Here is a 72089-nt window from a genome sequence, read left to right on the forward strand (position 1 = left end):
TTGTTTGCAAAGTGAGATTTGAAGGCGGAAGGTGCAACGAAGTAAAAAGTGTAAGGCTGAAAATATGGTGTGGAGTAGACCCTGGGGGCCATAGTGTTCACTAGAGGCTTCTCTCAAAATAGCAAGTATTATGGTGGGTGAACAAATTACTGCCGAGCAATTGATAGAACCGCGCAAAGTCGTGACGATATCTAAGGCAATGATCATACATATAGGCATCACGTCCGAGACAAGTAGACCGATACTTTCTGCATCTACTACTATTACTCCACACATCGACCACTATCTAGCATGCATCTAGTGTATTGAGTTCATGACGAACAGAGTAACGCTTTAAGCAAGATGACATGATGTAGAGGGATAATCTCAAACCAATGATGAAAACCTCATCTTTTTACCCTTGATGGAAACAACACGATGCGTGCCTCGCTACCCCTTCTGTCACTGGGTGAGGTCACCGCACAGTATGAACCCAAAACCAAGCACTTCTCCCATTGCAAGAATCATAGATCTAGTTGGCCAAACAAAACCCACAACTCGAAGAGAATTACAAGGATATGAAATCATGCATAAGAGAGATCAGAAGAAACTCAAATAAGATTCATAGATAATATGATCATAAATCCACAATTCATCGGATCTCAACAAACACACCAGAAAAGAAGATTACATCGGATAGATCTCCGTGAAGATCATGGAGAACTTTGTATTGAAGATCCAAGAGAGAGAAGAAGCCATCTAGTTACTAGATATGGACCCGTAGGTCTATGGTGAACTACTCATGCATCATCGGAGAGGTCATGGTGTTGATGTAGAAGCCCTCCGTGTCCGAATCCCCCCTCCGGCAGGGCACCAGAACGTGCCCCAGATGAGATCTTGCGGAGACAGAAGCTTGCGGCGATGGAAAAGTACTTTTGATGATCTCCTGATTTTTTCTGGAATTTATGGGAATATATAGGCGAAAGTCCTAGGGCAAAGGGTGTCCAGGGGGCCCACAAGCCTGGATGGCGCCCCCCTGGCCGCGGGGTGGGGGCTTGTGGGGACCCTGGGGCTCCCCTGCCTTGGCTCCCAAGCTCCCTGATCTTCTTCCGTTCCAAAAAAAAAACTTTTCAGGGATTTTCTTCCGTTTGGACCCCGTTTCAAAATCTCCTCTGAAAGGGGTCAAAAATGTGGAAAAAAGAGGAACTGGCACTTGGCACTGAGTTAATAAGTTAGTTCCAAAAAATATATAAAAGGCAAGCAAAACATCCCAAGTTTGACAAGATAATAGCATGAAACCATCAAAAAATATAGATACGTTGGAGACGTATCGCTAGGCCTGTTGGCAAACTCCATCTGGCGGTTCAGATAGAATTTTTTCAGAACAACAATACAATGGGTTCTATTTGCAGATAAGCCTCACAGAATACTTGGAACTGACAAAAGTTACTAATGGAATTTAGCCCCAAGTCTTGGGGATGAAGGTTGAGGAATTGCAAGGCATCTCTAAATTTTTTTGAGCCGGGCGGCTTGAAGCCTCGCTCTAGGTGATCAGCAAAGATGACTACTTCCCCTTCGACGGGTTGAGGAATTGTTTTGCCGAAGGTGGTCCGCCACCCAATGATTTCCTTTGGATCAAGGTTACCCGTTTTCACAAATTTATCAAGATAGGCGGTGTTGACCTCTCTTGGTAGCCAGTTACATTTTGAGATGGTACCCATAACTACAAAAAGAAAGAGATGGGTGGGTTGTCAGGATCTACGGAATGGTAAGTCGTCGGCTAACGATCGGGAACATATCTGCAAGGATGTTGTAACTCGCCGTAGCAAAAGGAGGCGGGTTGTGGCTCTAAAATGTTTCCTTAAGAATATTCTTAATTGGGGACAAACATGTTTCCAACACCGATAGGTAATTTACGGATCTACAGGTAGTTCCGATTGAGAAAATAATGCTGGCCAAAAATTCAGGTTCTAAGAACACAAGAACACTACGAAAAACAGTGTGTGAATCTATGAGCAATGGAGGAGGAATACTACTTGTTGGGGAACATGATGGAACTACCGTGGTTATCACTACGTGGAAGGATCTACAATGTCGTACCCGGACGGATTAAAAGGTAACGGGATATGGCATTCATGGAGTCTCGGTGCTGCTCTAAGAAATACACGGGTTCGAGATCTATCCCTAATGGAGGAGGAGAACTTACTTGAAGAAGGAAGAAGATGCCGGAAGAAGGTTGCGGAGGTTCCGCGATGGCCACCACACCCCAGATTGGCCTGGGAAACGGTTGGACCACGATGACATGCGATAGAGCTTCGGCAATGGCGAGGTGGTCGAGACGCGAGCTTGAGGAAGATGATGCGGCCGAAGAGATGGAATGGGGGTAGGTGGCGATGCCCTCCCATTCCCCTGTGGCTATTTAAAGGCCTAGGGCGAGGATGAAATGGCAGGCGTGGGAATTGAGGAGACAAATTGAAAACCGAAAATGATGATGCCTAGATTTTCGGGATGACAAGATAAAGACGAAAAAGGTCCGTTGGAAAGTGATGTCACCAGAATCCCGGGAGTAGTGGAGAGGGTGATGTCACCAAAAAATGACATGGCGACTCAAGCAAATTGAGAAGGTTGGCAGCTTGTCACTTATTAAAGGAAGGACGGAGGTAATATGAGTCTCTGAAGATAAGCATAAAGGTTTGTTGGCGTGAATAAATTCAAGTCAAACTGGGGCCTAATGTTGGGGATATTACCTGCGGTATGACCCGCCCTGCTGGGCTGGGTCAAGAAAGTGGCGGCTCATATATACATGATTAGTAGAAGCCTTGGTTCGGGCCTAAGACGTGCAGGGAGATCTTCATCGGTGGGTTGCCAGGGCCCATGAGCCAGATGACGGTTCAGGATTGATGGAGAAGATGAGTCGCCGAGGAGGTTTCCTGGCTTGGCCAACACGGCGACTTAGAGATATGGAAGGCCACGATTTGTAAGTAGGGCCAGGACTTTGTAATCTCTAGAGCCTCGACGTGTATATAAAGGCGAGTCTCTAGGGCAGATAGAGCGGGTTAGAATCCATCGAGATCTAGGTCGGGCGAGTTACGCCCTCCTTGTAATCGAATCCACCATCAATATACACAAAGAAGGACGTAGGCTTTTACCTCCACAGGAGGGGCCAGACCTGGGTAAACCTGAGTCTCGCTTCCGCTCACCCTCTTTGAGTCGCCACCAAGGTGTGATGGCTCCATCACTAAGTCCTCTCACAAGGACATATGCCGTGACAAAACCACGACAAGACCCGTTGACTAAACCCTCTCTCACAAGCAAGACATGATCGAAGCCTAGAACTGTATGGGTGTTAGATTCATTGCAATCACATAGTGATGTGAACTAGATTATTGTCTCTAGTGCAAGTGGGAGACTGTTGGAAATATGCCCTAGAGGCAATAATAAATTGGTTACTATTATATTTCCTTGTTCATGATAATCGTTTATTATCCATGCTAGAATTATATTGATTGGAAACTCAAATACATGTATGGTTACATAGACAACACACTGTCCCTAGTGAGCCTCTAGTTGACTAGCTTGTTGATCAAAGATGGTCAAGGTTTCCTGGCCATAGACAAGTGTTGTAACTTGATAACGGGATCACATCATTAGGAGAATGATGTGATGGACAAGACCCAAACTATAAACATAGCATATGATCGTGTCAGTTTATTGCTACTGTTTTCTGCATGTCAATGTATTTGTTCCTATGACCATGAGATCATGCAACTCCCTGACACCAGAGGAATACCTTATGTGTATCAAATGTCGCAAAGTTATTGGGTGACTATAAAGGTGCTCTACAGGTATCTCTGAAGGTGTCTGTTGGGTTGGCATGGATCAAGACTGGGATTTGTCACTCCGTGTGACGGAGAGGTATCTCGGGGCCCACTCGGTAATACACCATCCCAACAAGCCTTGCAAGCAATGTGACTAAGGAGTTTGTCACGGGATCTTGTATTATGGAACGATTAAATAGACTTGTCGGTAACGAGATTGAACTAGGTATGGAGATACCAACGATCGAATCTCGGGCAAGTAAAATACCGAAGGACAAAGGGGATAACATACGGGATTAACTGAATCCTTGACATAGAGGTTCAACCGATAGAGATATTCGTAGAATATGTAGGAGAAAATATGGACATCTAGGTCCCGCTATTGGTTATTGACCGGGAAGTGTCTAAGGTCATGTCTGCATAGTTCTCGAACCCGCAGGGTCTGCACACTTAAGGTTCGGTGATGTTTTGGTATAGTTGAGTTATAGGTGTTGGTGATCGAAGGTTGTTTGGAGTCCCGGATGATATCATGGATGTCACGAGGAGCTCCGGAATGTTCCGGAGGTAAAGATTGATATATAGAAAGTCCTGTTTTGGTCACTCGAAAGGTTTCGGGCTCATCGGTAGTGTACCGGGAGTGCCGGGAGGGTACTAGGGGCCATTGGGAGGAGTGTCTCGACCCAAAGGACCTCATGGGATGTGTGAGGAGTCAAACCAGACCCTGGTGAGATGTCCAAACCAACCAATAAGGCCCATGCGGCTAGAGGTGGGAAAAACCCAAAGGAAGGGAAGGATTCCAAGTAGGAAAAGAATCCTACTTGGAGTAGGATTGGAGGTGGACTCTTACACCTCCTCCTAGTTCGGCCGAACCCCTAGAGGGTTTTTGGCTGCCTAATCCCCTCCCTCCCTCCTATATATACTAGAGGATTTAGGGGGATGAAAAAACCCTAATTGCCATGTGCTCCCTCTACTTCTCTCTAGATATGTTTCTCCTCTAGTCTAGTTCGGCGGTGCTTAGGCGAAGCCCTGCTGGATTAGTTCACCACCACCGCCACACCGTCGTGTTGGAGAACTCATCTACCTCTCTGCCCCTCTTGCTGGATCAAGAAGGAGGATATCATCATCGAGCTGTACGTGCGCTGAACGCGGAGATGCCATCCGTTCGGCACTAGATCGGGATCGATCGTTATGGGGTCGCGGGACGGGTCATGATGAGATCGTGGGACGGGCTGCGATTTGGATCGCGAAGATGTTCCACTACATCAACCGCGTTATATACGCTTCCGCTTAGCGATCTACAAGGGTATGTAGATTCACTCTCCTACTCGTAGATGATCATCACCATGGATAGGTATTGCGTGTGCGTAGGAAATTTTTTGTTTCCCATGCAACGTTCCCCAACATGGTGGCCCATGAAGAGTACACCTCCGATGATGACGAAGACGATACATGCCGTGAGGGGATGGAAACGGCTACCGTGACCATTGACACTTCCTCCTCCAAGGTATCTCTCTTCGACGCCACCAACGAGAACCGTATCGCCAAGTGCCTCATGGCCAAATGTATCAATAAGGTAACCCCCAGCATCAAGACCACTCTCACTACTTCTCCTTCTTTGTTAGACTGTGTTGATAATAGTGAGGTAGTAGAGCTTGATGAAAATGAGATTGATAAATTCATGTGTAAGATCAAGGTGAAACCAAAAGACACTTTGTTTCTCTTTTGGAAAAACTTGGTGATGCCAATGATCTCATTGAGACTCATGAGGATACTATCTCCAAGTTGCACGAACATAGTCGTGATTATGCTGATGAGATAGAAGAACTATCCATTGCTCTAGAAGAAGAGTGTGGTCTTCGTTTGGCTCTTGAGGAGTCACACAATGTTGATCATGCTAAATTACAAAAAGATCTTGATCATGCTATTGTTCTTTCTCGTGTGCTTAAATCTGGTAAAGTTGCACTTGGGGTTGGACATGATAGACTCAAGGAAGATTTTGACACACTTGACAAGGCCCACAAGGCCCTGAAAGGTGTTCATTCCTCTCTTAAGGAGTCTCATGATCAACTCCAAGTGAAACTAACCAAGGAGATTTCTACTTGTCCTCCTTTTGTTCTAATCGATAATGCTTGTGCTACTAACCCTTGTTGTGATCATACGCATCTTGTGGAGGAGAATGCCAAGTTGAAAGAACAACTTGAAAAGGGCCTTGTGTCATGCATCCAAGGCGAGAAGAATCTCAATGACCTTTTGAGTACTCAAAAGGAAGTGGTACAAAAGGAAGGACTTGGGTTCGCACTCAAGTCGAAGAAGAAAAAGAAGAACAAGACTAAGCGCTCTCCCTCTCTCAAGGACATCTTTGTCAAAGAGAGTGAGAGTACTCATAAGAAGAATAAGAACAAGGAAGGGGGTGACAATGCCAAGAAGGGCAAAACCACCTCTACCAACAAAGCCAGCGACTTTAACCCCTCTTATGTTTTATGTCGTGCTAGTGATGGGCATGTTTATGCCAAATTTGTTGGTTCTTATTATGAGTACACTGAATGGGCTATTTGGGTTCCTAAGACCCTTGTTTCTAACATCAAATGACCCATTCAAGAATGGATACCTAAATCCAAGCATTGATCACTTGTAGGATTTTGCTTCCGGTGGAGTGTCATGGTTGATCGACAGTGGAGCCACAAATCATATGACCGGGAGCAAGGACTTAGTGGTGGATGTGCATCCAATTCCATATATGCCCACCCATGTACAATTTGTGTATGCTTAAACATCTAAGGTAATGGAATTTGGTAAGGTGGTCATCTCTCAAGATCTATCTATAGAGAAGGTCATTCTTGTTGAGTCCCTTGCATACAATTTACTTTCCGTTTGTCAGCTTGCAATCATGGGCTTTGCCACTTTCTTTAATCTTGATATCGTGGCCCTTTTGTGGATCAAGACTCTTAAAGTAGCCTTTGTTGGACATGTCGAGAATGGTCTCTATGTAGTGAACTTTTCGGAGCGACCTACTAAGATCGCGACTTGTCTAATGGCTAAAGTTGATGTGGGTTGGCTATGGCATCACCGGCTAGCTCATGTCAATATGAGATCTTTGCAAAGTCTCCTCAAAGGGGACCATGTTCGTGGACTAAAAAAATGTGAGTTTTGCCAGAGACCATGCTTGCAGTGCTTGTATTGAAGGGAAGCTTCATGAAACAACTCATCGTCCCACAACTTGTAGGTGAACGTCGCATGGGAAACAAAAAATTTCCTACGCGCACGAAGACCTATCATGGTGATGTCCATCTACGAGAGGGGATGAGTGATCTACGTACCCTTGTAGATCGTACAGCAGAAGCGATTAGAGATCGCGGTTGATGTAGTGGAACGTCCTCACGTCCCTCGATCCGCCCCGCGAACAATCCCGCGATCAGTCCCACGATCTAGTACCGAACGGACGGCACCTCCGCGTTCAGCACACGTACAGCTCGACGATGATCTCGGCCTTCTTGATCCAGCAAGAGAGACGGAGAGGTAGAAGAGTTCTCCGGCAGCGTGACGGCGCTCCGGAGGTTGGTGATGATCTTGTCTCAGCAGGGCTCCGCCCGAGCTCCGCAGAAACACGATCTAGAGGAAAAACTATGGAGGTATGTGGTCGGGCAGCCGTGAGAAAGTCGTCTCAAATCTGCCCTAAAAGCCCCATATATATAGGAGGAGGGAGGGGGACCTTGCCTTGGGGTCCAAGGGAACCCCAAGGGGTCGGCCGAGCCAGGGGGGAGGACTCTCCCCCCCCCAAACCGAGTCCTACTTGGTTTGGTGGGAGGGAGTCCTTCCCCCTTCCCACTTCTTCCTCTTTTTTTTTCTTCCTTTGATTTTTCTTCCTTGGCGCATAGGATTTGGTGGGCTGTCCCACCAGCCCACTAAGGGCTGGTGTGACCCCCACAAATACCTATGGGCTTCCCCGGAGTGGGTTGCCCCCTCCGGTGAACTCCCGGAACCCATTCGTCATTCCCGGTACATTCCCGGCAACTCCGAAAACCTTCCGGTAATCAAATGAGGTCATCCTATATATCAATCTTCGTTTCCGGACCATTCCGGAAACCCTCGTGACGTCCGTGATCTCATCCGGGACTCCGAATAACATTCGGTAACCAACCATATAACTCAAATACGCATAAAACAACGTCGAACCTTAAGTGTGCAGACCCTGCGGGTTCGAGAACTATGTAGACATGACCCGAGAGACTCCTCGGTCAATATCCAATAGCGGGACCTGGATGCCCATATTGGATCCTACATATTCTACGAAGATCTTATCGTTTGAACCTCAGTGCCAAGGATTCGTATAATCCCGTATGTCATTCCCTTTGTCCTTCGGTATGTTACTTGCCCGAGATTCGATCGTCAGTATCCGCATACCTATTTCAATCTCGTTTACCGGCAAGTCTCTTTACTCGTTCCGTAATACAAGATCCCGCAACTTACACTAAGTTACATTGCTTGCAAGGCTTATGTGTGATGTTGTATTACCGAGTGGGCCCCGAGATACCTCTCCGTCACACGGAGTGACAAATCCCAGTCTTGATCCATACTAACTCAACTAACACCTTCGGAGATACCTGTAGAGCATCTTTATAGTCACCCAGTTACGTTGCGACGTTTGATACACACAAAGCATTCCTCCGGTGTCAGTGAGTTATATGATCTCATGGTCATAGGAATAAATACTTGACACGCAGAAAACAGTAGCAACAAAATGACACGATCAACATGCTACGTCTATTAGTTTGGGTCTAGTCCATCACGTGATTCTCCCAATGACGTGATCCAGTTATCAAGCAACAACACCTTGTTCATAATCAGAAGACACTGACTATCATCGATCAACTGGCTAGCCAACTAGAGGCATGCTAGGGACGGTGTTTTGTCTATGTATCCACACATGTAAATGAGTCTTCATTCAATACAATTATAGCATGGATAATAAACTATTATCTTGATACAGGAATTATAATAATAACTATACATTTATTATTGCCTCTAGGGCATAATTCCAACAGTCTCCCACTTGCACTAGAGTCAATAATCTAGCCCTCACATCACCATGTGAATTACATTGTAATAAATCTAACACCCATACAGTTCTGGTGTCGATCATGTTTTGGCCGTGGAAGAGGCTTAGTCAGCGGGTCTGCTACATTCAGATCCGTGTGCACTTTGCATATATTTACGTCCTCCTCCTCGACGTAGTCGCGGATGAGGTTGAAGCGTCATTTGATGTGTCTGGTCTTTTTGTGAAACCTTGGTTCCTTTGCTAAGGCAATGGCACCAGTGTTGTCACAGAACAAGGTTATTGGATCCAGTGCACTTGGCACCACTCCAAGATCCGTCATGAACTGCTTCATCCAGACACCCTCCTTAGCCGCCTCCGAGGCAGCCATGTATTCCGCTTCACATGTAGAATCTGCTACGACGCTTTGCTTGGAACTGCACCAGCTTACTGCACCCCCATTAAGAATAAATACGTATCCGGTTTGTGACTTAGAGTCGTCCGGATCTGTGTCAAAGCTTGCGTCGACGTAACCTTTTACGGCGAGCTCTTCGTCACCTCCATACACGAGAAACATCTCCTTAGTCCTTTTCAGGTACTTTAGGATATTCTTGACCGCTGTCCAGTGATCCACTCCTGGATTACTCTAGAACCTGCCTGCCATACTTATGGCCAGGCTAACATCCGTTCTAGTGCACAGCATTGCATACATGATAGAGCCTATGGCTGAAGCATAGGGGACGGAGCGCATATGCTCTCTATCTTCATCAGTTGCTGGGCACTGAGTCTTACTCAATCTCGTACCTTGTAACACTGGCAAGAACCCTTTCTTGGACTGTTCCATTTTGAACCTCTTCAAAACTTTATCAAGGTATGTGCTTTGTGAAAGTCCTATCAGGCGTTTTGATCTATCCCCATAGATCTTAATGCCTAGAATGTAAGCAGCTTCTCCTAGGTCCTTCATAGAGAAACTTTTATTCAAGTAACCTTTTATGCTCTCCAAAAGCTCTACGTTGTTTCCAATCAGTAATATGTCATCCACATATAATATTAGAAACGCCACAGAGCTCCCACTCACTTTCTTGTAAATACAAGATTCTCCAACCACTTGTATAAACCCAAATGCTTTGATCACCTCATCAAAGCGTTTGTTCCAACTCCGAGATGCTTGCACCAGTCCATAAATGGATCGCTGGAGCTTGCACACCTTGTCAGCATTTTTAGGATCGACAAAACCTTCGGGTGGCATCATATACAACTCTTCCTTAAGGAACGCCGTTTTGACATCCATCTGCCAAATTTCATAATCGAAAAATGCAGCTATTGCTAACATGATTCTGATGGACTTAAGCATCGCTACGGGAGAGAAAGTCTCATCGTAGTCAATTCCTGGAACTTGTGAAAAACCCTTTGCCACAAGTCGAGCTTTATAAACGGTCACATTACCGTCAGCGTCCGTCTTCTTCTTAAAGATCCATTTGTTCTGAATAGCCTTGCGGCCCTCAGGTAGTATCTCCAAAGTCCATACTTTGTTCTCATACATGGATCCTATCTCGGATTTCATGGCTTCTAGCCATTTGTTGGAATCTGGGCCCACCATTGCTTCTTCATAATTTGCAGGTTCATTGTTGTCTAACAACATGATTGTCAAGACGGGATTACCGTACCACATTGGAGCAGCGCGTGATCTCGTCGACCTGCGTGGTTCAACAGAAACTTGAACTGGAGTTTCATGATCATCATCATTAACTTCCTCCTCAACCGGCGTCGCAATCACAGGAGTTTCCCCTTGCCCTGCGCCACCATCCAGAGGGATGAGAGGTTCGACAACCTCGTCAAGTTCTATCTTCCTCCCACTCAATTCTCTCGAGAGAAACTCCTTCTCGAGAAAAGTTCCGTTCTTAGCAACAAACACTTTGCCCTCGGATTTGAGATAGAAGGTGTACCCAACTGTCTCTTTTGGGTAGCCTATGAAGACGCACTTTTCCGCTTTGGGTTCCAGCTTTTCAGGCTGAAGCTTTTTGACATAAGCATCACATCCCCAAACTTTAAGAAACGACAACTTTGGCCTTTTGCCATACCACAGTTCGTATGGTGTCGTCTCAACGGATTTCGATGGTGCCCTATTTAAAGTGAATGCAGCTGTTTCTAATGCATAACCCCAAAACGATAACGGCAAATCAGTAAGAGACATCATAGATCGCACCATTTCTAATAAGGTACGATTACGACGTTCGGACACACCATTACGCTGTGGTGTTCCAGGCGGTGTTAACTGCGAAACAATTCCACATTGTCTTAAGTGAGTACCAAACTCGAAACTCAGATATTCACCCCCACGATCAGACCGTAGGAACTTGATCTTCTTGTTACGATGATTTTCTACTTCACTCTGAAATTGCTTAAACTTTTCAAATGTTTCAGACTTGTGCTTCATTAAGTAGACGTAACCATATCTACTCAAATCGTCAGTGAAGGTGAGAAAATAACGATATCCGCCGCGTGCCTCCACGCTCATCGGACCACACACATCGGTATGTATGATTTCCAATAAGTCACTTGCACGCTCCATTGTTCCGGAGAACGGAGTTTTAGTCATCTTGCCCATGAGGCATGGTTCGCAAGTGTCAAGTGAATCAAAGTCAAGTGACTCCAAAAGTCCATTAGCATGGAGTTTCTTCATGCGCTTTACACCAATATGACCCAAGCGGCAGTGCCATAAAAATATGGCGCTATCATTGTTTACTCTAACTCTTTTGGTCTCAATGTTATGTATATGCGTATCGCTATCGAGATTCAATATGAACAATCCTCTCACATTCGGTGCATGACCATAAAAGATGTTACTCATAGAAATAGAACAACCATTATTCTCAGACTTAAAAGAGTAACCGTCTCGCAATAAACAAGATCCAGATATAATGTTCATGCTCAACGCAGGCACTAAATAACAATGATTTAAGTTCATCACTAATCCCGATGGTAGTTGAAGTGACACGGTGCCGACGGCGATTGCATCAACCTTGGAACCGTTTCCTACGCGCATCGTCACTTCGTCTTTCGCCAGCCTCCGTCTATTCCGCAGTTCCTGCTTCGAGTTGCAAATGTGAGCAACAGAACCGGTATCGAATACCCAGGCACTACTACGAGAGCTGGTTAAGTACACATCAATAACATGTATATCAAATATACCTGATTTTTCTTTGCCCGCCTTCTTATCTGCCAGATACTTGGGGCAATTGCGCTTCCAGTGACCCATACCCTTGCAATAGAAGCACTCTGTTTCAGGCTTAGGTCCAGCCTTGGGTTTCTTCGGCGGATTGGCAACAGGCTTGCCGCTCTTCTTCGAATTGCCCTTCTTGCCTTTGCCGTTTCTCTTGAAACTAGTGGTCTTGCTCACCATCAACACTTGATGTTCTTTACGGAGTTCAGACTCTGCGACTTTCAGCATCGCAAACAACTCGCCGGGAGACTTGTTCATCCCTTGCATGTTGTAGTTCAACACAAAGCTTTTATAGCTTGGCGGCAGTGATTGGAGGATTCTGTCAGTGATAGCTTCTTGCGGGAGTTCAATCCCCAGTTCAGCTAGACGCTTTGAGTACCCAGACATTTTGAGCACATGTTCACTGACAGACGAGTTTTCCTCCATCTTGCAAGCATAGAATTTATCGGAGGTCTCATACCTCTCGATCCGGGCGTTCTTCTGAAAGATGAACTTCAACTCCTGGAACATCTCAAATGCTCCATGATGCTCAAAGCGACGTTGAAGTCCCGGTTCTAAGCCATACAAGACTGCACATTGAACTATTGAGTAGTCCTCCTTACGCGCTAACCAAGCGTTCTTAACATCCTGATCAGCCGTAGCGGGTGGTTCATCTCCTAGCGCAGCATTAAGGACATAATCCTTCTTTCCAGCTTGTAAGATTAGCTTAAGATTACGAGCCCAGTCTACAAAGTTGCTTCCATCATCTTTCAACTTAGCTTTCTCTAGGAACGTATTAAAATTGAGGATGACACTTGCGTGAGCCATGATCTACAACACAAATATATTCAAAGTGGACTTAGACTATGTTCAAGATAATTAGAGTTTAACTTAATCAAATTACATGCTAAACTCCCACTCAAAAGGTACATCTCTCTAGTCATTTGAGTGGTTCATGATCCACCTACACTATCCCAAGTCCGATCATCACGTGAGTCGGGAGTAGTTTTAGTGGTAAGCATCCCTATGCTAATCATATCATCTATATGATTCATGATCGACCTTTCGGTCTCATGTGTTCCGAGGCCATGTCTGCACATGCTAGGCTCGTCAAGCTTAACCCGAGTGTTCCGCGTGTGCAACTGTTTTGCACCCGTTGTATGTGAACGTTGAGTCTATCACACCCGATCATCACGTGGTGTCTCGAAACGACGAACTGTAGCAACGGCGCACAGTCGGGGAGAACACAATTTCGTCTTGAAATTTTAGTGAGAGATCACCTCATAATGCTACCGTCGTTCTAAGCAAAATAAGGTGCATAAAAGGATTAACATCACATGCAATTCATAAGTGACATGATATGGCCATCGTCACGTGCTTCTTGATCTCCATCACCAAAGCACCGGCACGATCTTCTTGTCACCGGCGCCACACCATGATCTCCATCATCATGATCTCCATCAACGTGTCGCCATCGGGGTTGTCGTGCTACATATGCTATCACTACTAAAGCTACATCCTAGCAAAATAGTAAACGCATCTGCAAGCACATATGTTAGTATAAAGACAACCCTATGGCTCCTGCCGGTTGCCGTACCATCGACGTGCAAGTCGATATTTCTATTACAACATGATCATCTCATACATCCAATATATCACATCACATCATTGGCCATATCACATCACAATCATACCCTGCAAAAACAAGTTAGACGTCCTCTAATTTTGTTCTTGCATGTTTTACGTGGTGACCAAGGGTATCTAGTAGGATCGCATCTTACTTACGCAAACACCACAACGGAGATATATGAGTTGCTATTTAACCTCATCCAAGGACCTCCTCGGTCAACTCCGATTCAACTAAAGTTGGAGAAACCGTCACTTGCCAGTCATCTTTGAGCAAAGGGGGTTACTCGTAACGATGAAACCAGTCTCTCGTAAGCGTACGAGTAATGTCGGTCCAAGCCGCTTCAATCCAACAATACCGCGGAATCAAGAAAAGACTAAGGAGGGCAGCAAAACGCACATCACCGCCCACAAAACCTTTTTTGTTCTACTCGAGAAGACATCTACGCATGAACCTAGCTCATGATGCCACTGTAGGTGAACGTCGCATGGGAAACAAAAATTTTCCTACGCGCACGAAGACCTATCATGGTGATGTCCATCTACGAGAGGGGATGAGTGATCTACGTACCCTTGTAGATCGTACAGCAGAAGCGATTAGAGATCGCGGTTGATGTAGTGGAACGTCCTCACGTCCCTCGATCCGCCCCGCGAACAATCCCGCGATCAGTCCCACGATATAGTACCGAAAGGACGGCACCTCCGCGTTCAGCACACGTACAGCTCGACGATGATCTCGGCCTTCTTGATCCAGCAAGAGAGACGGAGAGGTAGAAGAGTTCTCCGGCAGCGTGACGGCGCTCCGGAGGTTGGTGATGATCTTGTCTCAGCAGGGCTCCGCCCGAGCTCCGCAGAAACACGATCTAGAGGAAAAACTATGGAGGTATGTGGTCGGGCAGCCGTGAGAAAGTCGTCTCAAATCTGCCCTAAAAGCCCCATATATATAGGAGGAGGGAGGGGGACCTTGCCTTGGGGTCCAAGGGAACCCCAAGGGGTCGGCCGAGCCAGGGGGGAGGACTCTCCCCCCCCCCAAACCGAGTCCTACTTGGTTTGGTGGGAGGGAGTCCTTCCCCCTTCCCACTTCTTCCTCTTTTTTTTTCTTCCTTTGATTTTTCTTCCTTGGCGCATAGGATTTGGTGGGCTGTCCCACCAGCCCACTAAGGGCTGGTGTGACCCCCACAAATACCTATGGGCTTCCCCGGAGTGGGTTGCCCCCTCCGGTGAACTCCCGGAACCCATTCGTCATTCCCGGTACATTCCCGGCAACTCCGAAAACCTTCCGGTAATCAAATGAGGTCATCCTATATATCAATCTTCGTTTCCGGACCATTCCGGAAACCCTCGTGACGTCCGTGATCTCATCCGGGACTCCGAATAACATTCGGTAACCAACCATATAACTCAAATACGCATAAAACAACGTCGAACCTTAAGTGTGCAGACCCTGCGGGTTCGAGAACTATGTAGACATGACCCGAGAGACTCCTCGGTCAATATCCAATAGCGGGACCTGGATGCCCATATTGGATCCTACATATTCTACGAAGATCTTATCGTTTGAACCTCAGTGCCAAGGATTCGTATAATCCCGTATGTCATTCCCTTTGTCCTTCGGTATGTTACTTGCCCGAGATTCGATCGTCAGTATCCGCATACCTATTTCAATCTCGTTTACCGGCAAGTCTCTTTACTCGTTCCGTAATACAAGATCCCGCAACTTACACTAAGTTACATTGCTTGCAAGGCTTATGTGTGATGTTGTATTACCGAGTGGGCCCCGAGATACCTCTCCGTCACACGGAGTGACAAATCCCAGTCTTGATCCATACTAACTCAACTAACACCTTCGGAGATACCTGTAGAGCATCTTTATAGTCACCCAGTTACGTTGCGACGTTTGATACACACAAAGCATTCCTCCGGTGTCAGTGAGTTATATGATCTCATGGTCATAGGAATAAATACTTGACACGCAGAAAACAGTAGCAACAAAATGACACGATCAACATGCTACGTCTATTAGTTTGGGTCTAGTCCATCACGTGATTCTCCCAATGACGTGATCCAGTTATCAAGCAACAACACCTTGTTCATAATCAGAAGACACTGACTGTCATCGATCAACTGGCTAGCCAACTAGAGGCATGCTAGGGACGGTGTTTTGTCTATGTATCCACACATGTAAATGAGTCTTCATTCAATACAATTATAGCATGGATAATAAACTATTATCTTGATACAGGAATTATAATAATAACTATACATTTATTATTGCTTCTAGGGCATAATTCCAACACAACTATCATTTGTTCTAAAAGGCCTTTGGAGCTCCTTTACATGGATCTCTTTGGTCCTCCAACTTTTGATAGTCTTGTGGGAAGAAAGTATTGCTTGGTGATTGTGGATGACTACTCAAGATACACTTGGGTATACTTCTTCAAGAAGAAGAGTGAGATTCAAACAACTGTCATCGACTTTGCTAATGAAGCTCAACGTCAACATGAATCAAAGATTTTGATGATTAGAAGTGACAATGGCACCGAGTTCAAGAACTACACCTTGAATGAGTTCCTTAGTGACGAGGGGATAAAGCATCAATATTCAGCACCCTCTACCCCAACGAGGGGACATAAGCCTTATGTGCAGCAACGAGGACAATCCTTAGTTTATGGACCTAATCCTCATAATTTCTACTATCATCTTTGAACTTAATTTTCTAGGAACATGTCAAAACAAACAGGGGAGCTACAGCGCAAGCTAATCATCTACAACATAATTTGCAAAGACATTTTGATTATGTTCATGATAATGAGTTCAATTAATCATATTACTTAAGAACTCCCACTCAAATTTACATCCCTCTAGTCATTCGAGTGACACATGATCCAAATTCACTAACTCAAGTCCCGATCATCACGTGAGTTGAGTTAGCTTCAATGGTGAACATCTCTATGTTGACCATATCTACTATATGACTCATGTTTGACCTTTTGGTATCTTGTGTTCCGAGGCCATGTCTGTACATTCTAGGCTCGTCAAGTTTAACCCGAGTGTTCCGCGTGTGCAACTGTTTTACACCTGTTGTATGTGAACGTAGAGTCTATCACAACCGATCATCACGTGGTGTCTTGAAACGACAAACTGTCGCAACGGTGCACACTCGGGGAGAACACAATTTTATCTTGAAATTTTAGTGAGGGATCACCTTATAATGCTATCATCGTCCTCAGCAAAACAAGGTGCATAAAAAGGGTTACCATCACATGCAAATCATAAGTGACATGATATGGCCATGATTTTGTGCTTTTGATCTCCATCTCCAAATTACCGGCATGAGCTCCCTCGTCACCGACACAACACCATGATCTCCCATCATTGTGCTGCCATCGAGGTTGTCGCACCAACTATGCTTATACTACTATTGCTACCATTTTAGCGATAAAGTAAAGCATCACTAAGCGCTAAATAATTAAAGACAGCCTTGTGGCTCCTGTCGGTTGTTGTAGCATCGACATGCAAGTCGATATTAACTATTACAACATGATCATCTCATACATAAAATATATATCATGTCTTTGGCCATATCATATCACATCATACCCTGCAAAAACAAGTTAGACGTCCTCTAATTTGTTGTTGCATGTTTTACGTGGCTGTTATGAGTATCTAGTAAGAATGCAAACCACCACTTCCTTAGGTACTGTAGCAAACTTAAATTCTACTTATGCTGATGTTGGGTTACTGTATCTTCAATCTTCAATGGCTAATACCCCCCGATACTATCCATAGTTTCATCAAAATAAGCAACCAACACAACAAAAAACAGAATTTGTTAATAGCAGACCAGTCTGTAGCAATCTGTATATTTCTTATACTTCTGGTACTTCAAAAATTCTGAAAAATTACGACAGTCTGAAGAATACGCGTAGCAGTCAGCAGCAAAAAGAATCAACTCAAAAGCTCTTACATAAAAAAAATTGAAAATTCTTTTCGTTAGCAGAAAGTTTCTGTCTTTTCCAGCATGACCAAACGATCATCCCCAAGACTAATCATAACGGTTTTGCTTGGCACAAACGCAAAAATAAACACAAAAAACACAATCATAACAGAATTATGAAAGTGTGGAAAACACAAAACAGAAAGAAAAAGGATAGATTCATTGGGTTGCCTCCCAACAAGCGCTATTGTTTAACGCCCTTAGCTAGGCATTGATAATTCAATGATGCTCCCACAAAAGACAAGAATTGAAGCACAACGAGAGCATCATAAAGCATGTGAAAATCACATCTAAGTCTAATATACTTCCTATGCATAGACATTTTATAGGAAAACAGATTGTGAAGACAACCAATAGTTGCCATATGCAAGGAAGAAGAAAGAGACAATAGCAATCTCCACATAACGAGAGGTAATTTGGTAACATGAAAGTTTCTACCACAATATTTTCCTCTCTCATAGCAATTACATGTGGGATCATATTCGAATTCAACAATGTAACTATCACATAGGATATTATTTTCATGATCCACATGCATGCAAAGTTGATGCTCTTCAAAAATAGTGGGATTATCATCAACTAAAGTCATGACGTCTCCAAACCCACTTTCAATAATATTGCAAATATCATAATCATCATGAGGCTTGAACAAATTTTCAAGATCATAAGAAAAATCATCACCCCAATCATGATCATTGCAACCAGTAGTGGACATAGCAAAACTAGCATCCCCAAGCTTAGGGTTTTCATGCTTGTCACTAATAGGATTTATAGTGAAACCATTGCGATCATGCTTTTCATACAATGAGCCCTCGTGAATTACTTCATAAATTTCCTCATCACGATTTTTAGATTCACGCATCTTAAGCAAAACTTCATAAAGATAATCTAGTGTACACTCACTAACAGTTGGTTCAACATAGTTGGACCTCTTGAAAAGATTAGCAAGTGGATGAGGATCCATATCACTAGATTTTTAGCAAGCGAAGATGCAAGCATTTTCAAGGCACATGGCAACACAAGCAAAGGAAAGGCAACCGAAAAAGGCAAATAAAAACGGCAAAGGAGAAAGGCAAATGAAAACGGCAAACGTGAAGTGGGGGAGAGGAAAACGAGAGGCAACTAGCAAAAAAGTAAATGCAAGAGATGAGTTTGTGAGACCTACTTGGATAGATCTCTCCTTCCCCGGCAACGGCGCTAGAAATACTTCTGCTACTGCAACAAAAGACCTTCCAACGGCGCCAGAAATAGGCGTGTTATGGCACCAGGAATCCTTCTGCTACGGCTACGCCTTAAGGGACTTCCTAGGCAAATATGCAAAGGATTTCCCCCGTGGCCTTGGAGCCTTGCGTTGGTGTTCCCTCGAAGCGGAAAGGGTGATGTAGCGCAGCGGTGGTAAGTATTTCCCTCAGTTTGAGAACCAAGGTATCGATCCAGTGAAGGAGTATCACAAGTGCATGCACAAACACAAAAAGCTTGCTCCCAACGCTATGAAGGGGTTGTCAATCCCTTATAGATTGTTCGCCAAGTGAGAACTGAAAGCAACAAAGTAACAAAGCAAAGTAAAAGCGAAAGTGAAAACGATAGGTGTGAATAGACCCGGGGGCCGTAGCGTTTACTAGTGGCTTCTCTCATGAAAGCAAGTAGATAGTGGGTGAACAAATTACTGTCGAGCAATTGATAGAACCGCGCAAAGTTGTGACGTCGTCTATGGCAATGATTATATCTATAGGCATCACGTCCAAAACAAGTAGACCGATACTTTCTGCATCTACTACTATTACTCCACACGTCGACCGCTATCCAGCATGCATCTAGTGTATTAAGTCCAAAAGAACAGAGTAACGCTTTAAGCAAGATGACATGATGTAGATGGACAATCTCATATCTACGACAAAGCCCACCTTGTTACCACTCGGAGAGACTTACAAGGATATCAAATTATGCATATAAGAAATCAGCAAAGACTCAAATATATATCATAGATAATCTGATCACAAATCCACAATTCATCGGATCTCGACAAACACACCGCCAAAGAGGATTACATCAGATAGATCTCCATGAAGATCATGGAGAACTTTGTATTGAAGATCCAAGAGAGAGAAGAAGCCATTTAGCTACTAACTACGGACCCGTAGGTCTGAAGTGAACTACTCACGAGTCATCGGAGGGGCGATGATGTTGATGTAGAAGCCCTCCAACTCCAAAGTCCCCTCCGGCAGGGCACCGGGAAGGGTCTCCAGATGAGATCTCGCGGAAACGGAAGCTTGCGGCGGCGAAAAAGTATTTTCGTGGATCCCTTGATTTTTTTCTGTATTTTAGGGAATATATAGGCGAAGGATCTAGGTCAGGGGGCGCCAGGGAGGCCACAGGCCTGCCATCCGCCGCCCCCTGGTGGAGGATAGGGGGCTTGTGGCCCCCCTGTAGCCCTCCTGGCTTGGCCCTCAAGCCCCCTGATCTTCTTCCGTTCGGGAAAATTTTATTTCGGGGAATTTATTCCGTTTGGACTCCGTTCCAAAATCAGATATGAAAAAAGCCAAAAACACGGAAAAAACAGGAACTCACACTTGGCACTGAATTAATAAGTTAGTCCCAAAAAAGATATAAAAGGTACATAAAACATCCAAAGATGACGAGATAACAGCATGAAACCATCAAAAATTATAGATACGTTTGAGACATATCAATATGCAAGTTTCTATTTAACTTTCTACAAGGACCGCCTCTGTCAAATCCGATTCAACTAAAGTAGGAGAGACAGACACCTGCCAGCCATCTTTATGCAACACATTGCATGTCAGTCGATGGAACCGGTCTCTCGTACATGGACGGGTAAAGTTGGCCCGGGCCACTTCATCCCACAGTACCGCTGAACCAAGAAAATACTAAGGAGGGAAGCAATCTGAATATCAACGCCCACAAACTCCTTTGTGTTCTACTCGTGATGTCATCTATGCATAGACCTAGCTCATGATGCCACTTTTGGGGAACGTCGCATGGGAAACAAAAATTTCCCTACGCTCACCAAGATCAATCTATGGTGATGACTATCTACGAGAGGAGAGATCGGACCCACATACCCTTGTAGATCGCTAAGCGGAAGCGTATATAACGCGGTTGATGTAGTCAAACATCTCTGCGATCCAAATCGCAGTCCGTCTCGCGATCTCATCATGATTCGTCCCGCGATCCCATCACGATCCATCCCAATCTAGTGCCAAACGGACGACACCTCCGCGTTCAGCACACGTATAGCTCAATGACGATATCCGCCTTCTTAATCCAGCAAGAGGGGCGGAGAGGTAGATGAGTTCTCCGGCAACACGATGATGTGGTGGTGGTGGTGAACTAATCCAGCAGGGCTTCGCCAAGCTATGCCGGACTAATCTAGACGAAGGAGGCAATCTATGGAGGAAAGGGCAACACGTGGCTTTTCAGGTGTGTGTTGCCCTCAAAACTTCCACTATATATAGGAGGAAGAGGTGGGAGGGCTGCCTTGCCTCCTCCTCCAAGGAGGAGAGGTTCGGCCGAGCTAGAGGAGAGAGTCCTCCTCCAATTCGGTTTGGTGTAGGAGGACTCCTCTTCCTAGTTGGTCTTCTCCTTCCCTCTCCTTTGCAGTTGGCTGAAATAGGCCTTATTGGGATGGACGCACCAGCCCACCAGGGGTTGGTGCACCAAATTTAGGCCTACTTGGTTCCCCTCCCGGTGAAACCCCGGAACCCATTCGTCACAACCGGTACTTTACCCGTAATGCCCGAAATCTTTCCGGAAGCCAAATACAACTCTCCTATATATCAATATTTACCTCCGGACCATTCCGGATCTCCTCGCGACGTCCAGGATCTCATCCGGGACTCCAAACAACTTTCGGTCAACAACATACATAACTCAACTATACCGAACGTCACCGAACCTTAAGTGTGCAGACCCCGCGGGTTCGAGAACTATGCAGACATGACCGAGACACTCTCCGGTCAATAACCAATAGTGGGACCTGGATGCCCATATTGGCTCCTACATATTCTACGAAGATCTTTATCGGTCGAACCTCTATGTCAAGGATTCAGTTAATCCCGTATACTATTCCCTTTGTCCATCGGTATGTTACTTGGCCGAGATTCGATCGTCGGCATCTCCATGCCTAGTTCAATCTCATTACCGTCAAGTCTCCTTACTCGTTCCGTGATACAAGATCCTGTGACTAACTCTTTAGTCACATTGCTTGCAAGGCTGGTTGTGATGTTGTATTACCGAGTGGGCCCCAAGATACCTCTCCGTCACACGGAGTGACAAATCCTAGTCTTTATCCATGCCAAACCAATAGATACCTTCGGAGATACCTATAGAGCACCTTTATAGTCACCCAGTTACATTGTGATGTTTGATACACACAAGACATTCCTCCGGTGCCCGGGAGTTGCATGATCTCATGGTCATAGAAATAGATACTTGACATGCAGAAAACGGTAGCAATAAACTAACACGATCATATGCTATGTTCATAGTTTGGGTCTTGTCCATCACATCATTTTACTAATGATGTGATCCCGCTATCAAATGACAACTCATGTCTATGGCCAGGAAACCTTTACCATCTTGGATCAATGAGCTAGTCCTTAGAGGCTCACTAGGGACAGTGTGTTGTCTATGTACCCACACATGTATTTGAGTTTCCAATCAATACAATTCTAGCATGGATAATAAACAATTATCATGAACAAGGAAATATAATAATAACTAATTTATTATTGCCTCTAAGGCATATTTCCAACAAAGGGGTGCTCCAACTAGTCCATCACAAACTACCACAAAATGCGTGGAATAACCTCAGCCACGGAAAACCCGTAGTCTCTTCGGAATCCCGGTGGAAAACCTCAACCTCGAGATAGCCCAAAGTATCCTCGGAATCCTGTGCACAGGATATTTCATAAAATGTAAAACAGTGGCTTGATAGAAATCTCCCGAGTTGCCCCGGGTTAGCCCCGCACACGACTCTAGTTTGGACCAACACTCATGAGGAGCACTAGCCCGGGGGTTGATTAATTATCCACGGGATCGACGGGTCCTTATGCAATTTTATTAGTTATTAGGCAAATGTAACACCAAAGTTGGGCCCTGTCGGAAGAGTTTTAAACTAAGGCAAATTATCAAGGGGGTCCCCGTAACAACCCCAAGCATGTTAGGAGTGCTAAATTATGGAACATAACACGAGTACACAAGTAACTAGGGCGACAAAGGTGGAACAAAACAGCAAGCTAGAAGGCTAAGCCTTCCACCTTTTACCAAGTATATATATGCATTAAATTAAACAGCAATAATATTGCGATGTATCAAGGAACCCATGTTTTCACATGGAAGGAACTTGCACGTGCAACTAGCAATGCTATAAGATGGTCTGAGCAAGCGGTAACATAGTCAAAAAAAGGTTTGCTGGGATGTGGAGGGGTTAGAGACTTTTCATGTCAATGTTGGGAGGCTGAGATTTAACAGGTAGGTAACGAGACATAACGATAGAAGCGAGACAACTAGCATATCAATGATAGTAGTGGTATATAGGGAAATGATCATCTTGCCTGAGATCCTGCTTGAAGAAGAACAAATCCATGAACAAGACGAACCAACGTAGTTGAACGAATCCTCACACTCCAAAGCGGTTTTGGGACTCTATCGAGAAGAAACAATCAAAAAACAAACAATCAACACATGATAAACACCACAACATATTCATGACATGATGTGCAAACAAATATGATGCATGTACGGTTTAAATATGAGGGGCTTGACAATCAGAATAATCAAATACTACACATTAATTGAAGCTCAATATGCAACGAGTTGTATATTGACGAAACTCCACATTTGAATTACTTAGTTCACCCCCGTTTAGGTACTCATCAATATTAAATATTGTTTAACATGGGTGGTCATGGCATAATGTGAAGATGAAATTAAGCAATTTTAAATGTAGAAAGAGAACATACATATAACAAAATAATAACTCTCCATATTTAAGAGAAACGCGGTTAATGTTCTTTTAACTAAACAATCATTTTAATTGTTTTTAATCATGGCAAGAGCTGAAGCATGAACAACTACATCATCTAGGCATTTTCAATGAGGTCGGAAACAGCAAATAACAATTCCGGAAAGTTCCCATATGTAATTTTCGAATTTTTTATTGTTCTGCCTAGAATATAATTTTAGAGTTGTTAAACAGCAAAATAAATGCCACCATGTGATTGTACACATTTTCTGGTCATGTTACATATGTGGACCATTTTAATCGGAGCTACGGTTAATTAGTTATGAAATAAACTGTTTTAATAAGCATTAATGTAAACTAAATGAAAACAACAAGTTAAACATTTTTAACACATGTGAGAGCTGGAAAGTATTATTCTACACAAAATTCTGAACATTTTACGTATTTAAAACATTTAAATCCGATGCATGGTTAATTAATTGTGAGCAATGCAAGATGAGTGGTTTTTGTGCAAATATGTTATTCACTCGTTAATTAGCAATTTCACGGAACGGAAAAAAAACATGCATTGTGTCCAATGTGTCGACACGCCTAAACCAGGCAGTGGCACCAGATAACTATTCGACGCTCGGGCGGGGAATAGGCTAGCGGTGCTCACCTCGGGCCTTGGGGCTGAGGCAGGTCGGAGGTGGACCAACGGAACTAGACCGATGAGGTGTAGAGCTTGTTGGGCCTTGCGGGGGGAAGCTGGACCGGTTAGGACGCACGATGCAGACCGACGTGGAGGTGCGGCTGGGCCGTGGGCCTAGCTGCTGGGGCGAGCCCACGCGGAGGCGAGCGTCGTCCTCCTCGTCCCGATCCCGATCGAATCGAGGAAAGCAGGGGTGCGGCAGGGCTGGCAATGCGGCGACGGGCGGTGGGGCACGGAACCGGCGGGGACGAGCCCGATTCGGTGTGGGGCAGCATGGAGGCCTCTGAATTTGGCGTAGAACAGTGACGGCGAGCTTCTGGACCTGGCACCCATGACGGGCAGAGGAGAGAGACGGGGTTAGATGAGAGAGGAGAAGAAGGGGAGGAAGGAAAGGACAGGGGCGAGCTGCAGGCCGACCTGGTCTGAGCGTTGCCGGTGATGGAGGCGGGACGACGTGGAGGTGTGCTCCGGCGACAGGGTTGGGACGACCGAGGCCATCGTGCGCGGGGGCAGGTCGCCTCGGGCGCATCGGGCATGCGGTGGGGCGGCTCGGCCTGATTGGGCCCGGTGCGAGCTGGATCTAGGTTCTGCGGGCCCATAGCGGAGCGCGATGGAGGCGCCACTTGGCGGTGGCGCCGATGGCTGGGCATGGAAAACGAGGAGGGTGTGGGGAGGTACATATTAGGCAGGGGAGTTGCTTAAATAGGGAATGAGGCTAGGTTTAGGGATTTGTGCACCGATTTCGACCATACGATCGCAATCGGACGGTCCGAAACAAAGGGGTAGGCTAGGTGGGTTAGTGGGACGTGTAGAGTGTCTAGGCTGAGAGAAGAGAGGGAAGTTTGTGGTCCGTGACATGGTTTAGAAAACATCGAAACGTCCGACTTTTATCCGACTATAGTGTCGTTGTAGGTTTAACGATTCGTGTATCAAACGAACTCCGAATGCAACGAAATTTGACAGACGATCTACCTACACTATATTAAGAGCGCACATCAACTTTCAACTCATTCCGGAAAAAGGTTTATACACACTTTTAAAAACAATATTTAAGCGACGCCGCGGGCGGGTGCGTGTGTGGTTGGTCTCAAATGGTCAATGACAATACCGGGAAGGACCGACAACTACGAACGGATGCAAGTTTAAAAAAAATTAGCAACAGAGTGCCGATCCAATGCGGATGATGCGAGTGATGCGATGATGAATGCGACAACCAAACGAATGACACGACGACAATGGAATAAAATGAAAATTTTCTGGAGCATCGGTTTCAGGCTGTTACAGAGGAGGAGGAGGAGGAGCAACATCCGACTCCGATGGAGGAACTAGGGAAGCAGGAGCAGGAGGAGGAGGGTGATGATAATGACGAGGAGCAGCCAGAGGAGGAAGAGGAGCTGGCTCCAGCTCCGGGCTTCAACATGAAGGACGCAGAGGTGAAATTCACGGTCGCCCAAGCGGCGAAGATGACGGAGTAGCAGGCCATCCTAAAATCCATCAAGGATGAGGCCTATGTAAAGGCCAACCAACAGTTCATTTAACGGGAGCGGACAACAACCGATGTGTTTTTTTACTGAATTCGACGCGAAGACGGAGGCGTCGCCAGCTCCGGAGCAACCGTATGAATCGGATTTGCGTTTGCCACATGTATCAGGAGCCCCGAACAGAGATAGGGAACATCTCTGATGACAACGAGTTGCCGTAAACAAATTTATTTGATCTACTTAGTACAGAAATGTTTTATTTCAATGATTTATATGGTTTTAAGATTTCATATATGAGAAAGCGCTCGCCATTTAGGAGGTGGAATTTGCCAAGTCCAGCTGCTATAGATGCTCAAATAAAGCTTTGCGAGATTGCGTCTAAAAAATACGACTATGACCCTATTTGTTTTAGAAGTCTCATGACTTTTTTTAGTCTCAATTAAAAAGTCCCTAGTCCCTACCTGTTTGTTTTCATGGACTAAACAGGGACTAGAGGTCACTAATGACATGCAAAAGACCATGTTACCCCTAGTAATGTAGTGCAAGTTATTAAATGCCATACTAAAAGTAAGGTTACTGTTAGAAAAAGTGTCAAAAAAGTTTTAAAAAGACCCTTCCATAGAGACTTTTTTCTTTAGTCTCAAATACCCCTTTTTAGTCCTAAAAGTCCCTCCTGTTTGTTTTACATGAAACTAAAAGAGATTTTTTTAGTTTCTACATCAAAAAGTCGGTGGAAACAAACACCCCCTATATATACACAAACACCCTTTTTTAAGAAAAAGAAAACCTACACTCCAAAAGAACTCTCCCAAATCTCCTTGCCTCCATTCCCTGGACTGCTGAACCTGATATGGCGACCAGCAGTTTGATCCCTGGTAAAGCACGGGCGCTAAACTAGTCGATTTCAGCATTTCAAAACCCGTCTCGCCATCTTCTTCCCTGCGACTGCGAATCGCCCCTCCGCCGGCGGCCCGCACCACCGCGTCCGCCATTTCCTCCCCCACCCCCGAACCCCGACCCCTCCCTTTCCCCGAACAACCAGACCCCACTTGCACCGTGGCGGCATCAGCATTCTCTCCTCCCCAAGTCAAGTCTTCTCAAAAAACACCAATCCAAATCCAACCACCGGCCCGGGCGGAAAACGTCGCACTTTATTTATACCCGGCCACGCGCTCCACCACGGCGACCCCGACGGCTCCCCCCTCCCCTCCGCCCGCTCCTAGCTCCAAGCGCCGCCGTAAGACTGACCCCGCCGCCGGAGCGACGGGGAACTCGCCGCTGCGCGGCGGCGGGAGAGGCCGCTCGCCGGCTTCCTCCGCCCCGCGCCGCTCTTTGCCTGGGCCTACAGGGAAGGGTGGGTTTGACCCGCTCGACCCCACCGCGGATCCGCCTGCCCGGGTGCTGACGCCGGACCAGGTGAAGCACTGCAAGACGGCGCTCAAGGTGTTCGACAAAAAGCTCAAGAAGCCGGCCGCAATATTCGAGGACTTTGGAGGCCTTCCGGTAGGAAATCTTCCTGGTCACCCCCTATTTGTCACTAACATTTTCTTTGCTCTGCGAAATCAAGAACACCATCTTTTCCCCCCTTTTCCTTTTCTTTTTGCAAAAGTAAGAAGAGTGACCTTAGCTAGAATCTTTTTAGGTTTGCAATCATACAAGTGAGTTGTGAATGATGTAGGAGGTGGTTTTATGTATAGTGGTTATCTTAGTGCCATGTGATCTTCTCATCTTTGCCTCCAAGTGAAGCGTCATGGTGGACGATAGCTGTACAGCCAGATAAAATTGTGCTGGTTATGATTAAGGAAAAATGAAGATTATTTCTGAAGCAACATTTTAACATGTGGATTCTCTGGGCAACTGGGATTGAAGTCCATTTTCAGTTGCCAAAATTATACTCTGAGGAGTTATGCTGCTAGCTCCAGAATACCTCGTCAGCATCAGCACTCAGCAAATAAAACTATAATCTCCTCTCATGGCATTGCCTCTTCCTTGGACCCAACCTACCGCCTCATGTACTTCCTCCGTCGCATATTAAGTGTCGCTCAAACGGTTGTATCTAGCTGTATTTTAGTGCTAGATACATTCATTTGAGCGACACTTAATATGGGATGGAGGGAGTATTTGTTTTCACACGCGTACCTGAGATGGACGTCACACGGAGAAGTAGTTGAGTATTCTCTTTGAGGAAAATAGCTCACATCTTTTGTCGTCTAGGCCACCAGGAAAAGGTAGTATTGCTGGAGTTGGCGTTCTTTTCTAATTTCTTATATGGTATTTATCTGTCATCTCTAGTGCTGAGTTGGTTGCCTTAGTATATCTTATGTGAAACTTTAAGCGCCCTGATGATGTTCTGTCATCTGTAACGCTGTGCTGGTTACCTTCGGATATTTTACGTGGCACTTTAAGCTGCCTGATGATGTGTGGAACAACTTTGTCCATTCTACTGCTTGTGTGAATCTTAATCACAACCAAATTATCGATTTTCTACTGTTTTAATAACTTCTAACCTAATTAGCTTACTCTCTCTTTCCAAGTCCAATCTCTAAAGATTCAATTACACGCTGAAATCTTAACTCTGTAGTTTCCTCTTCTTTTTTGTGACAACAAATTGATATATTGGTAACAATTAAAAGAAATGCATTCTTAATGGGACTATCACCATATCAGATGTGTATTCTCAAATGGTCGTCGCCGTATCAAATGCTGTATGAACTATGAACAAGTGAATTATCTGTCCTTAGCATGAAGAAAAAAAACATGGGTATGGAAATTGTATCACGATCCCTGGTAGAGGCTAGGGTTCTACCAGGTCTTGGACGTAGGTTGTAGGGGTGGAAGTGCGGGCGACGAGGCTGGGGGCGCCGGCGCCGGCGGTTGGGCACCGTCGCGGCGTGAGAGAGAGAGAGAGAGGCGGCTAGGGTTTGGGCTCCCGTCTCCTGAGGGAGATGACAACAGAATACTGTTTTATTGTCTGCTTAATATCGAAGGGGTACATGTGTTTATAAAGGAGGACATCCTCCACTAAATCCTAGATAACTTGGACTCTAATATAACTTGGACTCTAAGATAGCTAAGATAACTTGGGCTAAGCCCGTAACTAACCCTGTCCATTGGGCCTCCTCCGTTGGTACGTTGTACCGGTCATAACATCTCTCCCTGCCTTCTCAATCAGCTTGTCCTCGAGCTGAACATCTGGAAACTGCTGGCGGAAATCGTCGAGCTTCTCCCAAGTCGCTTTCTCCTCTAGCAGGCCGGTCCACTGTACCAAGACATGCCAGACGCCGCGACGCTGTTGTGCCTGCAACACCTTCGCCACCTGTGCGGAAGCTGGAAGGAGGCGGCCATCCGAAGTAGGAGGAAGGGCCGGCGTCGCTGCAGGAGGGTCCCCGCGGTAGGCCTTCAGTAAGCCGACATGGAAGACGTCGTGGAGGCGAGAACCAGCTGGCAGCTCCAAGCGGTATGCGAGTGCGCCGACACGCTCCAGCACACGAAAGGGACCGGCGTAGCGAGGTCCCAATTTGTGCTTAGAGCGCGGGTCCAGAGACTGCGTGGTCCTATGGAGGAGGCGCAACCACACCCAATCGCCCACCATGAACTCCGCCTCGCGATGATGAGCATCGTAGTACTTCCGGGCCAGCTGCTGTGCTTGGAGAAGACGCTGGCGCGCCTCAGCCAGAATGTCGTCGCGGGTGCAGAGTAAGTCGCCCGCGGTCTCGGACCGAGCCGTCCCGGGCTCGTAAGGGAGCATCGCCGGAGGTGGGCGCCCGTAGACCACGTCGAAAGGCGTGGTGCGCAGGGCGGAGTGATAGGAGGTGTTGTAGCAGTACTCCGCCCATGCCAACCAGTCCACCCAAGCTCGTGGACGATCACCAGTAACACAACACAGGTAGTTGACTACCTCGGATTGGCCGTCTGTCTGAGGGTGGAACGCCGTGCTCATGCGGAGCTTCACGCCCGCCAGTCGAAAGAGATCCTGCCAGACATGTCCCGTGAACACGGGATCACGATCGCTGACGATGGACGAAGGAAAACCGTGGAGGCGGACGATGCCGTCGAAGAAGGCCCGCGCCACGGAGGCGGCTGTATATGGATGACCTAGGGTGATGAAGTGCGCATACTTGGAGAAGCGGTCAACCACCGTGAGGATGACGGACTTGCCGCCCACCTTGGGAAGGCCCTCGATGAAGTCCATGGAAATATCCGCCCACACCTGGGAGGGTACGTCCAGCGGCTGCAGTAGACCCGCGGGTCGTAGTGTCTCCGTCTTGTTCCGCTGGCACGTCACGCATGACCGCACCCATTCGCGGACCATTGCGCCATCACTGGGGATGTAAAAATCAGCCCAGAGACGATGGAGAGTCTTCTGCACGCCCTCGTGTCCTGCAGAATGCGCCAAGGTCAGGACCTGGTGGCGCAGGTCGCCATGGTCGGGCACGAAGATGCGGCGGCCATGGAGGAGCAGCCCCTCGTCCAGGCGCCAGGGCGTTGCTAGCTCGCCGACGTCAAGGCGCTGGCGCAGGCCCTGCGCGTCCGCGGCCGTCGAAGTTGCCGGGCGAATGTCGTCGATGAAGGCGAAAGATGGCCGGGAACGGATGCACATGATAGTGCCAGCCATGGCGACGTCGTCCGCGACATCCTCAGTGTCGCGGCGGGACAAGGCGTCGGCGACCTTGTTGAGACGGCCGGGGCGGTACTGAACGGTGAAGTCGAAGCCGAAGAGCTTGCTGATCCACTGGTGCTGCGGAACGGTGGAGAGGCGCTGGTCCGGCAAGAACTTGAGGCTGTAGTGGTCCGTGCGCACACGGAACGACCTGCCCCAAAGATAAGGCTGCCAGTGGCGCACCGCCTGAACCAGCCCAATAAGCTCGCGCTCGTAGGCCGCGAGCTTGTGATGGCGAGCGGCGAAGGGGCGGCTGAAGAAGGCGAGCGGTCCCTCGCCCTGATGGAGGACGGCGCCGAAGCCGATGCCCGAGGCGTCGCAGTCCACCACGAACGGCATATCGAAGTCCGGCATCTGGAGGACGGGTCCTGTCGTGAGCGCCCGCTGGAGAGCCTCGAATGCCGTAGTCGCCTCCTCGTCCCAGGAGAAGGCGTCGCGTCGAAGGAGACGCGTCAGTGGCGCAACGATGAGGCCGAAGTCCCGGATGTACTTCCGGTAGTAGCCGGCGAGGCCCAAGAAGCCGCGGAGCGCCCGCGGTGACCGCGAAGTCGGCCACGCGGCGACGACGGCGACCTTGTCCGCGTCCATCGCTACCCCGTCCGCCGAGATGACGTGCCCCAGGTACGCGACAGAGGTCGTGCCGAACGAGCACTTTGAGCGCTTGAGGTGAAGACGATGTGCTCGAAGCTCGTTGAAGATGACGGCCACGTGTTGTAGGTGCTCCGCTCAAGATGCACTGTAGATCAGAATGTCATCAAAGAAAACAAGCACAAAGTGGCGCAAGTATGGACTGAGCACGTCGTTCATCAGGGCCCGGAAGGTCGCCGGCGCGTTGGAGAGGCCGAACGCCATCACCAGGAACTCGACATGGCCATGGTGAGTGCGGAACGCCGTCTTCTCGATGTCGTCAGGGTGCATGTGCACCTGATGGTAGCCCGAGCGAAGGTCGAGCTTGGTGAAGAAGCGCGCTCCGTGGAGCTCGTCCAAGAGCTCATCCACGACGGGGATGGGGAACTTGTCCTTGGACGCCAGGGCGTTGAGGGCGCGGTAGTCGATGCAAAAGCGCCATGTGCATTCGGCCTTGCGCACAAGGAGCACCGGGGCGGAGAACGGCGATGTTGAAATCCGGATGATGCCCCGCGCGAGCATGACCACCACCTGACGCTCGAGCTTGTCTTTCTGCAGCTGAGGGTACCTGTACGGCGCACGGCGGCAGGTGCCGTGTCCGGCAGCAGGTGGATGCGGTGGTCAGAGGGCCGCGCGGGAGGGAGGCCCTGTGGCTCGTCGAAGATGTCGCTGTGCTGCTGCAGGAGGTCGGCCAGGAGGGGATGCGCCTCGTCCAGTGCGGTCGCCATCAACTGGAGTTGTGGGGTTGCGGCGCCGGAGCCGCCGATGCCCGTCCACTGAACGCGACGGCCGCCCTCGCGCCAGAAGATGAGGGACAGCACATCGAGCTCCCAAAGGATGGGGCCGAGAGTGGACAGGAAGTCGATGCCGAGGATGAAGTCGTAGCAGCCTAGGTCGATGCCGACGCAGTCGATGGAGAACGGCTCGTCGCCGATGAGGACGGGAACCTGCCGCGCCACGCCCTAGCAAGCAAGGCGGTCCCCGTTGGCGACGGTGACGCTGAACTTCTCCGAGCCCGCCGGTTGGAGTGCGAGGCGGCGCATGGCGTCCTCGGACAGGAAGTTGTGCGTCAAACCCGTGTCCACGAGCGCGGTGAGACGCTCCCCGTTGATCGTCACCGAAAGCAGCATCGTCTTTGCCGTCTTGATGCCAGCCATGGCATGAAGGGAGACGACGAAGGCGGTCGCATTGACCGGCCCGTAGGTCGTGACGCCGGCCTCGGAGAGTGTGGTGGCATCGAGCTCCGCGGTGAGGGCCTCCACCTCCGCGTCGTCGACGGTCTCCAAGTAGAACAGGCGGGCACACGTATGACCCGACGCATACGGCTCGTCGCAGTTGAAGCACAGGCCCTTGCGGCGCCGCTCGAGCTGGTCGGCCGACGTCAAGCGACGGAAGGTGCGTGTCGGCGCGGGGGCAGCCGTAGTAGTGGCCGGCAGGGCGGGGCGTGTCGGGGTGGCGGCCGCCGGGGCGGGGCGGGTCGGGGGACGCGTGCCGTGGCCCGGGAACGCCTGCTGCAGGGCGTTGGCGCGCTGCTCGTACGCACGCGCGTAGTACATGCCCGTCTGCAGGTCCTGGGGGTCGCGCATCTCGACGTCGATGCGGATGTGGTCAGGAAGACCGCCGACGAAGAGCTCGGCGCGTTGGCGAGCCGTGACGCCAGGTGCATGGCAGGCCAACGTCTGGAAGCGGTCGGCGAAGTCCTGCACCGAGGTGGTGAAGGGAAGGCGACCGAGCTCGGCCTGGTGGCTCCCACGTATGGGGGGGGGGGGGCGAACCGGAGGAGACATAGGTCGCGAAAGCGCTCCCACGGAGGCATCCCGCCCTCGTCCTGCTCGAGGGCGTAGTACCATGTCTGTGCGGGCCCACAGAGGTGGTAGGAGGCGATCCACGTGCGGTCGGACGCCATGGTCCGCTGCCCCCTGAAAAACTGGTCGCACTGATTGAGCCATTTCAGGGGGTCGATGGTGCCGTCGTAGGTGGTGAACTCCAGCTTGGTGAAGCGGGGCGGCTGCTGCACGTGCGGCGAGGCCGCGTAGGCGCCCTCGTGGCGACCCAATGCGGCGGAAGGAGAGTGCCGCGGCACCACGGAGCTCCCGGCGTACGGGTCAGTATACCCGCCGAACCCCCCGAAGGTGGTGCGGGCGGCTGCAACACCGTCGGCTATAGCGGTGCCGTCGTATAGGTCGGCGTGTCGATCCACGTCGGCAGCGGGGACGGCGACGGCGGCTACCTGACCTGGGTGATCGGCAGGCCTTGGGGCGCGGCGGTGGCCGGGGGCGGTGGCACGAAGGGCGCCGCCGGCGGAGGCGGTGGTGGCGGGGTCGCGTATGGAGCCTGGAGGAAGGTCCGGAGGTTCGAGACCGCCAGGGTGAGGTCGCGGATCGCCGAGGACATCTCCGCCGGGGAGAGGACGGGGGCGGCTTCGGCCCCAGGGCCGCAGTACCGGAGGCGGCCGGACCTGAGGTGGCCGGCGGCGGCGACTGGTGCGGCGGCGGCGGTGGTGGTGGCGGCTGCTGCGAGGTGGCGGCAGTGGTGGTGGGAAGGTCCGACAAACTCATCGAACCCAAGCTACCTGATACCAAATTGGTAGAGGCTAGGGTTCTACCAGGTCTCGGACGTAGGTTGTAGGGGTGGAAGTGCGGGCGGCGAGGCTGGGGGCGCCGGCGGTTGGGCGCTGTCGCGGCGTGAGAGAGCGAGAGAGAGAGAGGCGGCTAGGGTTTGGGGCTCCCGTCTCGTGAGGGAGACGACAACAGAATGCTGTTTTATTGTCTGCTTAATATCGAAGGGGTACATGTGTTTATAAAGGAGGACAGCCTCCACTAAACCCTAGATAACTTGGACTCTAATATAACTTGGACTCTAAGATAGCTAAGATAACTTGGGCTAAGCCCGTAACTAACCCTGCCCATTGGGCCTCCTCCGTTGGTACGTTGTACCGGTCATAACAATCCCATTCAATTCTAACCTCGTGGTACCACACTATCGTCCACATTCATATCAATGCAACTGAAAGAAACAATTCAGATATATGTATTGACTGGGAATAGTTGGTCCTGGACTAATTATTTTATCCAACTGTACATATAAGAAATATTTTGAAATTGGCTGTTTTAAGAATTAAGGAATATATTTTACCTAAGAAAATCATGCAACTATTCGTTCACAATTATTTCAGGCCATAAGAACATCGCTCCAGTTGGCTCAGAAGTTTACTGTGGCTCGAAGTCCTGCTAATAGGGAAAGGAACCGCTACACTGATGTCTTGGCATGTGAGCATCATTAACTTGTGTGGGCAATCATGCATATTCTGCAATTCCACCATGTAGAGTAAATTATTTGATTTAACTTGACCTTTGTTGTTTAGTTGATGAAACCAGGATAAAGCTACAGTCCTCAACAGGCAGTCTGACTTCAAGTAATGATTACATCAATGCAAGCCTTATAAAGGTAAGAAATAGCATATTTCATGCCCTTTTCTTTCTTTCTTTCTGATCCTAATTGGCACTGTTGGATATAAAATCTGCAGTATGATGACAAAGATCATATAAAGTTCATTTCTACCCAAGGTCCGTTAGTCAATACATTCGAAGATTTTTGGCAGATGGTCTTTGAGAACAGCTGTCCTGTAATTGTTATGCTCACTAAATTTGACATTGTTAAGGTACGAATAACAAACATTTGTGTCTTGCATGTTTCATCGAGTTGGCCTAATATTCAATTTTCAGATTCTCGTCCTCCATGATTTTTGCACAACCTCGTTCCACATGTTTGCTTACAGTGTTGAGTTACTTTATTAATCATTAAATCCTCTCAATGACGGCTAGTAAGATATGAGAACATTCAAATAGAATGGAACATAAGTGTCGCTAGAATCTATTTATTGAATTGGCGCGCTAGTCGCTCAGTCCGCTGCTTGCTTCTCTTCGTGAAAAAGCATTTTTCTTCGACTGGAATCAGCAAAATCCCCGAAACCAAATTTCTCAGTAAAGACTAGATTCTCTTTCGAATCGGCCCTGAAAGTAGAAGAACAACCTTGTTTCAGTATTCTTAGTTTACTATACTTCCTGTCTGATTGGTGCTGACTGATTGTTCTTGCACGATCAGTATTGGAAATGGACAGAGAAGCTGGATAGGATTGTGTTTTTTTATATGTATATAAATGGCTGTTTTTGGTCGAAAAATGTCTTTGTTTTTCCATTTATAATGCACCTGTCTAATGACAAGGCTTTTTTGCTTAGTATGGCTGTGTTGCATGTACACTTTCAGCTTGTCATATGTACTTCCTCCGTCCGGGATTAAAGGGCTGGCGGGCCACCATACGCCGTTCGTATTTTTTAGGCCATTGCTTTTATAGCTCTGCGTTTCTCTCGCAATCTGTTGCTGATCCGGTGAGATGATTGGACATGCATACGCATGCAGGCTTGGAGAGAGAAATAGGGCAACACTGTACCTACATGTTTGAGCGTGTTACATCTAGGTCTCTATGTAATTCAGGACATGGAATGCAACTGGTTTCTTTCCTTTTTTTTAGAAAAAACAAGGGGTTTCGTGTTTTTGTCCAAAACATAGTTATTTGGTTTCTGTCATTTCCTCCTTCCTGTATAATGCACCCGTGATTTCCCTAGCGAGAGAGATGAATGGAGAGAGAGTGAGAGATTTGGTTCTTTTATCCAATCATTTACCATTTTGAGGCTGTGGATTAGATATTTCAGTTCATACATTGACGTGTTAATACATGACTCCTGGAAGAATACTTGGCTTTGTTACCATGATGGTTTTCTGGGATCCTTAATCTCGTAGACAGAGTTTGTAATTTTAACTCTCTCCTTTGGTAAAATCCTATACATTGAAATAATGGCAGTGTGATGAGTATCTTCCACTGAGCAAGAGCCAAGAAGACTATGGAAGATTGAACATTAAAATCGTGGAGACCAGACAAGATGGGGAGTTAACATTGCGCAGTGTGAAGGTGCAACATAAGGAGGTAAAGATGTGTAAAGCTAATGTTGCTTCTGTGTCTTCATAAAGCGTGAAGATATGCTGTACGAGTGAAGGACTATTTGTTCCATATTTTTATACATCACTGATGCATAGACTTAAGTTCTAGTACCTTCTTAGAATTCGTTAACAGTACATAGTACTTCCACTAGAAGGACCTTGAAGTAATTCACATGTGATGTAAAGGCCCTCACATATATTCCATCAGATATATTGCCGACTACTTTTCATTCATTTAGGATGCTCATGCTTACACTCTAGTGGCAGTGAAAAATTCAGTTCAGCTTTCACGGCATTGATGATTGATCCATCACAAAGTGTCCTGATCGCCATGTGATGAATGAATTACCCTTTTGAGCACTACTTGATGTAGCATTGCTAAGTGAGGTCTCAAGACAACCATCGTATACATGTTAGCTTACACCACTGGTGATATTTATCATATTGCTATAAATGCTGAACATCTGTAGTTTGCAACATTTACTTATTTTCTTCCATGAATGGCTTTTTATGCATCTTGCATTGCCCCTTTGTGTATGCTTCGTACCTCTTTCACCCGTATTACTTTTCTTCGTGTTTGTACTGCTCCAACTTATAATTCTTTATTTTGCAGTCAGATAGAGTGCATACTGTTCTCCACATCCAGCACTCCACATGGCCTGACCATGGTGTGCCAAATGACAGCAGTACTGTAAGGAAGATTCTAAAAAGATTATATTATGTTGGGAAAGACCACCCAATTGTTGCACATTGCAGGTTTGTTTCAAATTAATGGCATGATTACTTTTTCACCCTTGCCCACATACAAGTAATATTGCATTCCTTCTCTGGTTTCTGCAGTGCAGGCATTGGGAGAACTGGTGCTTACATCACAATCCATAATACAGTAGAGAGAATATTACGTGGTGATCAAGCTGCTACAAATCTTGTGGAAACTGTCGGGAAGTTTAGATCCCAGAGACCTGGCATCGTCCAAACAGAGGTACAATTTTTAATTTTTAATTTTTAATTTTATTTCAGATTATGGATCTTGATCCACAACGAGATGATTGTGGTAGAGTAAGGTTCGAAGACCAGGATAAGGCCGGAGACAGGACTTGTCTCTGATATGGAGGAGAGGCTTCCGGGATGTGTAGAACTTTGTTTATTGATTGCTTGACGAAGAGGTTACAATCCAGTTTGCCTAGCTAGACTCTGACTAAGAGCCTCTCCAGCCGTTCGGCCCCCTGGGGGCGTGAAATAGCATCGCCTAGGGGCACGCCATCGAAAAAAATCGGGGGTGGGGGGTGGGGGCTCGGGTTCCCAGCCGCCGATTCCGGCCCACTTAAGGCGCAAAATTGTACCATACTCAGCGTGCTTCGGCACAAATTCAATAGATGCTTATTTTTATCACATAGTTCATCACAGAAATCAATACAAATTAAAATAATTCAACAAATCAATACAAATCAAAATAGTTCAACAAATAATAACTCATAATTCATCACACATCGAGCTAGGTGTTGCCCTTGAGCCTCCATAGGTGCTCCACCAAATCGTGCTGCAATTGTTGAAGGCAGTCTAGGTTGCCTGTAGCTGGTCATCAACTTGGGCAAGAGGACCCTGCCTGTAATATGGTTCAGTGTCAAACACTGGCTCTTCCTGCTCGCTCTCAATGACCATGTTGTGCAAGATGACACAGCAAGTCATGACTTCCCACATTTGATCTTTCGACCAGGTCTGAGCGGGGTACTGGACAACAGCAAATCGAGATTGGAGCACACCAAATGCCCGCTCGACATCCTTCTGTTGGAATTAAACACGATTCAGTCCCCGTTAGCGGTATGTGTTTGGGTGGCTTTCGTGCATGTATCCGAATCGTGCTGGAGTTGGTCTCCGTGTAGGATTAGTGTACGTAGCTAGCTAGTGCTATTTATATACATGTAGCCAGCCCCCTGTAACTTGTATCACCGAGAGTTCAGATCAGAGAATCAATAGAAAAACACAGGCTCGACACGAGCCTGCTGGTTATCCAAATCGATCAAGTGTTCGCGTACGTAGCTAGCACCAAATCGATCAAAGCATAGATCGATCGAATGCTTGTGTACGTATTGTGTCCCGGCTAGAAGTACTAGTACGTACAGTACTAGTGCACGTCACGAAGGATCGATTGGATATCAACAAACTGGAGGTTAGCTCTACGGTGCGACACATCTCGACGTAAAGGAACTTCGTCGAGTTCGTCAGCGTTGCTTTGCTTCGTCGTCGTTCGTCGTCGGTCGTCGCGTGTCGTCGGAAAGTACTCGACGGCGCGGTCTGGGCCAACAATTGGTATCTAGAGCAAGGTTAATCTTCTAGTAACGGAAGATCATGTCGGAGGACGACAAGGCCAAGCAGCTGGCGGCGTACTCCGGTGCGGCTAAAGTATTTGCTGCTCCGGCGAGTTCGTCGTACTCACAATTTGATCGCGAGAACTTCGGGGTCTGGAAGGCCCTGATGGAGTGTGGTCTCCGCGCCAACGTGTTGTGGAACGCAGTCGATCCAGGAGGCGACGCTTTCAAGGAGGGAGCTGAGCATCGGAAGGATCGGCAGGCGGCGTCGGCAATTTATTCGGTGATGCCGATGGATGTCTTTCAATACGTGATCGCCAAAGAAACGGCGAATGCGGTGTGGGATACCTTGAAGCTCATGTTCGAGGGACACGACCGCGTCAAGCAAGCCAATCTCCAAACTCTCTTAAGGAACTATGAAACTTTGGTCATGGGCGACAATGAGTCCGTGGACGCGTTCACTTCACGGGTTGCTACTCTCGTCAATCGGATCCGCACACTTGGAGAAAACCTCACGGAGGCCTCGGTTGTCCGTCGGTTCTTGCGCGCGGCTCCTCCCCGTTACCTGCAAATTGTCACGACGATCGAGCAGTGCGTCGATCTCGCGACCCTCTCCATTGATGATCTCGTCGGACGCTACAAGGCTCACGATGAGCATATGCGGTACAGTCTCGGGGACGGGAGGAACGATGAGCATGTCATGCTCACGCGGGCTCAGTGGAAGGCGCTGGACTCAAGGAGAGAAGGTGAGGGCTCTAGCAGTTATGCTCGCCAAGATCGTGTGCCAAACGAACAAAATCAAAAGGACGCCAACGATGGCGCTCCGAAGAAGAAGAAGAAGTTCGACAAGCACAAGATCAAGTGTCACAATTGTGGCATCATGGGGCACTTCAAGTCGGAGTGCAAGAATCCCCTAAAGGAGAAGGCGCTCATGGCCCAGCAAGGAGATGAAGGTGACATGATGTTGATGTGTGAACTCGTGGACGAGGAGGATCCAGTTCTTCAAGTGTCGGCTAAAGAAATTGCCGCACTTCATGAAGAAAAAGTTTGCTCTCAACATCATGGTTCGGAAACCCGTATCGATGCTACGGATGCGGGGGGTGATTCCGAAACTTACGTCAATGCTACGAGTGTAAGTGCTATCTTTGCTGGAGCGAAGGAAGCGCTCATTGCATGCGCTCGGCCGTGGAGAAGCAGCCTTGTTACAAACATGAGGGGTGATTCCAAAATTCGTATCGAAGCTACTCACGCGATGCATAAGTCTGAAATTTGTGTCGATGCTACGGACACGAATGTCACTTCGGCGTACGTGGCGCCTGAAGACCACGAATCAAAGTATGCTAATGCAAAAGTAGGCACGTGTGCACCAGGCATGTCACGCTGTCCAGTAACAGACGAAGACGTGACGTCGAAAGTTCATGAAGAAATAACGGACATAGGTGCTACGACTGTTGTTGAGGCTGGTGCAAAGACGGACATGGAAGCTGTTGATGCTTGTGTAAAATTGGACGCTCATGCAGCAAGAGCGGCCACATGTGCAAGTACTTCAGCGGATGTGTTAGCAGGTTGTAGTGGAGGTTGTGGCCAATGTGCCATGCATGGAAGGCCTGAAGGCAGCTATTGCTTAGCAGCAAGGGACGTGCTAGTGGGGTACAGCCCATGCACACGTGATGCGTCTGGTTGCACATCCTGAAGGGCAGGAGACACATGCGGTGGTGCGTGTGGAGATTCCGCAACGCTAGCACTTCTTGGTCGTTCATTGCATGAAGAAGCCATGTGTTGTGGAGGCGCTTTACTCGGAGATGCGCCAACATCTTGGTCGTATGCAGGAGAGGATGCCTCTTCAGCCCATGTTACTCCGAGTCTAGCAAGCGTCGACGAACCGACAAAATTCGAAGACGCAAATACAAAGGAGTGTTGGCGTCATTTTATGAAAGAAGAGTTGGAGTCGATCCACGACAATAATGCATGGGAGCTTGTGGATCTTCCCAACAATGAAAAAACCATGAAGCTCAAGTGGGAATTTACCAGCAAGAAAGAAGCTGAAGGAAATTGTGTGAAGCACAAGGTGAAGCTAGTGGCCAAAGAGTACGTGCAAGATGAAGGTGTGGACTTCGAAGAAGTGTTCGTTCCCGTTGCTCGGATGGAATCGGTGAGATTACTCATGGCTCTCCCGGCTCAAGAATCATGGAAGATACATCACATGGATGTAAAATCCACGTTTTTGTACGGTGAGATAGAAGGAGATGTGTATGTGAATCAAGCACCGAGCTTCATCAAGGAGGGAGAAGAACACAAGGTATTGAAGCTACACAAAGTCTTGTATGGGCGACGACAAGACCTTCGAGCGTGGAATATCAAACTTGATCGGACTTTGATTTCTCTTGGATTTGAGAAAGCCCCACTAGAGCATGCAATGTACAAGATAGGTGAAGGAAGGGATCGTCTACTAGTTGGCATCTACGATGACGATCTATTGATAACTGGAGCAGATGAAGAGGTGATTGCGAAGTTCAAGCTACAAATGAAGGAGCTTTTCAAGATGGTTGATCTAGGTCTTTTGAGTTGCTACCTCGGGCTAGAGGTACATCAAAAGCCGGAAGGGATCACACTGTGCCATGAGGCATATGCAAGAAGGGTACTTGAAATTTGTGGCATGCAAGATTGCAATCCAATTGATGCTTCAATGAAACCTCGTCTTGAGCTGAGCAAGAAGAAGATGGCGAGACTACTCGGCTACAGTGGTAGTGACAAGGAAGGAATTGTTGACTACCGTAAGAGTACCTCGAACGTGGCATATTTCCTTGGTGGAAGCATAGTAAGATGGCTATCATGAAAGCAGAAAGTAGTGACATCGACTTCAAGTGAAGCAGAGTGTCAAGGTGTGTGGCTAGGAAGGCTACACGGCGATCTCATGGATCGAGATCCGAAACGAGTGGTGCTCAATGTTGACAGCGAGTCTATATTTTTTCTACATGAGTATCCAGTGCGGCGTGACGGGAGCAAGCACATTCATACGATGTATCACTACATGAAGGACTGTGTGGAAGAAGAGAAGACGGAGGTTAACTACAATCGCACCGATGACCAGCTAGCGGACATCCTGACCAAGGCTTTGGACCGAGAGAAGTTCTTGGAGATGCGAAGAAAGATCAATGTCGGAGCTGTAACGTAACGATGTCGTGTTTAGGGGGGTGATTGTTGGAATTAAACACGATTCAGTCCCCTGTGTTTGGGTGGCTTTCGTGCATGTATCCGAATCGTGCTGGAGTTAGTCTCCGTATAGGATTAGTGTACGTAGCTAGCTAGTGCTATTTGTATAAATGTAGCCAGCCCCTGTAACTTGTATCACCGAGAGTTCAGATCAGAGAATCAATAAAATACACAGGCTCGACACGAGCCTGCTGGCTATCAAAATCGATCAAGTGTTCGCGTACGTAGCTAGCACCAAATCGATCAAAGTATAGATCGATCGAGTGCCTGTGTACGTATTGTGTCCCGGCTAGAAGTACTAGTACGTACAGTACTAGTGCACGTCAGGAAGGATCGATTGGATATCAACAAATTGGAGGTTAGCTCTACGGTGCGACACATCTCGACGTAAAGGAACTTCGTCGAGTTCGTCAGCGTTGCTTTGCTTCGTCGTCGTTCGTCGTCGGTCGTCGCGTGCGCGGTCTGGGCCAACACCTTCCTGCAAGCTTCTTGACGCTTGGTCGTCGCGTGCGCGGTCTGGGCCAACACCTTCCTGCAAGCTTCTTGACGCTTGGCAAAGTAGGAGTTCTTGCCTCCTGGCGCAGGGTTTGAGATAGTCTTCATAAATGTGGACCATCTCGGATAGATGCCATCTGCTAGGTAGTATCCCTTGTTGTAGTGGCGCCCATTGACCGAGGAGCATGACCTTCAACCAGCTTGGCAAAGACATTCGAGCACTCCACTACGTTGATGTCATTATGAGTTCCTGACACACCAAAGGAGTGCCAAATTGAGAGGTCATGTGTGGCCACTGCCTCAAGTACCACACTGCAACCTCTTTTGGCGCCTTTGTACATCCCCTGCTAAGCAAATTGACAGTTTCTCCATTTCCAATGCATGGAGTCGATACTTCCAAGCATCCCAGGAAATCCTCTTGCTGCATTGTGTGCTAGGATCCGAGCAGTATCTTTAGCATTGGGTGATTGCAAGTATTGAGGTCCAAACACTGCCACCATTGCCTTGCAGAACTTGTACAAACACTCAATGGTGGTGGACCTGGCCATGCGTCCATACTCTTCTAGAATATCATCGGGAGCTCTGTATGCAAGCATCCTCATAGCTGTCGTGCACTTCTAGAGTGAGTTGAATCCAAGTGTGCCGGTGCAATCCTTTTTGCACTTGAAGTAGCTGTCGAACTCCCTAATGGAATTCACAATTCCGAGGAAGAGCTTCCGGCTCATCTGATAACGGTGCCGAAATACTTCATCGCCGTGCAGAGAAGCGTCGGCGAAGTAGTCGGTGACTCGGTGTAGAGCAAGCAATAGCCTTCCAGTCGATGCCTCCGCTTTGCCTTCAGCCGGCCCGGCGTCGAGCCACCTCGCCGCGGCTTTGCGTTGCTTGCGAATAGGCCGGCCAGAGCGGCGAGGACCATGAGGTGCTCTTCGTCCTGGGCGTTGGCATCGGCTTCCTCCTCCAGCAGTGCTGCGAACACCTTCTCGTCGTTGGAGTCCATCACCGAGACAAATCGCCTGACACCTGGTTGGCGTGGCAGACGCGCAGCCGCGTGCGTGGCCGGAGCGCCGGAAAAGCTTGCCCAGAAGCAAGGGGGCGAAGCCACGGCGAACCCTCCCTTTCTCGCCGGGGCGATGGCCTTTCTAGCGGCGATAGGTAGGTGGGCAGCACCGGGACCGGCACGGCAGCGAAAGGTGTAGTGCGCGCGGGGGGCAAATCTGGAGGTGGAAAATCGTTTTTCTCCTGACAGTGGCAGCCCACGTGTCGTTTTCCCTTCCCCCGGAGCCCCAAAGCGCCCCCCTAGCGCACTGGGTTCGGCCTGGGATCGCCGGGCCTAAAAATGGGCCCAACCGGCGAAAATCGGCGTCCTAGGGGCGCTACTTGGGCGATTTTTTGACGCCGGCGGAAAAAAACACGGCTTTGGGGTCCTGTTGGGGGCGCCGCTGGAGATGCTCTAACCAAACGGGACTCGACTCAGTTGGATGCATATGGGATAAACCGTCCAACTCAAACTATTCCTTATCAACCAACTCAAACTCTCTTCTCTATCACTAACATCTTGTGCTTTGCAGGAACAATACAAGTTCTGCTATCATGCAATTGTGGATGAGCTGAAAGATCTGATTAGGAATTCAAAGCACTGAAGCATTTTTGGCGGTAAGCTTCATTCCCAAACATGTATGAAATACCACTGATAATGTCATAATGTACATTCTCGTATATACAGGAATTTACAAACATGTACTTCGTTTGCATGAGTAATACACAAACCTCACATTTCTTATTTCTTGCTGTCTCCCTGTAGGGATGAAGGGTGTGTCCTATGCAACAGCCTGACATGTCTGACCATCTATTACCTTCTCACTTGCTCAATTTGTTAAGCTTAGCTGACAGCATTGTTGTACATCATGAGGGCTGGGATTTGGATTTCAGTACGAAGCTCCTTGAGCTTTCCCCTCTTTTCTGCTCAGGATTTCACCAATTTGATCCTGTCGCTGTGTCACATCCAGAATCACGCGTGTACCTCACTATGCATTCACCTGTATTGCTTCTCTTGCTGAATTATTATGTACTGAGGCCAGAAGGTTGATATATATCAACTGGTGCATTACAAACTAGCTTGTGCGGGCTGATGAAAGATGTATGAACTCAGATGTCTAGGAAAGTTTGACGCGGACACATCTAGAAATGGAGATAGGAGCGTTTCTTGATACACCTCTTGTTTGCTTTGCTTCTGTCCAGATCTTGATGCTGCGTTCAAAACTTCAGGCCGGAATCAAAGCATGTGCGGCCCATATTTGTATGTCCTGAGAAAAATGCCTTGTCGCCTATACCTGTTTCACCAAAGGACCCTCTTAGTTGGCGAACGTTGCTGGGAGAGGGTGGCATTTTGAATGATTTTGCTGGCAATTTTAGTTGCGACGGGATGACAACTTCTTCAGAACAACATGACAGTTTCTTTAAAAGAAGGCATTTTTTTGTTTGAAAGTGCCAACGTTTGATCTCGCGAAGTAACTAAAACTGCTAGAGAATGGCTTGATAGCATTCCCTCACCAAAATGGATAGCAATTTTAGCCAGCAAACCAAGTATCCCGGATACAAAATGGTGGGCGCCACGAACCAAAGCAGCTATGAACTAAGAGCAACTCTAGCAGACCCCGCAAAATCTGGACTCGCAAACGCGTTTGTGGTTCCACTTAGATCTCGTTTACGGATCGAAAATGAGCGCGGCCGGACAGAAACCGTAAATGAAACTGCATAATTTGAAAATATAGTTTCGCGAGAAGTTCATACTACATAGATTACATACTACATCAGTGCGAGCTCAGTCCTCCTTGTGCAAGCTGCGCTTGGCAATGGCGGCTGCAACCGCGTCCACGTTGGCGACGAAGTCCTCCGGCCCGACGACTCTGCGGTGGCCGAGCTCCTCGGGCTTCTCCTTGACGGCGACGACGTCCTCCGGCTCCTCCGACCATTGCCTCTTCACAGGGAGAAGGCGCGCGGAAGAGGAGGAGCTACTGGCGCCTGCTGACGGTCGTACTCCTCCGTCTCCCGGACGCGGAAGCTCGCCGGCGGCGACATGCCGCGGTTGGTCGACCTCCGGGCCGCGCGCTTCCTCGCGGCGTCCGACCGGACGCGCCGCTCGCGCTTCGGGTCGCTTTCGCCGCCGGATCTGCTGCCGGAGCTCCACATTGCGGCCGGAGGCCGGGGAGGTGGTCGCCGACGGTGAGAAATGTGGAGAAGGGGTGGGGAATCGCGGGGGCTCAGCGGCGGCGGGGGATAGGGTTTCGACCCGCAAACGCGCCGCGGAACCGTAGATATAGTGGTCAGGGCGTGCGTTTTGCGGGCCGCGGCAAATTTTTTTACACGCCGGGCGGCGAGTATACGGGCTTTGTTCTGAGTGAAAAAATGAGTCTAACCCGCATACTCGCCGGACTTTTACGGGTTTGCCTCTTTTGCGGGGTCTGCTAGAGTTGCTCTAAGGTCACAAAATCAGAAAATTCATCAAGCGAAAAAGAACATATCCAGAGGGGCGATGTGTAATAGTAGCTCCTATTTTCATGCTAGATCTTTGAAAGGATTATGTTAAGTAAAACAGCATAAACTTTGAGTTGACATCTGTTCTGAACTTGGGCAATTTGCATTTTTTTCACAATAATTTCAGAGCAAGTAGTCAAGTTCTCCAAGAACTATAAAAGGAGTTGCTGATGTAGGGCCTTGACCAATTGAAGTTTAGAGAAGCATCGTGGACGTAGAGGCGGCTTTTGCAAGGAGCAAGAGCAACAAGGCATGAGAACTCGGTTCTGCGAGAACCAAAAGCTGCATGGTGATCCAAATCTGGCATGCCAATTTTAAACTTGGCAGTCACCTAAGCCCAAGCGTCATCTGGCAAGTTGAAGATTTAGTTAGTACATGATCCAAGCCAAGGAAACGAAATTTTTAATCTAAATATACCCACTGTCCATTGCTCCAACGGCTGAGAAGCAGCTTAGCTTAAATAATGGTTGACAAGAAGCAAAACCAGAGTATGAGTAGAATTTTTTTCGACACTTCATATGCAAAAAAAAAAGAAAAATTATTGTAATATTTGACTTTGGCTCATGTTATTAGGTGTCTGTCACGCGGTCCAGGGAACACAAATTTCAGAATTAGTCATTTAAACCCTTGTAAATGGACATCGCAGATGTGTCAGCCATAACAATTAACAATAGCTCAAAGACTATGGACTACGGGAGGACATGGGAATAATCCCCTTTGGATACCCCACATTGTTAATCATATCTAAGCTAGCACAGGTGCTCTCTAATTAGAGAACGGGATCACCCATACATGACAGAAGTTGCATGGTGTGCATGTTACTTGCAGATATAAATACGCAGAAGTCATAGGGTTCCATGCCTCAGAATCAAGGAATAAACCTTTGAGACCGGTTTTGTTTTACTCTGCGGAATTTGATACTAATTCATATGGTACTAGAGTAATAACATGATTTCCCGTCTTCAAATGTTGTACTACTATGTACTCCCTTCGTTCCTAAATATAAGTTTTTAAAAAAAAAATTCTATTCAAACTACATACGAAATAAAATTAGTAAATCTATATTTTAAATTATGTCTATATATATTAATATGCAGTCTATAGTGAAAATTCTTAAAAGACTTATATTTAAAAACGAAGAAAGTATTATGTTTCTCTCAAAATAAATTTTGTATTATGCTCGGGTTCAGTGTGTCAACTGCTGCTCTCAAGCCATGGGAGTCATGTGATCAAATATTGATGTGATACAGTACTACTGTAACAAAGTCGTATGTACTTCGTATGACAAAATGGGGTACACATTTGGTACGATCATTTTGTACTACGATCTCCTCTTGCCTGATTCCATGCAAGTTATCAATCATATTAAAATCATAGTACGGGCAAACAATACTATTTTTCATAAGAAACGCCACGATCGACACATAGCCAGACGCAAATTTGGTACCAAACCGATGTGATCAAACGTCGATGTGATGCATTCAGATCCACCGGGATCCAAAATCAGTGAGTAATAGCATAGAAGTCTGGTCAGAATAGGTCAAATATGCAAGTTTTGACGAGGTCCCGATAACCAGACCACGAACGTTCGAATCTCACCGGGACCCAAAATCAGTGAGTGATTGCATAGAAAACTGATCAGAATGGACCAAACCTACGAGTTTTGACGAGCTCCTCGTAACCGGATCCCGGGTTCCACGAATGTTACGATCACCTCGGGACCCAAAATCAATGAGTGATAGGATAGAAAACTGACCAGGATAGGCCAAATTAGCGAGTTTTGATGAGGTCCCCGTAACCGCACCCCGAGGTTCCACGAACATTCGGATCGCCCTGAGACACAAAATCAGTGAGTAATATCATAGAAAACTGACTAGAATAGACCAAATATGCAAGTTTGACGAGGTCCCAAGTCATACTGCTTTGCACCATACGTAGCGGTTCTCATTTTCATATGGCAATTTGCAATAGAGGGCTTCCCAATTTTCTTCCTAACTACATGCCCACTGTCTTTTTTCTCGGGGAAACTGCGTGCCCACTACCAACTTCATAGATGTTGGTTTGTCCCAAAAAGAAAAAAGGAATTTCATAGATGTGATGATATATTGGGTACCCCCCCCCCCCCAAAAAACATAAAATTGGCACTTTTCACGATCATGGATTAAAACATGTCCATACATAAAGTTATTAAAAAACATAGAGGTCATCGTTAGGGCTTGTTGAGTTGGAAAATGGTGTATTTTGCACGCCAGACTTTTAAATTAAGTGCCGTATTGCTATAATTGTGCATAATGTTAGATAAAAAGAAGATATGAGGGCAAGGAGGTAAGCACTATTTTTTTTCCTGATTCAAATTAAAGAAAAAAATTACAATGATGAGAATGACCATGGCGCGGAAGTACCTATTTTTTGTATGACATTGGCTACCTAGGTTTTCAATATCGACCGGGCGCGTTCTAAGCTTGTCAATATTTTGGCCCGACCCCACCACTCCAGAAAAACCTTGACAACCACCGAGCCAACGACCTTCAACACCAAGCCAAACGAAGGACCATATCTATCCTCAACAGATATAGCGTGATACGGTGGTAAATCTCTGAGAGTAGCCAACGTTGCGGAAAAAACTAATAACCTAGCTATTTTTGTACATGGCGTTGGTTTCTTGTGTTTTCACTATCTACATGGCACATCCGAAGTTTGTCAGTATTTTGGTTCAACCCCACAACTCTAGCAGAACCTCGATGACGATTGTGCCAACGACTTTGCACGCCAAGCCAAATGAAGGATCATCTCTATCCTCAATCAGATATAACGTGATGCGGTGCTAAGCACTACCAACCATGTAAGCACGACTCCACCGACCAACAAAACCCGTTACTTGATGCCGCCGAATAAACTTATTCCATCGACTTGGTACCACTACCACCTCAACACCGCACTAAGACATGCAAATGAAGGCATACATAAGATGAGACTACACATCATGCAAAACACCGAGTTTCCCCTCCCGTGCACCGACGATGACCATCCGCTCAAGGAGCAAATCGGGTAATCCCCCTTATCTCGAGTTCTTTTGAATATCTTCTTCATGAAGGGACGGATAGGGATCCGGTATTGCATACAAGCTTACTTTAAAATGTCCTTTGAATCATAATCACGAAGAATAGATTAGATAGAAATTCGCTAGACCAGAATTATCATAATCCACCCCAAAGTCAAGCAGGCTACCTAAAAGCTAACCAAAACTAATCCAAAATAAAAGCTTACCAAAACTAGAACGTAGAGGAACGGATCTAGCATGTGAGATGGTTTGTCTGATTTTTCTTTTGAAGTAATAAAAAAAAAGAGGAGAGAATAGATCTGATTTGTGGGTTTTGACCATCTCGCCTTCCCACCTGGATACACAAGTCAACCATTAAAGTAAGAGAAAAATGCGCATCAAACCTGGATTCTTCACTTGTTTACTTAACGAGTAGACTTTCCTCCCCCCACTTGTGTGCAAACTGCTATACATTAACGTCGTTCTTCGATTGTCCCCTCCATTTCCTGCCCATCTCCTTGGTAGATGTTCTTGTGTCGATCCCATCATTGATTTCTCCCCGGTTATTGCAATCAGAGCTTCTCGCACGATCGTTTTGAATGGGCGTATTGGTGGATCTCCCCTGAAGACCGCGACTTGCCGCCGAAACTGTGGAGTTTTGAGTTCTTTCCTGATCGGATTGAGGAAGAACATGGGTTGGCTCTGCTGTTCCGGAAGGCTTGCGCTGGGATCCTTGTCGTCTTCGGATCAAGAAACGTCTGCTTGCCATGAGGACGAGGGGGAGGAGAAGCAGCAGCAGCAGCAGCCGCCCAAGTTGCAATCCGCTGGGATGGGAAATAAGCGGAGCAGGAAGACGGCGCCGGAGATTGCCGGCGTTGGCGGGAAGGATGGTAGGCCGCCGCCGCCAGCCGCCAAGGAGACGACATTGTCTGATAAGGGGAAATCAAAGGCAAGTGGCCCGACATATTATTACTTGCCTTGATGCTTGGTTTTGTGAATCTTGTTTGATCAATTGGCGATTTTTAGACAAATGGATTTTTGCCCGCAAGAATTGATGTTTCAGGGAGAGTTTTTGTTTATCTAGGACTTTGATATAGTTTATGAATTTGTTAATAGGTGTGGCTCTGCCGCAATCATGTGGAAAATGTATATCCTGTCTGTTTCGTGGTTGAAATTGTGTTTATTTTTCTTGTCAAAGCATATCTTCTGTTTGCCAATTGTTCATGAAAACCATAGATTCCCTGGAAAAATTATCAGTCATCTACATGATTAATCATGTAATTTGGATCAACCAAGCTATCCTATTAGAAAAGCGTCCTCTGATTCTGTCTCTTTGATCTTACAGGCATCACAAACAGACATGTTTTCCAGCAAAACCTTCAGAGCAGAATCAGGGAAGTCACCAGGGACCTCAAGTACCCCGAAAACCGCAGTTTCTCGCATCAGGTCCTGTATTGCTGCCAAAGAAACTAGGACAATAGAGATCATGGCCTTTGAGGTTGCCAACACAATTGGCAAGGGCTACAATCTGATGAAATTCCTCTCCGAACAAAGCTTGAGGAACCTGAAGTCTGCGGTGCTTCAGTCACAAGGCGTCCGATGCTTGGTTTCAGATGATTGCAACAAATTGCTTGCTCTTGTCGGAGCCGAAAAAGGGTAAGCAGTGCCATTTTCAGGCAACTTAATTTAACTAGCAGTGCGATTTTCAGGCAACTTAATTTAGTTAGCAGTGCTTCTTTTTCTTTCTGGTTGTACATTTGCTCATATGCATTTTGTGTGTGTCTAATTTATATATGCAGGGAGGAGTTCAAGGAGTTTGCTACAGATGTTGCTCGGTACGGAAACCTGTGCAGAGATCCCAAATGGCACAACTTGGATCAGCATTTCTTGAGGTTGGAGTCTGAACGCACACATCAGAAATACTCTAAAGAAGCAGCAGCATCCAGTATGCAGTATCTCATGGCGCTTGCGGAGCAGACAGTGGTCAGTTGACTCATTCATAGTTCATTATGCTTATGTCCTTGATAAATTTCCCTCCTCCGGAACCACTGGAGATCTTACGCGATCGATGTCTTATATTTTCTGTTGCGCAGCAACTGTACCATGGAATGCGCCGGCTCGACATCTCCGAGGAGATGTACAAGAAAAGTTATCAAGAGCACATAGAAGGAAAGGAGGACCAATTCTGTTCACATCAATCTCTTTCGAACGCCGTGGAGATCGAAAGAAAGTTCGTCAAGGACTTGAAGAAGCAAACACTTTGGATCAAGAAGATGGAACATGTAATGTTATTACCATGCTGGTGATTAAATTTCACTTTTACTAGTAATGATTTATGATAAATATTCCATACTTAAACAAATGTCTTCAAGAAACTTATATTACATACTGCTCTACTGCAGGTTGTGGAGAAGCTTGTTTGCGTTGTACATTTCTTGCGGTTAGAGATAAAAAATGTTTTCAAGAAATGCGAAGATGAATCAGTGGAAGTGAAAGGGACGATTCAGCTAACTTTAGGGTCTGCCCATCTCGCACTGCATTATGCAAACATCATTTTCAAGATAAAGAGTTTGGTATGATCCTTCTCTATGTATTGTCATGTCAAATACTGCTTATCAAGCCATTATTAAGGATAATGATCAAATGTAGGCGTAAACGACATAAACATGTCATCAACATAATTAGTTCTACCCATAGTTTACTCAATGCAAATTTGTCTGTTAAGAACACACCATGACAAAGCATCGTTGCACTCTTTCAGATTTTCAGTTAATTTGATGCCCAAATTGGATGGTCAAAGTTTGTGTTATCTGTTTCTGATCATGGCTTCTCATTATCAGGCATCATTTGTACCGTCGATTCCGAAAAGCGGCGTTGATTCATTGTACCAAGCGCTGCCCCCTTGTGTCAAATCAGCCATACAAACCAAGTTGAAATGTCATGAGCACAAAGAAAAGGTAGCAACTGTTTTGTACCAACTTGATAGGTTTTATCATGCTCATCGTTTTCTGATCTTTCCATGCACTTTCTTCAGAGGACAGTTGAACAGCTCACATATGACATGAACAAGACGATGAAATGGCTCTTGCCAATGGCAGAATCCACAATAAGGTACCGCAAAGATGCATACGCTTTGAACATATACAGCAAATTCATCCAACCATCTCAACTAATCTGTGCAATTTTTGTTTTTTGCTGAATGAATGATCTGCTGACCTGACCATTTTATTTTCTCCATTCTGAACATCAGGGTGGGGCGTCGAATGCTTGGTGAATGGCAGGACCAAGGGTATAACAATGATTCTCTTGTCTACGTTCTCTCGTGCACTAGGCGCGCAACAAAAATTGAAATGTGTGTTGCTGATGATGGTGTCTCGTGAATTCTTAATAGGGAGCCCAACGCAACCAATGGCAGGAAGGCGCTCAAGATTCAGACGCTATACCATGCTGACAAGGAGAAGACCGAACACTACATTCTGGACATGGTGCTGGCTCTCCATCATCTCGTACGTGCGATCCATGCGAGGCTCGACAAGTTCTTGGACAGCACTTCTAATCGGTCGGCGATGCAGGAGGGGGGCAATTCAGTTAGCACTAGCCATGGTGGACCGGCCAGCCCTTTTTACGGTGGAAGGGATAGCCCCCGGATCTCCCTATCAATGATAACTGTACATGACAGTATACAGCGTTAGGCTCAGCTTCCAGGTTCAGGGCAGAAAATAAATGGTGGATCAGTCAGCCGATAACCATGGCCAACTAGAGTTGTGGCCGTGTGGACCGATCGATGCAGAGCCTGAGGGAGCAGCTTCCTTTCCTTTTTCCAAAAAAGAGTGACCTGTTAGAATTATACAAGTGTTCATGCAAATTCTGCTGCAAGGAGGGTGTTCATAGTTGCAGGTGCCATTTTCAGATGAATTAGTTCACTGAAATTGGTGGCGGTTTAGCTGAGACTTTTTGAAATGTTACAGGAAACCAGAACAAAAATCATTTGTAGTCTAGAAATCAGAGAATTTAGCTTATAGCTTATCAGGCAATTTTAAAAACAAAATGAAAGAGATTAGACAATTTCAGGTTGGTGTTGGTGCAATACATCTGTTTACCATTTCATTCTTATCTGTTTTTAGGAACTCAGATGTATATTTAGGACCGCACCTAATCCATGCCCACTAACGCCCTCTCAATTTTGGCCGTCCATTTACCCGATTTGGCTTTTTTCTAACCGTCAGATCTAGTGTATATTAGCGACCTCCAATACACCTTTCAATTAATAGCCCAGCTGTCCTAATGGGATGTTGCTCCAGAAGCCCAAACTGAGTCCTCTCGTAATCTGGGCTTGTTCTCCCAGCCCATTTAACTAACCGAGGGTCCAAAGCGATCTGTTGCCGCACTCTTAAGAAAAAATCATTCACTCGAGGGGATCAATCGAGGTGTCGATCCGATAGTCTCCCCCTTCGCTTTTCTCAACCTCTAATTCACAGGTGGCAGCGGCGATAGTGTACACTGGGCAAGACACCTTTTAATTACTGGCCCAGCTGTCCTAACAGTCGCCGCTCTAGAAACCAAAACTTGGCCATCTGATAAACTAAGCATGTTCTCCCAACCCATTTAGGGCCCAAAGCGATCTGTTGTTTTGCTTGTAAAAAACCTATTCGCTTGAGGTGATCCAGCCAAGGCGTCGATCTGATAGTCTGCCTCCTAAGGGTGGCCCGGCTAAGGGGCCTCTCATCATTTCGACTCTCGGCCTGTGGGCCGGGTTGAGGACCCCTTGTAGGTTCTGACCTAGGCCCATCGGGTAGCCCATGTCGTATAATGAGAAGGTTTCAGAAGACTTGGCATACACGACAAGCCGCTGGATTCATGGAGGACTCTGCCTTCCTATATGTAGCCGACTAGAATCTTGTACCCTAGGCCCCCTTGGTATGTATATAAATCGAGGGGCCTAACTCGTAGTCTACAATAAGGAATCTTTTAGTAGATACATGTACTCTGTTCTTACTCCAACGTAATAAACACAAGCATGCCGTAGGATACTAGCTTATCGAAGAGCTCAAACCTGATAAAATCCCCGTGCCTCTGTTACCCTCGTCTCAATACATCTAGCTTAGGACCCCTACCTCAGTGGTGCCCCTTGCAAGTCCTGCTAGGTGATCCTCGCATATCGATGGGAGTCAAGGTCAACAAGCAAATCAATTCCGACGAGATCTTTGTGCCCGGTCAGATGTTCATTTTCGGCGGAGTCACTCTCGTCGCCAACTCGGCCAAGTCGAGTCCTTTGCTCCAGGCGAGACCATTAGGTTTGGCAACATGGAGTACACCGCTTCTGTTGGAGAGCTGATCTTTACAAGCTTGGTGTCGCGCCAAGTCGACGAGCATCATGAACCTCTTGTCTCGGGCTTGATGTACGATCAGGATTAGGATGAGCGCGAGTCCTCTTTCGGGGTCAATCCCAGATCGGACCCCGAAGCCGTTGCCCATGGCCCCGATTGAAGAAATGGATGAGGAGGTCGACGAGTCTGCAGAAAGCCCATCGACAACCACCATGCCCTCGAGCAAGTGGACAATGACCCCGACCTATGATATCTATATCAACGACACGCTATGCGCCAGCGACAACCACAGAGGCAACGATGATGGAGCCAATGACAACAATGGCAACAATGACAATCACGAAATCCATCCCACAATAGGGACGGCGACATCTAGGGCTCGTTCAGTTCCTACCATGTGGACATACTAAACAAGTCCCTTAACAACAAGTGCCATGACGACTGCCGACAAAGGTATGCCAGATCATCCAAGAAAGTCATCAGAGATAGGGATGAGCTGGTCATCCAAGGCCAATATGGCGAAGATCGCTAGGAAGAGCTCCTCTAGTTCAAGGAGGATTTCGACAAAGAAAATAAACACCGGACGTTCAAGAAAGCGCCGGGGAACGACAAGAACCTACTCAAGGACATGGGCATCGCAACAACCCACATCGTAGTTTCCAAGCGCGCGTGGGCAAAAAACTTGCCCCGAGGGGCAAGAGATCGACCGCCCCGTTGTAAGGACCGCGTGTCGACAACGACAACATGATACCAAGGTGGCGGGTCGGTGAAGGAAGAGGCATACCAATGTGGTTGGCATCTCGAGGCCGAGCTCAAGTTTTTTTGAAAGAAAGGCAAAATATTTCGCCTTATATATTAATTAAGAAGAGAAGAGTTCGCATGAATTACAACATCCGCAAACCATAAAATCAAGTACTCTCGCGACATGATTGAACCCATTTGTTTTGCTCCAGCAACCACCCAAAGTGATACATCCTTCTTTAGATTATCTATAGGAGAACCAAAGACGGTGCACTCTTCTGCCGGAAGACGCGAGCATTTTGCTTCTTCCAGATTGTCCAGGAGGCAAGCATGACAAGGGAGGCCATTGCTTTCTTATTAGGCATGGATGTATCAGATAGTCCAATCCACCATTCCTTAGTGGACTGAAAGAGATGTCAAGAAAAGATGTCCATGTGATCAAGCTGCAACCAAGCCTTGACCATGCCCCAAATTCTGATCATGAACCGACACTTGAAGAGGAGGTGGTCAGCGGATTCCTGGACTTGCTTGCATAGAGGGCAAAGTCCATAGTTTGCCCATCCCCGCTTTGCCAGCCTATCTGCGGTCCAAATCCCGTTCTGTATGGCTAGCCACGTGAAAAATTTGACTTTGTACGGCGCCCAAGCCTTCCAAACCATACCCACATAGAGGACCGAACAAAGCCAAGGAACTGGGCCTTGTAGGCGGAGGCCGCCGAGTAGAGGCCACTGACTGTGTGCTTCCAAGTGATATCATCATCAACACCCTCGGAAAGCTAGAAATCACGAATGGTAGTCTAGAGCTCAACAAACTCCCGGAAGTGCGCAAAAGTGAAGTTGGTTGAGGTGTTGATTTTAGTGATCCATGCGTCATCCTTAGGGCTTCACGAATCTTCCAGTTTTCCTCCTAGAAGCGTGAAAAATTAACGGGCCAATGTCTTTCGGTTTCCGATTATGCACCCATGAAGCATACCAGAAAGACTAGCGCGCACCATTGCGGCAGGGACGGATGCAAGGGGGGACGAGAGGGGGGAGGGGGGGGGGGCGAGACCCCCCCTAATGACGCAGTTTTCTCTTTATAGCGATTGGGTTTGGCGTTGGTTTTCGCTAATCACGCGTACTCGTTATATGATTCGCCCCTATCGTCCTTTTCCCGTGTGACAAACGACGTGGTGTGAAGCACCTCCGTGCCTGTCTTGTAGTGTAAGCTAAGCCCAAAAGGAAACAAAAAGCCCAATGCGAAAGACAAAGGTCTAGCCAACTAGGTCAAGGTCCAGGGATGCACGCACGCATGCATATGCCATGAATAGTTTCGCGGCCAGCACAGATAGCCGCCTGCCGCGTGCCGCTTGCCGCCTACATCCAATATAACTCCAGAACTGCTCAAAGTAGCGATCTTGAGCGGCCTAGCGGCCGATCGGCCAGCCGTGAAGGCAGCGTGAGGGAGCAAGGCAAGGAAAACCGTTAGATACTCTGTTTTGTGATATAAAAAATTGTAAGCTGTGTCCCTCTTCTCTTACTAAGTCTATTTGTCCAAAATTTATACTGTAAAATTAGACTAATTTGTGCCTTTGGCTTTAGGAGCAGTTTTTTCATTATTTATCCCTTCTATAGCACAAATATTTAGTTCATACATTTCGAATTGCTTTCGCATTTAAGTTGAGGGAACTTTTGTCTGAAACTGAATTGTTCATAGATGACAACAATTTTCTTCCGTTCATAAGATTTAGCTTATTAACCTAGGGTTATGCTCACTCGCAAAAAAAAACCTAGTACATGATTTTATTTACCATTTTCCACACACAAAATCTCGCCCCCCTATGTTAGAATCGTGGCTCCGTTCTTGCCATTGCCAATAGTAATGGTCATGGAGGCATAGAAGAAGTCTCGACCAGCCTCATCACACGGATTGCCTGACCCAATCCAAAGCTTATTTGGTTCATTCCACTCAAACCAAAGCCATTGCAAGCACATTGCCCGAGCAAATTTGTCTGTGTTGAACATACCAAACCCTCCATATTCAATCGGCCGACAAACCGCCTCCCAATTAACTTTGCATTTGGTCTTCATAGTTGTGCGTGCATCCTCCCAAAGAAAAGCTCTTTCAAGCTTGTTAAGGTTTTGCAACGTGTCAGCAGGGACCACGAGGGATGTAATGAAGAACGTTGCTTGGGAGGAAAGCCGAGCTCAAGTTACCACACCAAGGACAAGCACCAGACCAAGCCCGAGGACGAACCTCCTTGGGCGATCTACTAGTCCAGACGCCGCCAAAAGACGTACGCTGAGGAATCACCTCAACAACGGTAGAATGCTAAGGGCAAAGATGAGCTGACCTGCTCCAAGTATGATGAGAACGTCAGCTTCAACGACACGTGCCCCATATGGATGCTATCCTTGGTCGATGGGAACCATCGACGGTGTATCCACCCTGTTTCTCTGATCACCTAATATTGTTGGAAATATGCCCTAGAGGCAATAATAAAGTTGTTATTATTATATTTCCAGTTCATGATAATTGTCTATTATTCATGCTATAATTGTATTAACCGGAAACCGTAATACATGTGTGAATATATAGATTACAATGTGTCCCTAGTGAGCCTCTACTTGGCTAGTTCGTTGATCAATAGATGATCATGGTTTCCTGATCATGGACATTGGATGTCATTGATAACGGGATCACATAATTGGGGAATGATGTGATGGACAAGACCCAATCCTAAGCATAGCACTAGATCGTGTTGTTCGTCTGCTAAAGCTTTTCTAATGTCAAGTATCATTTCCTTAGATCGTGAGATTGTGCAACTCCCGGATACCGTAGGAGTGCTTTGGGTGTACCAAACGTCACAACATAACTCGGTGATTATAAAGGTGCACTACGGGTATCTCCGAAAGTGTCTGTTGGGTTGCATGAATCGAGACCGGAATTTGTCACTCAGTGTGACGGAGAGGTATCTCTGGGCCCACTCGGTAATCCATCATCATATTGAGCTCAGCGTGACTAAGGAGTTAGCCACGGGATGATGTGCTACGGAACGAGTAAAGATACTTACCGGTAACGAGATTGAACAAGGTATGGGGATACCGATGATCGAATCTCAGGCAAGTATCATACCGGTAGACAAAGGGAATTGCATACGCGATTGATTGAATCCTTGCCATTGTGGTTCATCCGATGAGATCATCGTGGAACATGTGGGAACCAACATGGATACCCATACCCCGCTGTTGGTTATTGACCGGAGAGATGTCTCGGTCATGTCTGCATGTCTCCCAAACCCGTAGGGTCTACACACTTAAGGTTCAATGACACTAGGGTTATAGGGAAATAGTGTACGTGGTTACTGAAGGTTGTTCGGAGTCCCGGATGAGATCACAGATGTCGCGAGGAGATACGGAATGGTCCGGAGGTAAATATTGATATATAGGAAGTCCTGTTTTGGTCACCGGAAAAGTTTCGGGCTCATCGTAGTGTACCGGGAGTGCCGGGAGGGTGCCCGAGGACCCCCGGGAGGGGTGTAACGACCAAAGGCCTTCCCTAATGACCCATGCGGCTAGGGATAAAGAGATAAGGAAAAAGTTGGATTTAAAAGGAAGGAATCCACCTCCCTTGTGGGAGGTGGACTGCTCCCTAGCTCAGCCGAACCTCTCCTCCTTGGAGGAGGGGCCAAGGCAGCCTCCCCTCGCCGCCCCCCTATATATACTTGAGGTTTTGTCCCTTTTGAGACACACAATTGATCTCTCCCACGGAGCAGTCGTACCTCTCTCTTCTTCCTCCTCCACAGCGCTTGGCGAAGCCGTGTCGGAGAACCACATAGCTCCACCATCACCACGCCGTCGTGCTCCCGGATCTCTCCCTCAACCTCTCCTTCCTCCTTGCTGGATCAAGGCATAGGAGACGTCACCGGGCGGCCGTACGTGTGTTGAATGCGGAGGTGCCATGGTTCGGCACATAGATCGGAATCTATCGCGATCTGAAAATCGCTGCGAGTACGACTCCATCAACCACATTCATAGTAACGCTTCCGCTTAGCGATCTTTGAAGGTATGAAGATGCTCTACTACTTCACTCACTGCTCGCTTCTCCATAGATAGATCCTTGTATGGCGTAGGAATTTTTTGAAATTACTACGATCCCTAACAGTGGCATCCGAGCCAAGGTTCCATGCGTAGATCTATGCACGAGTAGAACACAAAAGTTGTGGGCGCTGATTTGTCAATTTGCTTGCCGTTACTAGTCTTATCTTGATTCGGCGGCATCGTGGGATGAAGCGGCCCGGACCGACTTTACACATACTCTTACGTGAGACTGGTTCCGCCGACTGACATGCACTAGTTGCATAAGGTGGCTAGCGGGTGTCTGTCTCTCCCACTTTAGTACGATCGGATTCGATGAAGAGGGTCCTTATGAAGGGTAAATATCATTGGTATATCAACGTTGTGGCTGTCACGTAGGTAAGAAATGTTCTTGCTAGAAACCCTAACCAGCCACGTAAAAATTGCAACAACAAGTAGAGGACGTCTAGCTTTTTTTGCAGGGTATGCTATGTGATGTGGTATGGCCAAAAGGATGTGATGTTACATATGTGATGTATGAGATTGATCATGTTCTTGTAATAGGATTCACGACTTGCATGTCGATGAGTATGACAACCGACAGGAGCCATATGAGTTGTCTTAATTTATTGTATGAGATGCAACGCCATGTTGATTACTTTACTTTATCGCTAACGTTTAACTATAGTAGTAGAAGTAATTGTTGACGTGACGACTCCGCGGAGACACAATGATAGAGATCAGGATGATGGAGATCATGGTGTCATGCCGGTGACAATGATGATCATGGTGCCCCAAAGATGGAGATCAAAGGAGCAAGATGATATTGGCCATATCATGTCACTATATGATTGCATGTGATGTTTATCATGTTTTACATCTTATTGCTTAGAACGATGGTAGCAAAGATAAGATGATCCCTCATAAAATTTCGAGATATGTATTCCCCTGAGTGTGCACCGTTGCGAAGGTTCGTTGTTTCGAAGCACCACATGTTGACCGGGTGTGATAGATCCTAACGTTCGCATGCAACAGGTGTAAGCCAGTTTACACACGCAGAACACTTAGGTTGACTCGAAGAGCCTAGCATGTACAGACATGACCTCGAATACGAGAGACCGAAAGGTCGAACATGAGTCGTATGGTTGATACGATCAACATAGAGATGCTCACCATTGATGACTAGTCCGTCTCACATGATGATCGGACACGTGCTAGTCGACATGTATCATGTAACACTTGGATGACTAGAGGGATGTCGATCTAAGTGGGAGTTCATTAGTAATCTGATTAGATGAACTTAATTATCATGAACTTAGTCTAAAATTGTCTTTACAAATATTGTAGATCCAGTGGCCAATGCAAATGTCTCATTCAACTTCAACACGTTCCTAGAGAAAACCAAGCTTAAAGATGATGGGAGCAACTATGCAGACTGGGCTTATAACTTAAAGCTCACCCTCAATGCTGCCAAGAAGGCATATGTCTTTACTGCACTGCTAGGTGATCCTCCCGTTCCCACAGTAGACCAGGATGTTAGGAATGCCTGGCAGTCGCGGAGTGATGACTACTCTCTCATTCAGTGCGACATGATTTACAGTTTAGAACCGGGGCTCCAAAGGCATTTTGAGCAACACGGAGCATATGAGATGTTCGAGGAGCTGAAACTTGTTTTTCAAGCTCATGCCCAGGTCGAGAGATAAGAAGTCTCCGACAAGTTCTTTAGCTATAAGATGGAGGAGAATAGTTCTGTCAATGAGCACATACTCAAAATGTCTGGGTTGCACAACCGCTTGACTTAACTGGGAGTTGAACTTCCGGATGATGCATTCATTGACAGAATCCTCCGGTCGCTTCCACCTAGCTATAAAGGCTTTGTGATGACTTACAACATGCAAGGGATGGAAAAAATATTCCCAAGTTGTATTCAATGCTGAAATCTGCGAAGGCAGAAATCAAGAAAGAGCATCAAGTGTTGATGGTCAATAAGACCACCAATTTCAAGAAGGGCAAGGGTAAGAAAAGCTTCAAGAAAGACGGCCAAGCAGTTGCCGCACCCGGTAAGCCAGTTTTCGAGAAGAAGAAGAAAGGACCCAAGTCTGAGACTGAGTGTTATTACTGCAAGGGAACCGGTCACTCGAAACAGAATTGCACCAAGTACTTAGCGGACAAGAAGGCCGACAACGTCAAAGGTATATGTGATATACTTATTATTGATGTGTACCTTACCAGCGCTCGTAGTAGCTCCTGGGTATTTGATACCGGTGCTGTTGCTCACATTTGTAACTCTAAGCAGGAACTGCGGAACAAGTGTAGGCTGGCTAAGGATGAGGTGACGATGCACGTCGGGAATGGTTCCAAGGTCGATGTGATCACTGTCGGCACGCTACCTCTACATCTACCTTCGGAATTAGTTATAAACCTTAATAATTGTTATTTAGTACCAGCTTTAAGCATGAACATTGTACCGAGATCTCGCTTGATGCAAGATGGCTACTCATTTAAATCTGAGAATAATGGTTGTTCTGTTTATATGAGTGGTATGTTTTATGGCCATGCCCCGCTGGTAAATGGTTTATTCCTGATGAATCTTGATCGTGATGATACACATATTCATAGTGTGAGTGCTAAAAGATGTAAGGTTGATAATGATAGTCCCACATACTTGTGGCACTGCCGCCTTGGTCATATCGGCGTAAAGCGCATGAAGAAACTCCATACTGATGGACTTTTGGAGTTTCTTGATTTTGAATCATTTGACACATGCGAGCCGTGCCTCATGGGCAAGATTACCAAGACACCGTTCTCCGGAACAATGGAGCGAGCGACCAACTTATTGGAAATAATATATACCGATGTATGCGGTCCAATGAGCGTTGAAGCTCGCGGAGGCTCTCGTTATGTTCTCACCCTCATTGATGATTTGAGTAGATATGGGTATGTCTACTTAATGAAGCACAAGTCTGTAACCTTTGAAAAGTTCAAGGAATTTCAGAATGAGGTGGAGAATGTTGGGGAATGTTGCATGGAAAACAAATTTTTTCCTATGCACACGAAGACATATCATGGTGATGTCCATCTATGAGAGGAGATTAGATCTACGTACCCTTGTAGATCACTAAGCGGGAAGCGTTAAGAAACACGATTGATGTAGTGGTACAGCTTCGTGATTCAAATCACCGTCGTCCCACGATCTGTCCCATGATCCATTCCGATCAAGTGCCGAACGGACAACACCTCCGCGTTTAGCACACATACTGCTCGATGACGATCTCGGACTTCTTGATCCAGCACGAGAGACGGAGAAGTAGATGAGTTCTCCGGCAGCATGACGACGCTCTGGTGGTGGTGATGATTGCTACTTCTCAAACAACAGCGCCAAAATTTGACACGTTGACGGAGACTTGCTTGCGTTGGTTTTTCCCTTGAAGAGGAAAGGGTGATGCAGCACAGGAGCAGTAAGTATTTCCCTCAGTTTGAGAACCAAGGTATCAATCCAGTAGGAGAATCTCGTCAAGTCTAGAGTACCTGCACAAACACAAAAGAGCTTGCACCCAACGCTATAAAGGGGTTGTCAATCCCTTCAAGATTGATTGCAAAGTGAGATTTGAAGGCGGAAAGTGCAACAAAGAAAAAGAGTAAGGCTGAAAACATGGTGTGGAGTAGACCCGGGGGCCATAGTGTTCACTAGAGGCTTCTCTCAAAATAGCAAATATTACGGTGGGTGAACAAATTACTGTCAAGCAATTGATAGAACCGCGCAAAGTCATGACAATATCTAAGGCAATGATCATACATATAGGCATCACGTCCGAGACAAGTAGACCGATACTTTCTTCATCTACTACTATTACTCCACACATCGACCGCTATCCAACATGCATCTAGTGTATTGAGTTCATGACGAACAGAGTAACGCCTTAAGCAACATGACATGATGTACAGGGATAAACTCAAACCAATGATGAAAACCCCATCTTTTTACCCTTGATGGCAACAACACAATGCGTGCCTCGCTACCCCTTCTGTCACTAGGTGAGGTCACCGCACGGTATGAACCTAAAACCAAGCACTTCTCCCATTGCAAGAATCATGGATCTAGTTGGCCAAACAAAACCCACAACTCGAAGAGAATTACAAGGATATGAAGTCATGCATAAGAGAGATCAGAAGAAACTCAAATAAGATTCATAGACAATGTGATCATAAATCCACAATTCATCGGATCTCGACAAACACACCGCAAAAGAAGATTACATCGGATAGATCTCCATGAAGATCATGGAGAACTTTGTATTGAAGATCCAAGAGAGAGAAGAAGCCATCTAGCTACTAGCTATGGACCCGTAGGTCTATGGTGAACTACTCACGCATCATCGGAGAGGTCATGGTGTCAATGAAGAAGCCCTCCGTATCCAAATCCCCCCTCCGGCAAGGCACCAGAATGTGCCCCAGATGGGATCTTGCGGAGACAGAAGCTTGCGGCAGCGGAAAAGTACTTTCGATGATCTCCCGATTTTTTCTCGGATTTTAGGGAATTTATAGGCGAAAGACCTAGGGCAGAGGAGCCCAGGGATCCCACAAGCCCGGGAGGCACGGGCCCCCCTGGCCGCGGCTAGGGGGCTTGTGGGGTCCCCGGTGGCCCCCTGCCCTGATTCTCAGGCTTCCCGATCTTTTTCTGTTTCGGGAAGAATCTTTTTGGCAGTTTCGTTCCGTTTGGACTCCGTTTAAATCCTCCTCTGAAAGGCGTCAAAAACATGGAAAAAACAGGAACTGGCACTTGTCACTGAGTTAATAGGTTAGTCTCAAAAAAGATATAAAAGACATACAAAACATCCAAAGTTTGACAAGATAATAGCATGAAACCATCAAAAATTATAGATACGTTAGAGACGTATCAAGCATCCCCAAGCTTAACTCCTGCTCGTCCTCGAGTAGGGAAGTGATAAAGAATGAATTTTTGATGTGGAATGCTACCTAGCATAGTTGTCCTTTGCAACTTCTTTCATGTGACATGAATGTTTAGATCCGTAAGATTCAAAACAATAGTTTGCTATTGACATGAAAACAATAGTACTTCAAGCAAACTAGCAAGGTAATCATGAACTTTCAAAATAACAAGGCCAAAGGAAGTTATCCCTACAAAATCATATAGTCTGGCTATGCTCCATCATCCTCACACAACTAATGTAAATCATGCACAACCCCGGTATTGGCCAAGTAATTGTTTTCGCACTCTTACTTTCTCAAACTTTTTATAACTATCACGCAATACATGAGCGTGAGCCATGGATATAACACTATAGGTGGAATAGAGTGTGGTGGTGGTTGTGAGACAAAAAAGGAGGAGATGGTCACATTGACTCGGCATATCAAAAGGCTATGGAGATGCCCATTAATAGATATCAATGTGAATGAGTAGGGATTGCCATACAAAGGATGCACTAGAGCTATAAGTATGTGAAAGCTCAAAAGGAGAACTAGTGTGTGTGCATCCAACTTGCTTGCTCACGAAGACCTAGGGCAATTTTGAGGGAGCCCATCATTGAAATATACAAGCCAAGTTATATAATGAAGATTCCCACTAGCATATGGCGGTGACGAAACGAGAGGCTCTCAATCATGAAGAACATGGTGCTATTATGAAGCACAAGTGTGGAAAAAGGTAGTAGCATTGTCCCTTCTCTCTTTTTCTCTTTTTTTATTTGGGCTGTTAGGCCTCTTTTTGTTTCTCTTTTTTTATTTGAGATCTTTGGCCTTTTTTATTTCCTCACATGGGACAATGCTCTAATAATGATGATCATCACACTTTTATTTACTCGCAGCTCAAAGCTTAGAAATGACTCTATAGGAAATGCCTCCGGCAGTGTACCGGGATGTGCAATGATCTAGCTTGGCGTATGACGTTGAAACATCTCGCTAGCTATCTTACGATCATGCAATGGAAATATGAGAGTAACGGCACAAGTCATGAGACGGAACGGTGGGAGTTGCCTGGCAATATATCTCGGAATGGCTATGAAAATGCCATACTAGGTAGATATGGTGGCTGTTTTGAGGAAGGCATTTGGTGGGTTTGTGCAGCGGCGAGAATTGCGCGGCACTAGAGAGGCTAGCAATGGTGGAAGGTGAAAGTGCATCTATACCATGGACTCACATTAGTCATGAAGAACTCACATACTTGTTGCGAAAGTTTTATTAGTAATCGAATCAAAGTGCTAAACGCATACTCCGAGGGGAAGGGTTGGTAGGTGTTAACCATCGCGCGATCTCGACCTCAACACAAAGGATGGCAATCAATAGATCAATTATGCTCCGACTTCCTAACATAGCGGTTCACCATACGTGCATGCTACGGGAATCACTAACTTCAACACAAGTATTTCTAGATTCACAACACCCTACTAACATAACTCTTAGTATTACCAAATCCACGTCTCAAAACTAATTGAGAGGAATCAAAACTTCTCTTTCTACTCAATGCACATGAAGATGGAGGTTTTTGTATCCTCTTTGGGTACCTATCACCTTTGGGACTACTTTCAAAGCATAAGCCAACTACCAAGTCTCGCACCGCCGTGCTTTAAAAGATCTAAGTGAAGCACATAGAGCAAAATTATCTAGCTCTAAAAGATATAAGTGAAGCACAATGAGCATTCTAGCAAAATCACGACGAGTGCATGTCTCTCTATAAAGGTGTGCAGCAAGGATGATTGTTACACAACAAAAATAAAAGACTCCTAAGATACAAGACGCTCCAAGCAAAACATATATCATGTGGTGAATAAAAATATAGCTCCAAGTAATGTTACCAATGGATTGAAGACGAAAGAGGGGATGCCTTCCCGGGGCATCCCCAAGGTTAGGCTTTTTGGTGTCCTTGAATTTGGCTTGGGATGCCTTGGGCATCCCCAAGCTTGAGCTCTTTCCACTCCTTATCTCTTTGTCCATGAGAACACCACCCAAAACTTGAAAACTTCAAAACACAAAACTTAAACAGAAACTCGTGATATCATTAGCACAAGAAAACAAGCTACCACCTCTCTAGGTACTGCATCAATCTTGATTTCTATTTATATTGGTGTTGGGCTACTGTATTCTCACTTTTCCATGGCTAGTACCCCCCGATACTAACCATAGTTTCATCAAAACAAGCAACCAACTCAACAAAAACAGAATATGTGAAAAACAGACCAGTCTATAGCAATCTGTATACTTCGTATACTTGTGGTACCTCAAAAATTCTGAACTATTACGACTGGCTGGGAAAAAGGCATATCAACCAGCAGCAAAAAGAATCAACTCAATAGCTCTTTCTGAATAAAAATTAAAAATCATCTCGTGAGCGAAAAGTTTCTGTCTTTTTCCAGCAGGATCAAACAACCATTACCAAGACTAATCATAAAGGTTTTGCTTGGCTCAAAAACAAAAAGAAAGACAAAATACACAATCATAACAGAATTATGATAGTGCGGACGCAACAAAACAAGAAGAAAAAGAAATAAATTCATTGGGTTGCCTCCCAACAAGCGCTATTGTTTAACGCCCTTAGCTAGACATAAGGCGATAGAGTCACGTATCGTCGTCTTTGGTGCTCAAACCATAAGTGTCCCTCATCATGGATTCATAAGGCAATCTTATTTTCTTTCTAGGAAAGTGCTCCATGCCCTTCTTTAAAGGAAATTGAAATCTAATATTCCCTTCCTTCATATCGATGATGGCACCGATAGTCCTTAGGAAAGGTCTACCAAGAATAATAGGGCATGTAGGATTGCAATCAATGTCAAGCACAATGAAATCCATGGGTACATAGTTCCTATTTGCAACAATAAGAACATCATTGCTCCCTCCCATGGGTTTCTTAACAGTAGAATCCGCAAGGTGCAAATTAAGAGAACAGTCTTCAATCTCATTAAAACCCAGAACATCACATAAAGACTTTGGAATCGCGGAAACACTAGAACCCAAATCACACAAAGCATTGCATTCATAGTTTTTTATTTTGATTTTGATAGTAGGTTCCCACTCATCATGAAGCTTTCTAGGGATAGAGACTTCCAATTCAAGTTTCTCTTCAAGAGATTTTATCATAGCTTCGACGATATGATCGGTAAAGGCCTTGTTTTGGCTATAAGCGTGCGGAGAGTTTAGCATGGATTGCATCAAGGAAATGCATTCAATCAAGGAGCAACTATCATAATTGAATTCCTTGAAATCCAAGGTAGTAATTTCATTACTACTCAAAGTTTTAATATCTTCTACTCCACTTTTAATGCTTTTAGAATCAAGATAGATGGACTCTGAATCATTGGGGCGTTTTTCAACCAAGGTGGATTCATGTCCAACACCATCATCATTAGGTTTGACACAAGAAAACAAACATTCAATGGGAGTCACACCAAGCACTTTATGATCTTCTTGATTCTTATCAGGAGAACACGCCTTTTTAAGCCATTCATGTCTAGCACGAATTTGGGCGGTTCTTTCTTTGCTCTCAATCATGGAAACACGCATATATTTCAAAGTTTCATGCATATTGATCTTGGGAGGAGCACATCTAACTTTCAAAGCATAAATATCACTAGACATTCTATCAACGCTCTTAGCCAAATCGTCAATTTTGAGTAGTTTTTCCTCTATGGACGCATTGACAATTTTCTGTGAGTTGATAAACTCTTTGATATTACTCTCTAGATCAGAGGGTAATCTATTGTAATTTCCATGATTATTGTTATAGGAGTTGCCAAAGTTATTAGAGGAGTTACTAGGAAAAGGCCTAGGAACATAGTTTCCTCCAAAAGCATTGTTGTTGCCAAAATTATTTCTATCAACAAAATTGACGTCCAAGCTAGCGTTGCTACTCTCAATAAAAGAAGACAAGGGAATATCATTAGTATCTAAAGGAGCACTTCTACTAGCAACCAAATTCATTAACTCATCCATCTTAGCACTCAACGAGTTAATTTCTTCTATAGCGTGTACTTTCTTACTAGTAGGTGACCTTTCAGTGTGCCACTGAGAGTAGTTCGTCATGATATTGTCTAGGAGTTTCGTGGCTTCTCCTAACGTGATTTCCATGAACGTTCCACCAGAGGCGGAGTCCAAGATATTTCTAGAAGCGAAATTCAAGCCAGCGTAGAAGATTTGTATAATCATCCAAAGACTCAAGCCATGAGCGGGACAATTTCTAATCATCAATTTCATTCTCTCCCAAGATTGTGCAATGTGTTCATGATCAAGTTGCTTAAAATTCATGATATCATTACGGAGAGAGATAATCTTAGCCGACGGGAAATACTTGGATATATAAGCATCTTTGCACTTATCCCAAGAATTGATACTATTTTTGGGCAAAGACGAAAACCAAGTTTTTGCTCGATCTCGCAACGAGAAAGGAAAAAGCTTCAATTTAATCACATCTTAATCCACATCTTTCTACTTTTGCATATCGCAAAGCTCTATGATGGTATTAAGATGGGATGCGACATCTTCACTAGGAAGGCCGGAGAATTGCTCTTTCATAACAAGATTCAGCAAAGCGGCATTGATTTCGTATGACTCCGCACTAGTGGCGGGAGCAATCGGAGTACTAATAAAATCATTATTATTAGTATTCGAGAAGTCACAAAGTTTGGTGTTTTCAGTCATGGTGACTTCAGCAAGAAAGCAAGCACACAAGCGAACAAAGAGCAAGCGAGAAAAAGGGCGAAAGAAAAGGCGAACGAAAAAGGCAAACGAAAAAGGCAAATTGGTGAAGTGGGGGAGAGGAAAACGAGAGGCAACTGGCAAACAAAGTAAATGCAAGAGATGAGTTTGCGGCACTTACTTGGATGAGTTCTTGACTTGATCCTCCCCGGCAAAGGCTCCAGAAATCCTTCTACTACTTCTGAAACAACATCGCCAAAATTTGACACGTTGACGGAGACTTGCTTGCGTTGGTTTTTTCCCTTGAAGAGGAAAGGGTGATGCAGCACAGGAGCAGTAAGTATTTCCCTCAGTTTGAGAACCAAGGTATCAATCCAGTAGGAGAATCTCGTCAAGTCCATAGTACGTGCACAAACACAAAAGAGCTTGCACCCAACGCTATAAAGGGATTGTCAATCCCTTCAAGATTGATTGCAAACTGAGATCTGAAGGCGGAAAGTGCAACGAAGAAAAAGAGTAAGGCTGAAAATATGGTGTGGAGTAGACCCCGGGCCATAGTGTTCACTAGAGGCTTCTCTCAAAATAGCAAATATTACGGTGGGTGAGCAAATTACTGTCGAGCAATTGATAGAACCGCGCAAAGTCATGATGATATCTAAGGCAATGATCATACATATAGGCATCACGTTCGAGACAAGTAGACCGATACTTTCTGCATCTACTACTATTACTCCACACATCGACCGCTATCTAGCATGCATCTAGTGTATTGAGTTCATGACGAACAGAGTAACGCCTTAAGCAAGATGTCATGATGTAGAGGGATAAACTCAAACCAATGATGAAAACCCATCTTTTTACCCTTGATGGCAACAACACAATGCGTGCCTCGCTACCCCTTCTGTCACTAGGTGAGGTCACCGCACGGTATGAACCCAAAACCAAGCACTTCGCCCATTGCAAGAATCATAGATCTAGTTGGCCAAACAAAACCCACAACTCAAAGAGAATTACAAGGATATGAAATCATGCATAAGAGAGGTCAGAAGAAACTCAAATAAGATTCATAGATAATCTGATCATAAATCCACAATTCATCAGATCTCGACAAACACATCGTAAAAGAAGATTACATCGGATAGATCTCCATGAAGATCGTGGAGAACTTTGTATTGAAGATCCAAGAGAGAGAAGAAGCCCTCTAGCTACTAGCTATGGACCCGTAGGTCTATGGTTAACTACTCACGCATCATCGGAGAGGTCATGGTGTTGATGAAGAAGCCCTCCGTATCCGAATCCCCCTCTGGCACGGCACCAGAACGTGCCCTAGATGAGATCTTGCTGAGACAGAAGCTTGCGGCGGCGGAAAAGTACTTTCGATGATCTCTGATTTTTCTGGGATATTAGGGAATTTATAGGTGAAAGACCTAGGGAAGAGGAGGCCCAGGGAGCCCACAAGCCTGGGAGGCGCGCCCCCCTGGCCGCGGCTAGGGGGCTTGTGGGGTCCCTGGTGGCCCCGTGTCCTGATTCTCAGGCTTCCCGATCTTTTTCTGTTACAGAAAAAATCTTTTTGGCAGTTTCGTTCCATTTGGACTCCGTTTAAAATCCTCCTGTGAAAGGGGTAAAAAACATGGAAAAAACAGGAACTCGCACTTGGCACTGAGTTAATAGGTTAGTCTCAAAAAAGATATAAAAGGTGAAAGGATCGATATGGCTGACTAATTAATCTTAGCAAGTTAGGGTTAGAAACATAAGGGTTATATAAAATGTCAATAAAGAGGTGAACCTATATGATGCTACCAACAAACATAACTAAGACAAGTAAGAGATAAACAACAACATAAGCATACACAATGTAAAGGTTAGAGATAACCGCAAGTGGAACCAATGAAGACGAGGATGTGTTACCGAAGTTCCTTCCCTTTGACAGGAAGTACGTCTCCATTGGAGCGGTGTGGAGGCACAATGCTCCCCAATAAGCCACTAGGGCCACCGTATTCTCCTCACGTCCTCACACAATGCGAGGTACCGTGATTCCACTATAGGTGCCCTTGAAGGCGGCGACCGAACCTTTACGAACAAGGTTGGGGAAAACTCCACACAAAGCTTAGAGGCTCCCAACAAGACCACGAAGCTTCACCACAATGGAATGTGGCTCCGAGGTGAACTCAACCATATAGGGTGCTCAAACACCCAAGAGTAACAAGATCCGCAAGGGATTGGTGGGGGGAATCAATTTTCTCTTGGTGGAAGTGTAGATCTAGGCCTTCTCAACCAATCCCTAGAAAATCAACAAGTTTGATTGGCTAGGGAGAGAGATCAGGCACTTTTGAGCTTAGGGAGCAACAATGGAGCTTGGGTGGGTCAAAGGTAGGGTTCTAGAGCAAGAAGAACCCTTTATATAGTGGGGAAAAAATCCAACCGTTTTCCCACTCACAGCCGGAGCCTAGCAGTACTACCGCTGGCTGCAGCAGTACTACCGATAGCACTCCAACGGCACTACCGCTGGCTGCAGCGGTACTACCGCTAAGCCCATGGTAGTGCAGATGCACTACCGGGCCAACCACCGCCAAGAAAGTCTTCGCAAAAAGTCCGACGAAGTACATCCGCTAGGAAGGCGGTACTAAGTTCCTGGAGCGGTAGTACCACCATCACAGCGGTACTACCGCCAGCACTAGCGGTACTACCGCTAGGGTTAGCGGTACTACCGCCAGTCCTAGCGGTACTACCGCTAGGGACAACGGTTCTACCGCTGGGAGACCTTTTTGCAAGAGGAGATAAACTAGAGGCGGGAACCACTCCAAAGTTGCAGGGAAAGGGAAAGGAGATATGTGTGCATGCAAAATTGATTCCACCCAAACCTTTCCACTACGGGTCCCCTCTTAATAGTACGACGTTCCTATGACTCAAGGAAAGAGAATCGCAGAGGACACCATGCTTCTGTTCCATGGAGGGGGCCGAGTCGTCTTGTGCCATTGACATGTGTTATCTGAAATCTTAATGCACACGATTAGTCCTTTACGGTACTGTCATCAATCACCAAAATTACTTAGGCATAGATATGCCCTAACAATCTCCCCCTTTTTGGTGGATTGATGACAATACCGGATTTGCACAGTAGATAGCATGTGAACATAAAGATAATGGTAGAGATAATTGAAGAGCATATGACTCACAACATATGATAGAAATAAGTCTCACACTAGACCAAGTCTCACATCACACAAAGCAAAGATAGCAAATAAGATCAAACCAAGTTCAGAGCAAACACGATAAAGAAATGCAAAGCTAAAGCAAAGCGCAAATCCAGCTCCTAGACTCTCTCCCCCTTTGGCACAAGACACCAAAAAGGGGCACACCTAATGACACAGGTGGTCACTCCGCATCCTCATCAGCCCCAGACGCGTCCGTGGCATCCGGATCGTCCTGCTCCTGCTCATTGTCCTCCTCAGACGCCTCCTCATCTGCATCAGACCCAGTCCACTGATAACCTTGAGCCCGCATCCAATCAGACTCTGGAGTGATGTCGTCCTCTGAGCCGCTTGAGATATCTACATCAAGGGTCCTCAAGACACGCTTGTGCCTCTGACGGTTCTCCTTCTGGGCCACATGAGACTGATATTGTCCCTTGGC

At 46.5% G+C, this 72089-nt stretch overlaps 2 protein-coding genes across 2 annotated transcripts; both read left to right on the forward strand.

Annotated features, from left to right (window-relative positions):
* The first annotated feature begins 24969 nt into the window (after positions 1-24969).
* On the forward strand, positions 24970-44228 carry LOC123450292 (protein-tyrosine-phosphatase PTP1-like). The gene is made up of 12 exons (XM_045127622.1): positions 24970-25005; positions 25606-25764; positions 25983-26029; positions 26694-27315; positions 34275-34368; positions 34464-34546; positions 34626-34760; positions 35961-36083; positions 36711-36853; positions 36938-37079; positions 43683-43767; positions 43916-44228. The coding sequence occupies exons 1-11, from the start codon at positions 24970-24972 to the stop codon at positions 43752-43754; spliced, it is 1656 nt and encodes a 551-aa protein (XP_044983557.1). The 3' UTR covers positions 43755-43767; positions 43916-44228.
* Positions 44229-48501: 4273 nt separating this feature from the next.
* On the forward strand, positions 48502-52564 carry LOC123446166 (protein PSK SIMULATOR 1-like). The gene is made up of 10 exons (XM_045122843.1): positions 48502-48696; positions 49265-49637; positions 50034-50344; positions 50488-50671; positions 50782-50970; positions 51091-51261; positions 51529-51645; positions 51723-51799; positions 51939-51977; positions 52080-52564. The coding sequence occupies exons 1-10, from the start codon at positions 48530-48532 to the stop codon at positions 52378-52380; spliced, it is 1929 nt and encodes a 642-aa protein (XP_044978778.1). The 5' UTR covers positions 48502-48529; the 3' UTR covers positions 52381-52564.
* Positions 52565-72089: the final 19525 nt, after the last annotated feature.

This window comes from Hordeum vulgare, chromosome 4H (genome assembly GCF_904849725.1).
Source record: "Hordeum vulgare subsp. vulgare chromosome 4H, MorexV3_pseudomolecules_assembly, whole genome shotgun sequence".
Lineage (NCBI taxonomy): Eukaryota > Viridiplantae > Streptophyta > Magnoliopsida > Poales > Poaceae > Hordeum > Hordeum vulgare.

What these genes read in the sequence shown, in the direction of transcription:
- LOC123446166 (XM_045122843.1), top strand. Translation starts at nt 48,530, where the DNA reads ATGCCGCCGAATAAACTTATTCCATCGACTTGGTACCACTACCACCTC. An exon ending in CGCTTGCGGAGCAGACAGTG is followed by an intron (nt 50,672 to 50,781) that starts GTCAGTTGACTC and finishes TCTGTTGCGCAG; the next exon opens with CAACTGTACCATGGAATGCG. An exon ending in ATGGCAGAATCCACAATAAG is followed by an intron (nt 51,800 to 51,938) that starts GTACCGCAAAGA and finishes TCTGAACATCAG; the next exon opens with GGTGGGGCGTCGAATGCTTG.
- LOC123450292 (XM_045127622.1), top strand. Translation starts at nt 24,970, where the DNA reads ATGGCTGGGCATGGAAAACGAGGAGGGTGTGGGGAG. An exon ending in AGGACTTTGGAGGCCTTCCG is followed by an intron (nt 27,316 to 34,274) that starts GTAGGAAATCTT and finishes CAATTATTTCAG; the next exon opens with GCCATAAGAACATCGCTCCA. An exon ending in TGAAGGTGCAACATAAGGAG is followed by an intron (nt 36,084 to 36,710) that starts GTAAAGATGTGT and finishes TTTATTTTGCAG; the next exon opens with TCAGATAGAGTGCATACTGT.